The sequence below is a fragment of the Syzygium oleosum genome, unplaced genomic scaffold (genome assembly GCF_021117445.2).
Source record: "Syzygium oleosum isolate NSW1041296 unplaced genomic scaffold, Sole_v2.1 Sole_v2.10, whole genome shotgun sequence".
Lineage (NCBI taxonomy): Eukaryota > Viridiplantae > Streptophyta > Magnoliopsida > Myrtales > Myrtaceae > Syzygium > Syzygium oleosum.
This window is the reverse complement of record NW_026607494.1, coordinates 1,952,248-2,016,217: the sequence shown is the minus strand read 5'-3', so window position 1 is coordinate 2,016,217 and position 63,970 is coordinate 1,952,248. Positions and strand designations below refer to the sequence as shown.

The 63,970-nt window shown below is 38.8% G+C and overlaps 4 protein-coding genes and 1 long non-coding RNA gene across 11 annotated transcripts; 4 read left to right on the top strand and 1 right to left on the bottom strand.

The window, feature by feature from the left end:
• The first annotated feature begins 9,685 nt into the window (after positions 1–9,685).
• LOC115678605 (uncharacterized) lies at positions 9,686–10,308 on the top strand. Its single transcript, XM_030601984.2, has one exon. It carries the CDS (start codon positions 9,722–9,724, stop codon positions 10,241–10,243), a length of 522 nt encoding a protein of 173 aa, XP_030457844.1. The 5' UTR covers positions 9,686–9,721; the 3' UTR covers positions 10,244–10,308.
• Positions 10,309–33,411: 23,103 nt separating this feature from the next.
• On the top strand, positions 33,412–34,789 carry LOC115678613 (uncharacterized). Its single transcript, XM_030601995.2, has one exon. It carries the CDS (start codon positions 33,913–33,915, stop codon positions 34,453–34,455), a length of 543 nt encoding a protein of 180 aa, XP_030457855.1. The 5' UTR covers positions 33,412–33,912; the 3' UTR covers positions 34,456–34,789.
• A 703-nt stretch (positions 34,790–35,492) lies between these two features.
• Positions 35,493–36,051, top strand: LOC130139194 (uncharacterized). The gene is made up of 2 exons (XR_008817380.1): positions 35,493–35,675; positions 35,798–36,051. It is a non-coding gene; the product is annotated as an uncharacterized LOC130139194 (long non-coding RNA).
• Positions 36,052–48,813: 12,762 nt separating this feature from the next.
• On the top strand, positions 48,814–56,259 carry LOC115678614 (E3 ubiquitin-protein ligase RHF2A-like). 7 transcript variants are annotated; one of them, XM_030601997.2, is made up of 10 exons: positions 48,814–48,953; positions 49,073–49,140; positions 49,822–49,959; positions 50,304–50,350; positions 51,254–51,316; positions 51,403–51,508; positions 51,594–51,973; positions 52,087–52,194; positions 52,285–52,650; positions 56,010–56,259. In XM_030601997.2, exons 1-9 carry the CDS (start codon positions 48,845–48,847, stop codon positions 52,598–52,600), a joined length of 1,335 nt encoding a protein of 444 aa, XP_030457857.2. In that variant the 5' UTR covers positions 48,814–48,844; the 3' UTR covers positions 52,601–52,650; positions 56,010–56,259. The 7 variants fall into 7 exon arrangements, with proteins under 7 accessions (XP_030457857.2, XP_056171252.1, XP_056171256.1 ...); XM_056315277.1 differs by having other exon boundaries at positions 48,816–48,953; positions 52,285–52,654; positions 56,016–56,259; XM_056315281.1 differs by lacking the exon at positions 48,814–48,953 and having other exon boundaries at positions 48,985–49,140; positions 52,285–52,654; positions 56,016–56,259.
• Positions 56,260–57,970: 1,711 nt separating this feature from the next.
• LOC115678699 (fra a 1-associated protein) lies at positions 57,971–59,950 on the bottom strand. The gene is made up of 2 exons (XM_030602113.2): positions 59,640–59,950; positions 57,971–58,494 (listed from the first exon to the last, which is right to left on the bottom strand). The coding sequence occupies exons 1-2, from the start codon at positions 59,849–59,851 to the stop codon at positions 58,125–58,127; spliced, it is 582 nt and encodes a 193-aa protein (XP_030457973.1). The 5' UTR covers positions 59,852–59,950; the 3' UTR covers positions 57,971–58,124.
• Between the last annotated feature and the right edge of the window lie 4,020 nt (positions 59,951–63,970).

Genomic DNA, 63,970 nt, shown 5'->3' with positions numbered 1-63,970 from the left:
ATATTTTTTGTAATAGTGAAGATAATGTCAACTATTTGTGTCAATTGTCTATCCTCTTATTGAATAAGTGAAATAAACAATAACTGATTTGATTTAGATCCAGTTCTTCTTTCCAAAATTCCAAATTCAAAAACTAGGTGTTAATTCTTATATCATCTACTCTCCCAAACTTAGAACAACTAATAAGGCTGGAATCCTCTAGTAATCACTCAAACAAAGCAAGTGTTCCATCTGCCAAAGTTGATAGAACCCTTGATCAGTACACAAGCACTGCTTATACACTGTACACTTCTCAAATCACAATTACAATCAACAGGAACTTTCAGCATTTGTAGCTTTCTCGTTTTTCCGTGTGTCATTCATCTTGTATAAGTTTCTTATATAATCTAGGGATATATGCACTAGAAGTCCTAAAATTTATTATAAAAGTGCAATTGAGTCATAAAACTTGCAAAAAATGCAATCGAGTCCTAAAACTTATCAAATTAGTTCAATCGAGTCCTAAAGTTAACACCGTCTAATTTACTAGCGGAAAATGCTGACATATTTTATTAATTTTTTTGAAACACGTGGCGTCCAACAAGAGCCACGTCAAAAAAAGTTAAAAAATTTAAATTAAATTAGAAAAAACTAAAAGTAAAAAAAAAAAAAAACAGAGAGCCACACCCAGCGACTGTGGCAGTGGCCAAGCCCTCACCGGTGGCCGCCGCCACAGCCATCGAGAAGGGCCAGCGGAGGTCGCCTAGGCCTTCCTGAAGGCCGGCGACCCTCGCCGACCCCAGGCGAGGGCCTACAGCCCCCAACGAGGGTCGCCAGGCTTCGGGAAGGCCCAAGCGACCTCCGCCGGCCCTTCCCGACGGCTGTGGTGGCGGCCACCGGCGAGGGCTTGGCCACCGCCATAGCCACTCGTTATGGGTCCTTTTTTTTTTTTTTATATATAGCTTTTTATAATTTAATTTATATTTTTTCAACTTTTTCTGATGTGGCGCTTGTTGGATGCCACATCATTGCCACATGTCTCAAGAAAATTAATAAAATAAGATACGTTAGCGTCACGTCAGCATTTTCCGTTAGTAAATTAGACGGTGTTAACATTAGGACTCGATTAAATCAATTTGAAAAGTTTTAGGGTTCGATTGCACTTTCTGCAAATTTTAAGACTTCTGGTGCACATATCCCTATAATCTAATCTCCAAATTATCTATTGGATAATCTTAAAAAGCATTAATGAAGCTATTGGAATTAATAAACACAATCATCGGAATATCAGATCGCGTGTAGAATTGGATACTTTTGCTAATAGCGAGATTTCCAAGATAACGTCAACTATTTATGTCAATTGTCTGATCCTCTTATTGAGTGAGTGAAATACGTAATGACTGATTTGATTTAGGTCTAGAATCTGGGTATTAATTCTTTTGACCAACGAATCAAGTCAAAGGGAACTCTGGATCTTTTTATCCCCGGGCTACTTAGACATATATACGTGCACATTTAGTTTGAACAAAGGCCAAACCCCTTCAAGATTACAAAATAGTTGGAGACAGTTCGGGCTCCTCGATTTTGTTCTTGGAATTGCACGCACCACCGTCTTTCGCACCGCCCACTTCCTCCATTGTATCAATCTTCTCGCCACACACAGCCTTCAATGGATTCACCGAGCCACAAACTTTGTGGCATTGCTTGCACTTTCCCTCGTCGTCATCTTCTCCGCCTCTTCGGCCAGTGCAGAATCCAAACTGGTAAACGAGGTCTGCAGTAAAACCAACGATTACCCGACCTCCGTCTCCGCTCTGCAGCTTGACCCACGTGCTGCGGAAGCAACCACGCTTCGTTCTCTCGGCATAATCGCTTTGGAGATAGCGTCGAAGGACACTGCCCGGAGTCGAAAGGATGTGGACCAATTGCTCGCGGACCCAAAGACGAGTTCCTCATGGAAGCCGGTGCTCGAGTCTTGTAAGGCTAACATCGACACCGCGGCTTTGCAGTTCTCAGTAGCGAGTCGTGAACTTGCCCAAGACGCACTGTCTGCAAATTATGATGTTTTGTTGGCCTCGGACGCAATCGACGCCTGCTTGAAGTCCATGACAAGTAGCCAGCAGAACATTCCACCATTAGTCACCATTAGTCACCATATGCACTCGTGCCAAAACTTTCGTTTCCATCGGCCGTGTCATTACCGACTAGAAGTTTTAACGAGTGTGGATTGAATTTCTATAATAATGTGCAGCACACATGAGGAGCGTTAACGAGGTAGGATTATGTTTCTGTGATAATGATCTCCTTGGTGAATGCTTTCGCAGTATGTGCAATTGCTGCAAGCAATATTTCTATTCAGCAACATTGCTGTGGTGGTCCAACCAATTAGAAAATAGAGCAAAAGCAGCCATTTTTGCAGCTTCTCTCTAATTTGGAACAAAGAAACAGAGATTACTCTTTTACTGCAATGATTCTAACTCTTTTCCAAAGAGATCTAAAATCATAGTATGATCATATCTTTTATTTTATTTTTTTAATTTTTATAAAACAACGATTCGTTGCCTAAAGAATGACCCAATATAAATATTGTAATGCGCTTCTCCATTGGAAAAAATCATTTTGCCCCAACATTTTGCTTGATTTTGTCACAATATGTACCAATTTGGGATTTTTTGTAATCTAAAAACTAGATTTGGATAGACATGACGCGTGTTTACCAGTTTGAGATGTTCATTAATACGAAAATTAATTTGAGATAAAGATAGTACGAATGTATCATTGGATATTTCGATAGTTTTAAAATATCGAAAGCTATTAATTTTTCTAACGGTTATTGACCAATGGTTTATGTAATAGTGAGGTTTCTTATATAATCTTAAATCTCCGAATTATCTATTGGAGTATCTTCAAGAGCATTAAAGAAGCCATTGGAATTAATAAACACAATCACCAGAGATCGATTCTGCATAAATTAATATATTTTTTTTGTAATAGTGAGCTTTCCTAGATAATGTCAGCTATTTGTGTCAATTGTCCAGTCCTCTTATTGAGTGAGTGAAATAAATAATAACTGATTTGATTTGGATCCAGTTCTTCTTTTTAAGATTCTAGATTCAAAAACTAGGTGTTAATTCTTATATCAAGCTTACATCTACTCTCACAAACTAAGAGCAACCAATAAGGCTGGAATTCACTAGTAATCACTTGAGTAGTTATAACAAAGCAAGTGTTCGTTTTGCCTAAGTTGATAGATCCCACAATCTATACACAAGCACTACTTATACATACACTTGTACACTTCTCAAATCACAATTACAATAAACAAGAACTGTAAGCATCTGTAGCTATTTCGCCGGAAATGCTCCCGCGACGAAATATAATTCACCGAACGTAGTTCTTCGGTTCTTAATGAGAGGAGACCGGGTTCCGTGGCGACTCCGGAGAGAAATATCCAGGAAGACAAGGAAAAACTACGAACTTTTACTTCGAACTTCGAACCGGACTGTACGTACAAACCGTGCCGGAATTTAATCAATGACAAAGCTTGAAAATACAGCCACACACGTACACAAAGATGTAACGCCAGAATTTAATCGACGACGCAACACCCGGGATAGAAATAGACTTCGGAATTTAATCGACGATGCGAATCGAAAAACTATAGCTAAGGAAAGATAAAGTGCGGTACATGAAAATAAAAATAATTAAAAGATAACATGTTGTTTGATTTTGGTGGTGGGCTCTCCAGTAGATGGCCAATGATATTTATAATGATTGTGTAGTAACTGCTCTTTGGTGGTCTTCAACGGTTGTGCCCATGTTCTTCCATTCCGAAAATCTTGCCTTCATGTCCATATGATGCCATAATCCTGCTTTCAAGATAACTGTCCCACGTTCTTGTCTACAAGTGATAACTGCCTAATGATCATGCTTCCAAGTAACTGTTTCCTAAAAATATACATGTATGCTCCTTAGTGGTTTCCAATAGTTACGTTGAGTCGACTGCCTTGACAGTTTATTCGGCTCCACTACGTTGGCAGTTGCTTCGACCCATTATGTTGACGATTACTTCTTCGATAGTTGTATCCGAGGTTATCGACTCCACTTTTTGTTGATTCCTTCAAGTTGGCACTTCTTCACTGAAGTGTATTAATTTTCGCATTCTGACCAGTCATAATCATCAACTTCCTTTTAATTTCGACAGCTCTACAGTAATTTTCTGAGAAAATTCAAAACATAAAAGTTGTAGATCTAGGAGTCTTCGTTCTTTTGGCATTGGAATCAGGTCAATCCGATCTGTCTCGAAGAAGTTATGACCATTTTCTCAAACTAGTGCAGAACTGAAATTTCATCGACGCCCTTGACGAGACGAAGTCACGATCGTCGACTTCCTTTAATCTCGATAGCTTCTACAGTGATTTTATGAGAAAACTCAAAACATAAAAGTTGTAGATCCAGGAGTCTTCGTTCTTTTGACTTTGGAATCAGGTCAATCTGATCTGTCTCGAAGAAGTTATGACCATTTTCCCGAACTAGCGCAGAACTGAAATTTCATCGACGCCCTCTCGACGAGATGAAGTCACGACCGTCGACTTCCTTTAACCTCGATAGCTTATACAGTGATTTTATGAGAAAACTCAAAACATAAAAGTTGTAGATCCAGGAGTCTTCGTTCTTTTGGCATTGGAATCAGGTCAATCCGATCTGTCTCGAAGAAGTTATGACTATTTTCCCGAACTAGCGCAGAACTGAAATTTCATCGACGCCCTCGACGAGACGAAGTCACGACCGTCGATTTCCTTTAACCTCGATAGCTTCTACAGTGATTTTATGAGAAAACTCAAAACATAAAACTTATAGATCCAGGAGTCTTCATTCTTTTGGTTTTGAAATCAGGTCAATCCGATCTGTCTCGAAGAAGTTATGACCATTTTCCCGAGCTAGCGCAGAACTGAAATTTCTTTGATGAAGTCGTGACCAGTCTTGTCAATAATACCCAAAAATTGGTCATTTTTGGGTGTAAACATATACACATGACACATGTCAGAGACATGTGTCCTTTATGTTGGCAACTTGATGATATTTGCTTCCACGTTACCTCAAGTTTCCGCCATGTGTCCCTTGATGATCTTTGGCACAAATGAACCATGTCGACAAGTTGGTCATTTTTTGGTGTAAACATATGCCCCCTTTAAAAGAATGGAATGATTCATCAATCATTCAATTCTTTTAAATTAGGTGTAAGCAAGAGTTATCATATGCCCCCTTGTCATCGGCAAATATGAATTTTTTTTTTGCCAAATTTCATATTCTCATATGGCTCATATTTTTTTCTCGAAAGACACATTGTCAGTAAAGTCTTCATGTGGCCCTCTATCTCCGTCCTTAAGTAATTGCTCATATTTAGACACTCTCGTTGCCAATTGGAATAAATTGGCAAAATTTTGGCCTTCAAATTTTTCTCTAAAATTGAAGCTCAATCCATTGAAAGCCAAATTTGTAAATTCTTTCTCTAGGAGTGAAGTAAGACATCTATTTCTAGCTCTCTTGAATCTAGAAATGAAATGCTAGAATGATTCATAATTATACTGCTTAATATCAGCCAAATCAACAATAGACACATTGGGAACTAACCTGTAGAATTGGCTATGGAATTTTGTCTCCATTTGCTCTCATGAATGTATAGAATTAGCCGGTAAAAATGTATACCACGTGAAGGTTGTCTTAGATAATGACAAGGGAAATAGCCTTAACTTCCAACAATCAGCATGAGATGCATCACCGCATTGTGCATCGAACCGACTAACATGTTCCACTGTCGATTGATCATCTTCGCCAGAAAAAAGGTTGAAATCAGGAATTTCAAAACCTCTTGGATATGGTACCGCGTCCATCCACTCTGGATATGGTTTTCTGTATACGGCTCTCGTATTTACCGGATCATATTCCATGCATTGCATCGCTTGGTCTAGTATTACTTGGACATGTTGGGGATCTTGATCGGGGATCACTTGAGCAGGATTATCAGGACTCGCCTGCACTTGAATTGAACGACTTGATGTTCCAAGCTCGTGCATAAGCTCATGGAAGGTGTTGACAATTATGGGCTTGATCACGTCGATGACGCATTTCATCATGCGGTTAATCGTTTCGTTCTGGTGTTTGTCGAGAATCCTCCTCAAAGTAGTTAACATCACAGGATTTGGCTCTAATTGCATTCTCTGCTCATCAGTGAGTTGTCTCGAGATGTCGACATCTCCACATTGCTCTTGTTCTGCTGCCGGTTGTGTAGTCGATGACTCAGAACATCCCACTTTGTCATTTCCACGTTGCGGTGATGAGTTGTTACCTCCAACATTATCAGGATCAAGTTGTCTCCTTGTTCTTACCATCGTATCTCCTCAAATCAATCACAATGATCCCACCGAGCGTGCCAAAATTATGTTTCGCCAGAAATGCTCCCGTGACGAAATATAATTCACTGAACGTAGTTCTTCGGTTCTTAATGAGAGGAGACGGGTTTCGTGGCGACTCCGGAGAGGAAATATCCAGGAAGACAAGGAAAAACTATGAACTTTTACTTCAAACTTCGAGCTGGACTGTACTTACAAACCGTGCCGAAATTTAATCAATGATAAAGCTTGAAAATACAGCCACACACGTATACAAAGATGTAACGCCGGAATTTAATCGACGACGCGAATCGAAAAACTATAGCTAAGGAAAGATAAAGTGCGGTACATGAAAGTAAAAATAATTAAAAGATAACATATTGTTTGATTTTGGTGGTGGGCTCTCCAGTAGATGGCCAGTGATATTTATAATGATTATGTAGTAACTGCTCTTTAGTGGTTTTCGACGGTTGTGCCCATGTTCTTCCATTTCGAAAATCTTGCCTTCATGTCCATGTGATGCCATGATCCTGCTTTCAAGATAACTGTCCCACGTTCTTGTCTACAAGTGATAACTGCCTCATGATCATGCTTCCAAGTAACTGTTTCCTCAAAATATACATGTATGCTCCTTAGTGATTTCCAACGGTTACGTTGAGTCGACTACCTTGACGGTTTATTCGGCTCCACTACGTTGGCAGTTGCTTCGACCCACTATGTTGACGATTACTTCTTCGATAGTTGTATCCGAGGTTATCGACTACACTTTTTGTTGATTCCTTCAAGTTGGCACTTCTTCACTGAAGTGTATTAATTTTCGCATTCTGGCCAGTCACGACCGTCGACTTCCTTTAACCTCGATAGCTTATACAGTGATTTTATGAGAAAACTCAAAACATAAAAGTTGTAGATCCAGGAGTCTTCGTTCTTTTGGCATTGGAATCAGGTCAATCCGATCTGTCTCGAAGAAGTTATGACCATTTTCCCGAACTAGCGCAGAACTGAAATTTCATCGACGCCCCCGACGAGACGAAGTCACGACCGTCGACTTCCTTTAACCTCGATAGCTTCTACAGTGATTTTATGAGAAAACTCAAAACATAAAAGTTATAGATTCAGGAGTCTTCGTTCTTTTGGCTTTGAAATCAGGTCAATCCGATCTGTCTCGAAAAAGTTATGACCATTTTCCCGAGCTAGCGCAGAACTGAAATTTCTTTGATGAAGTCGTGACCAGTCTTGTCAATAATACCCAAAAATTGGTCATTTTTTGGTGTAAACATATACACATGAACCATGTGTGCTTATGTTGGCAGCTTAATGATATTTGCTTCCACGTTACCTCAAGTCTCCGCCCTGTGTGCCTTGATGATTTTTGGCACAAATGAACCATGTCGACAAGTTGGCCATTTTTTGGTGTAAACATATACACATGACACATGTCTCTGATAGAGACATGTGTCCCTTATGTTGGCAACTTGATGATATTTGCTTCCACGTTACCTCAAGTCTCCGCCATGTGTCCCTTGATGATCTTTGGCACAAATGAACCATGTCGACAAGTTGGCCATTTTTTGGTGTAAACATATACACATGACACATGTCTTTGACATGTGTCCCTTATGTTGGCAACTTGATGATATTTGCTTCCACATTACCTCAAGTCTCCGTCATGTGTCCCTTGATGATCTTTGGCACAAATGAACCATGTCGACAAGTTGATCATTTTTTGGTGTAAACATATACACATGACACATGTCTCTGACATATGTCCTTTATGTTGGCAACTTGATGATATTTGCTTCCACGTTACCTCAAGTCTCCGCCATGTGTCCCTTGATGATCTTTGACACAAATGAACCGTGTCGACAAGTTGGCACAAATGAACCATGTCGACAAGTTGGCCATTTTTTGGTGTAAACATATACACATGACACATGTCTCTGACATGTGTCCCTTATGTTGGCAACTTGATGATATTTGCTTCCATGTTACCTCAAGTCTTCGCCATGTGTCCCTTGATGATCTTTGGCACAAATGAACCATGTCGACAAGTTGGCCATTTTTTGGTGTAAACAGTAGCTTTCTCATTTTTCCATGTTTTTTTCAATTTGTATAAGTTTGTTATGTAATCTTGAATGTCCAAATTATCTCTTGGAGAATCTTCAAGAGCATTAAAGAAGCCATTAGAATTAATAAACACAATCAGCGGGAGATCTGATTGCCCATAAAATCAGATATTTTTTGTAATAATGAGGTTTCCCGATAATGTTAGCTACTTGGGTGAATTGTCTGATCCTCACTCAAAGTGAGTGAAATAGGTAATAACTGATTTGATTTAGATCCAGATCTTATTTCCAAATTTCCAAGTCTAGGTGTCAATTATTTTGACCAACGAATCAAGTCAAAGGAAAATCTGGATCTTCTTATCCCAGGACTACTTAGACATATATACGTGAACATTTAGTATGAATAAAGGTCAAACCCCTTCTAGATTACAAAATTGTTGGAGACGGTTCGGGCTCCCCGATTTTGTTCTTGGAATTTTGCACGTACCACCGTCTTTCACTCGCCCACTATCAATCTTTCAACCGCCATCAAACGAGCCTCTCTTCTTTGTCCACACGTACGTGTGCTGTTGGATGTAGATGAAGCAGAAGAAATTATGTATTTGGGGAAGAAGAATACGTAACACTATTAGTTTTAATCAGAAAAATAATAAATCCGAGAAAGCGATAACAAAATAAAAAGGAGATGAGATACGCTAACCGAATCTCCTTAAAGCGATTAGTCCCTGCTAACGGTGCTAAGCAGATTCACGAACTATGCCTCTAAATATACAACACCTCTAACCCGTTTAAATTAGTACTATGCAAACAAGACTCTGTCAAACACTTCTTGAAACCGGCATAAGAGGAGATGAAGGTGTTTTTTGGTAATTCTTGGAATGAAGAATTTCAGCTCTATTTATAGAGTTTTAGAATTCATGTACAAAAACAATACATGAACTAAAAATTAAATAGATACAAAAATCCAGAAGATACGTGAATTAAATAGAAACAAGAATCCAAAAAATACATGAACTCGAGATATACGTTAATTAAGTAGATACACGAATATATGAACTCGAGAGATACATGAATTCAGCAGATTCATGAATCCAAGATATATATGAATTAAAGATACGTGTCTCGTGTTTTTTTCCCACGTTTGTTGATCCATTAATGCACCATAAATACAATATGTGCTTCTCATTAGGGTTTCCTCCTATAAAACCAGTCCTTCCTTCACATAAACACACAAAATACACTGGAAAATCACCAACCAAGTCCTCTCGCCGCACACAGCCTTCAATGGATTCACCGAGCCAGAAACTTATGACATTGCTTACACTTGTCGTCATCTTCTCCGCCTCTTCGGCCAGTGCAGAATCCAAACTGGTACACAAGGTTTGCAGTAAAACTGACAATTACCCGCGCTGCATCGCTGCTCTGCATCTCGACCCACGAGCTGCAAAAGCAACTACGCTTCGTTCTCTCGGCATAATCGCTTTGCAAATAGCGTCAAAGAACACTGCCGGCAGTCGGAAGGCTGTGGACCGAATGCTAGCAGACCCGCAGACGAGTTCCTCATGGAAGCCGGTGCTCAAGACTTGTAAGGCTAACATCGACAATGCGGCCAGGCAGTTCTCAACAGCAAGTCGTGATCTCGTAGAAGACGCAATGTCTGCAAATTATGATGTTATGATGGCCTGGGACGAAATCGACGCCTGCTTGAAGTTCATGAGAAGTAGCAAGCAGAATATTCCACCATTAGTCACCATATGCACTCGTGCCAATTTTTTCGTTTCCATCGGCCTTGTCGTTACCGACTAAAAGCCTTAACGAGTGTGGATTGAATTTCTGTAATAATGTGCAGCACACATGAGGAGCGTTAACGAGGTAGGATTATATTTCTATAGTAATGATTTCCTTGTTGAATGCTTTTGCAGTATATGCAGTTGCTACAAGAAATGTTTCTATTCAGCAACATTACTGTCGCGGTCCAACCAATTAGAAAATAGAACAAAAGCAGCCATTTTTGCAGCTTCTCTCTAATTTGGCAAGGAAAGATTACTCGTTTGATGCAATGATTCTAACTCTTTTCCAAAGAAATCTAAAATCCCAGTATGATCATATCCTAGCAAAGAATAGTATCGATTGTGATTCTTTTATTTTTCTTATTTTTATAGAACAACGATTCATTGCCACTTCTCCTTTGGCAAAAATCATTTTGTTCCAAGTTTTTGCTAGATTTTGTCACGTTATGTACCAATTTGGGATTTTTTGTAATCTAAAAATTAGATTTTGGACGTGAGTGTATCAGTATGATCATATCCTAGCAAACAATAGTATCAATTACGATTCTTTTATTTTTTATATTTTTGTAAAACAACGATTCATTGCCTAAAGAATGACCGAAAATAGGTATTGCAGAGTGTTGGTTTTCTACGGAACATGCATAGTTAAAAAATATAAACGCGGCGGAAAGATATAACCACACATGTATCTCCAGAGGCGTTGTTCGTGCGTTTCAGTCAAAAATCGGAAAACCATAGGGGGTTAAACGGATTACCTTTCGTAGCGTGCTCGAAACGATTTCGGTTCGGATGTTCTTCAGTTCGAACCCCACAAGCGTCGGACCTCTAATTCAGACACACCACCAATTGCACGACGAACGGAAGGAAAAACTTGCAGGTAATCACCAATATAATTATGCTAGCAATCTTGTGGCGATAATTCTCCGCACTCTCAATATTTCAGTCACAGCGTCGGAAGAGAGAAAGCGTATTTTCTTAACTCTCACGAACACATGATAATTGCATACGCATTTTCTTCATCATCTTGCAACTGTTGCTGATCGCGCCTTAGGCGCAATCAGCAACAGTTGCTGATCGCATGTGTGCACGTTGCACGCGATCAGCAAGGGTTGCTGATCGCATGTGTGCACGTTGCACACGGTCAGCAACCGTTTGCTGACCGTGTGCCATGCACATTACACACGATCAACAACGGTTACTGATCGTGTGTGTCATGCACACGGTCAGCAACCGTTTGCTGACCGTGTGCCATGCACATGGTCAGCGCTTGCTGGCCACGTGCATGCGACAAAATTTTTTTTTATATATAAATAAATATAAACATGTATATACAATTATAGAAGTGCATGATCAGCATATGTGTATTTTGTGAGCATCATATGCACACACGCCCATGACAAAAATTGAATTAAATTAAATCCCATTTAATTTAATTTCAGTCCGACTCAATTCGATTGCAAACATATTTGCAATATCGTCTCTTCCGTACAACGACATCCAAAATTGGTTATGGTGTGTGACATCCCTAGATTTATCACTGAGCTGGTAGTAAGACTTGCACTAACACATTAGTACTTCCAAGAGAATTGATTGTCCCAATCAATCTCTAGGTCCTACAAGGCATGATTGACATCTAGCAATATGTTATAGCTACCCAGATAGTGTGAATGCTTTAAGAACATAATGAACCTGTCAGCTTTGACTACAGTGTAATTCAATCCCTCTGCCTTACTATGTCCCGATCGAACAAAGACCATGGAATATTTGTCATGCCACCAATTCGATCATATGCACAAACCTAATTGACATGCATTTTATATGAGACATGAACAGTTCATTTTCGATTACAACCCCGACCGAGGATTTTAATGCAGTGTCAAGATTAGATTGCATAGGTAATCATTATTGTACCTTGCGTATAACAAGGAGACAGATTTCATTTTGCGCACACGTACAACTTCGTATGTGAATGAACTATGGCCATCAAGTACAGAGACGGATCAACGAACCCGCAATATGTGCACCTGTGAACCATAGCCATCTAACACACAAGTCAACACTGTGCCTCGGGTCTAAGGATTATTTACACAAGACCAGAGCATGAACGATTAGGCATTGACCACGCTAAAAGCTTCCATGTTACTAATCGTTAAATGCGTGTCACGTTCAGTGAACTTGTCTAGTACAAACACCTGTGTTCTAACTTGGGCATCATAATACCCAATGACCCATGACTCGTCATTCCCTTAAATATCCAATACTTAACGATGAAGCTAAGAACACACTGATCTCAACAAGATTATTGATATCCATTCAATGATCCATCGACCGGGAACAATTTAAAGATTCAGTCTAACTGTGAACCTGTCACACATATTCTTAACATCTCAAGAATAAGTCCAGTCACAACTGATCTTCTGGAATTATTCATATATTTAAATAATTGGACAAATGAATGAATACGTCATTGCCATTAAATAAATAATGAAATTTAAATCCCTAACATGTAACTATTACATGATAACTTTAGGGCATACATCTAACACAGGCGCTGCTCCTTAGGCAAAAATCATTTTGCCCCAAGATTTTGGTAGATTTTGTCCCTTTACTAATTTGGGATTTTTTGTAACATAAAAATTATTTTTGGGTAAAAATGACATGGGGGTGTATCATATTGAGAATTTAATTGATACGAAAATTAATTTGGGATAAAGAAAGTACAGATGTATCGGTTTGGGATTTTTGCAGTATTAAGCGATAAAGCGGCATCACATGCAATTCGGGATGTGAAAATGGCTCACAAACTCAAATTTTGACCCAAATTTATTGAAGTTAAGGCCTGCTGAGATTTGTAATAAATATCAAAATGGGCTCCAAAATGAAAAGCCCTAAAATTGGGTTTCAATGGGCATGTTATGAACCCACTTAATCAAAATAGAAAAGTTAAGATAACTGTTCTCACTCCCTCTTCGAACTTCTCTACTCTCTTCTCTCTGCCCCTCTCTTTGATTCCACCGATGGTGACTAGCCAATCCCCGTCCTCGGTGAGCTTTCTCCCTTTCTCTTTGATCCCAACTGGTCGGCGTCGCCTCCGCCCCAACCGCCTATTTCCACCGTCGCTGCCAAGTATCTACAGTGGCCCTCTGAAGAGTCAAACTCATCTGTCGCCAACATCGCTGGCCATCCTGCTTTCTAGTAGATATGGCTTTATGCCCGTTTACGCTTTGCAGAGTCTTTAGATGGAGGCAATTGTGCATAGCTTGCAAAGCAAGAAGATATTGGTGATTTTCTTGTTGGCAGTGCTTGCTTGAAGGTACACTCTACTAAATCATTTCTCACAAAGCTTGAAAATCACATGTTTTTTATCAAAAAAGGAAAAAGCTTACGCTTGTCACAAGCCTGCTCATTTGTGTATGAGTTGACATGTGATGCGGGGTCCTGAGTTTGCTACAATTGTCAACTCTGTAACATCCCAAAAAATCGCTGCTTGATGAATATTAATGTAGTTTTCACAAGAAGAGTTAACAACGGGTGACCAGAATACATTCGTTACCGGATCGCAGTGAGTTAAAGTTATGAACTGGTTCCCCACAAGTTGATTTTTCTCAGTTGTCTAATATTCCCTTTGATGGGTCTTAAGAATCTACCATTTGTTGATTTTGCAATTGCCAAACTTCTATGAGTTTGATGAATAGAAGATGACATATCCCATAGTTCTCGTATATCAAGGAGGGAAAAAGTGTCAAAAAAGTCATAAACCTATTACATTGGTATTAATTTAGTCATAAACTTTTTTTGTGCCAATTCAGTCCTTCCAGATAATTTTAGCAGGATATTACTGTCGTGGACGCCGGGCGGCTTACGTGGTACTGTTGGCAATGATGTGGACAACTTTTAATTATATTTTAATATTTGTAGAATTTTTTTATTTTTTAAAAAATATATTTTCTTTTTTCTTTTTCTTCCCTTCTCTCTCTTCTTCCTCCAGCCGATCATCGGTCCAGCAATCGGCTGGACCTCGCCGCCTTTGGCGAGCCTTACTGGCCACTAGCAAGGGGTTGAACCTCGCCAGCAACTGGGTGAGGCATGACCTCGCCGGATCTAGCAACGCCGGGCCTCACTCATGGCCAGGGAGGCTCGATCCTCGACAGATTCAGCGAGGTCATGCCTCGTGGCCTCGCCAGCAGCTTGGCAAGGCTCGCCGTCGCTGGCGAGGGCGACCTTGCCAACCCTAGCCTCCAGCCAATTGCTAGTGGAGGAAGAAGAAAGGGAAGGAAAAAAAAAAGAACGCAAAGAAAAAAAAAGAAAAGAAATTTTTTTAAAAATAAATAAATAATTCGAAAAATATTAAAAATAAGCTACGTCTGTAGAGGCGATGCCACGTAAGCCAACTAATGTCCACGTCAGCAATATCCTACCAAAATTAGCCGGAGGACTGAATTGGTATAAAGACAAAAGCTTTAAGACTGAATTGGTACAAAAAAAAGGTTTAAGATTGAATTGGCACCATCACAATAGGTTTAAAACTTTTATGACAGTTTTTTCAAGAGAAAGACACTAAAAGTACCAAAAGTTGTGTATGGCACTCACTTTAGTGCCAAAAGTTTTTTTTTTAATCACTTAAGTGTCAACTTTTTTGAAAAACGATCATTTCAGTGCCAACTCCAATATGTTTGGCCGGAAATCTGACGTGGCCTTTTTTTATTAATATCTTAAGCTGACATCGCTTGCTGGAGGTCTGAATCAGCATAAAAAGCCCAAAACAACATCATTTAACCAGTTTCATCTACCGTATAACCTAAAACGACGTTCATCTCCTTCTCTCTCTCTCTCTCTCTTCCCCTCTCTCTCTCCTCCATTTCTTCATTTGAGCTTTGCAACATCACATGAAGGAGGAGAGGATTGGGCTTGGAGGCGGCATCGGAGGAGGATTGGCGGTGGGATTTGGCCTCGAGCTAGCGCTTCTCTTGCTCGCGAAGTTTCTGGATTTGCTTTTACTCGATCTAGGAGCGCTTGAAGGTGCGCCGGCCGTTGGTTTCTTCAGTGAGGGTTTGGCGCTTGTTGACTAGTTCTCGCTTCGAGATGTCCATTGTAGGGTTTTGTTTTGGCTTCGAGATTGATGGGAGGAGGAGACAAATCTGCATGAGTTCAGTTTATGCATTCCATCGAACTTGTGGCGAGCAATATCCTAATGGTGTTTACATTCAAAGAATGAGATAGATTCGTGACAAATGGAAATGATTTAAGACTCAACATACTATGTTTAGGCTAAGAAATACATTGAAATCAAGTCCAAAGCTTACGTTGTAAAACGCCTAGCACGTGTTCGATTATTTGCCTAAAACAGCTTATAAAGTTGTTTTCATGAAATCGATCTCCAGAGTTAGGATAGATTCACAATTTCTTCATTGATGGTAAAACTATGTTTGAATCTATGATTCCCTATCGTTTTATGGCATGTCCTTCGATTCCCGGCACCGACCGTGGATGACCACCCACGTCGGAGTCCCTACCTATTTTCCAGCTATACCCCCAGTTCAAGGTCGTTATTGTTAGATCCCTATTAGTCGTGATGTTTTGGTGGCGATTATCTGGTGATTGGCGGCAGCAAAGGTGAGTTAGTGAAGGTTGTCGACGTACGGGGTTGGTCGCGACAAGAAGAAAATGAAGAAACAACGAGCGCGCAGAAGGAGAAAAGAAAAGGAAACAAATAGAAAAAAGAAAAAATGGCGTGGAGGGAGAGGAGAAGAAATGTACAAATGGAAATGCCACGTGGGCCGGTTTTTTTAAAAAAATGCCAACTCATATTAAAATTTTAATTAAAAAGCCACGTATTAATTTTGGCTGGAATTTCTCGCCGTTGGCACTTAAGTGATTATTTTTTTCTCCGATTTGGTACTTACGTAATCCGACGAAAACTTCTTACACTAAAATGAGCGTCGTACACAACTTTTCACACTTCTAGAGCGCGAATGAAAATATTTCTCTTCCCCAGCCCTATTTTTGGCTAGAAATAGAAAAATCTATCTCTCTTTTCCGAACAAGTTTAAGAGCAAAAAGTATCGTTTAATAACAAGATAAAATTTCTGTTCCCGGAATAGAAATTCGTTTTGATAACGACACAAAATCTCTGTTCCCACCGGCCGGCAAACAACGGTAGCGGGTGGACGGTCGGAGAGTGGCAACAGGGGGCGGCCAGTGAGCGGCGGTGGCAGCGGCAAATGGCCGGCGGGCGGCGGTGGGGGGCGACGGTGGCGAGCGGCGATGGGCAGCAAGGGCGAGCAATAAAAGAGAGTTATTATTTCTATTTCTGTTTCAGAAATAGAAAAGTACAAAATTTTAACTTCTTATTTCTGTTACAAATCTATTTTTGGGCCAAAATTTGTCCCAGAAATAAAAAAAAATGAAATTATTTTAGCAAACGGATTTATGTTCCAAACCTGTTCCAGAAAAAAAATAAAAAAAAAAAAAATAAAATAGTTATCTTTTGCGCCCCTAATATCCTTCTCCCTAATTTTTTCTATCAAGAAAAGTTAGTGTCCCCGAAACTTGGAACTTGTTGAGCAGTCTTGTTTTCCTTGTTATTGAGTCTGTTGTATTGAATAGGACAATGAATGTGATGTGATGATGGGTCATGATTTTTTTGCTCCAACATGTATCATCCTCAAATTTTACAAAAAGATTTCATATGAGATGAATTACGAATCTCATAACCTACCCATATGCGGTGGACGGATGATGCGAGTGTCAAAATCATTCCCGGTTTCTTCATATTTATATCCATATGAACATCTTCTTGAATAATTATCGATGTCTCACATTAATCAACATTGAGCTCTATTCGATCATTGCATTCATGGTTTTAGGGAGGACATTACTCGTCACCTAGGTAAAATCCACCACCCTTCGCCTCTTCTCCAATTTCATGCCCCTGCCCATAACCTGACCCTGAGCTCCCTCACTAACTCGGCGAGCCAATCCATGGAGTTGCCCATTCTTCAAAAGTAAGAGTTTAAGGAGAAAAATTACTAACAATGGAGCCCGGGTTTGGTTGGGTATGGATTGCTAAAATTGTATTGGATAAAAATGGTCAATATGAGGTTAAATGGATCAATTTTGATTGTACTATTTTTGTCCCAAGGCACATGTTTGATAGGCCTACATGCAATGCAAGTGCGTTTTAACCGGCTTGAAGATATAATTGCCGCAATTATGTTGACAAGGTGTGTGTGAGTTTTAATGTAGGCTGATTAACACGAGTTCCTGAACTCTTCCCGACTAGATTAAATGGTTAATACCACGAAAAACTCCAAACTAATTTTTTTACAACAAAAAACTCCAAATTTGTATATATGTGACAAATTTACTCTCTGTTAGTTTCCGTTAAATTTTATAGTCAAATTGCTTAGTTAAATGATACATGACAGCTGATGAATGTACCGGTTTTGGGATTTTATCCTCCCCTTGTCCAAAGTATACTAGTTTGTGATTTTTTTTGTATTAATTCAATTTAATAGAAGGTAAATTTGTCACAAATGTACTAATTTTGAGTTTTTTATGGTCAAAAAATTAGTTTTTGATAAGTTTATCGTAGATATATCAGTTTGAAATTTTTTATGATTAAAAAATTAATTTAAAATAAATTTATTATAAATATATTAATTTAAGATTTTTCGTGATATCAACTTTAAATGAAACTTGAGACGTGGGCTCCTCCAATCGCCTAGCCACTTAGGCAAAAGCACGAAAATTGTCACACCAATAACAGGAGGTCTTGAGTCTTGATTCGCCAAATATGTGATGTGATGTGAGGGTCTCGGATGTGCAAATCTTGTCAGATCTCAAATCTTGTACCGTCAAGCGAAAGTAGTTCTTTCTTTCTTTTACTTTTTTCCAAAAGACGAATCAAGCAGTACTTGCTTGGAAATTTCTAAAATTAACTCCTTTCATCGTCCAACTTTGGTTTAATTATCCTTTCACACTTGATTACAATAACACGTTGTAAATAATATAAAAATTTATTACGAAATTTTTGTAGTAAGTCACAACGGTGCATCATAATGTTGTGCGGTACGAAATTTGTACCAAGAAAGTGTTCGTGCTTGCTTTTTAATTGTTTTTTGTGATATTTGTATAAAAACGAGCGGTCAAGCACAATAATAAACAAAACAAAGAAATCAATCGGACACTAGATATATGTAATTAGGTCACTAACTCCACGAGAAGAGCAGCACAATGTATTGTTATAGATCAAGCAATATAACAGAGATTACAATCATACTCGAATTATTTATACGATCCTAACGTTTTCCAGCAACCAATTATACTAAATAACTAACTCATAGTGTTATTTCTTTTGTTGGTTACAAATGAAGTTCTCACTCATTACAATTAAGTTTGAGGATACATAGTTGCAATTTCGGGCAAATAAGAGCCCAAAGTGCTTGAGGAGAATATAAAGTCCAACTTGGAGAAAGGATTTTCTTTCGTTGGGCTTTGGCAACTCAGCCATCTACCTTATTTGCTTCTCAATTGCAATAGACCACTTTAAAGTTCGAATAGTGCTTCAGTTGTGCCTAGGATTCCTTGATAAGTAAACTTTCCTCCCATGATGGTTGATTGGCTATTGAAGCAACTAATCAAATCGAACTGATTTGAGTTTAGTTCAAAGGAGGAGTACGACCAAGATCTAAAATATCTTAGGGTTGCCATTAGTGCTAGAGCTTCAGCTTGAGCTGCAGAAGACGCTACAATGTTCGTGCGAAGCGATCCATGAGAAGACCAGAGCTGTCACGACGCACACTCATAATGGCTCCTTCAATTGTCCCATCCCTGTAAGTTCCATCAACATTTAGCTTCAAAAATCCCCCTTTTTTGGCGGTCTCCAAGCTCGGTCTGATTTTGATTAGAGGTCTGTTCTCTTTTCGGATCTTGCTGTCTAGCGAACAATGCTTTCATCCCCGGTTGAGGCTGATTCCAGTAGCTTTCCAAGGTCTGGGGTTTGCGCTCGACTGCAAAATTATTCCGTTCCTTCCAAATATGCCAGAGAACAACAGAGAGAAATTCAAAGGACATCGAGGTATGTTGAAAATTAACTAGCCATTCCTCAATCCTTGACATACACATTCTTTTCCTTAACCACATAACAACATGATAGATTCCTCTCACTCAAAACCTTTAGGCTTTTCACGCCAATGTTCCCCAATGCATATGTCACAATCCATCTCTCGAACAGATGAATTCAACGTTCCCACAGCAAAATCTGTCACTGCCTCCCCTTAGAGCTCATTTAGGCCTCCGTGCATTATTCCTTTTATTATTACTAGGGCACCTTGAGCAACCTTCAAAACTCTCTATTCTAAAGTATTATGACAACACAAATGAATCTAGGGCACCCAAGACAATCAAGTTCTTCTTTTAACTCTGGAACATGCCTCACACCAATCAACTTCCGCACGACGCCATCATGCATCTTGATTATAAAGTCGCTGACACCCACAGTATCGCACTTGACTTTGCTCCGTATTGAACTTTATCACTATCTAAGCATTGATAAGTAGTAAATCAATAAACATTCATCCACGGACACATCCTTAGTGACAAACAAATCATTTACTATCAACTATTGAAGCAATTTCATAAGTAAACTCAACTTTATCCTTACCCTTCTCATTTCTCAATTTTAAGCAATCCATTATATAATGCTTCCTCTTGCCATAGTTCCAATAGACAGCACTATCAGTTCTAAATTGACTATTTCTATTCAAGTTTATACTAATCCTGGTAACATGGTAACTAGTTCCTCCTCTACATTCACGTACTAAACTAGCAGATGATGGGTGTCCTCACTTTGAATCAAATCACGAACATCATAAAAAAAATTCAATCTTCTTGACCCTGAAGAACTATAAAAAGCAGTAACAATAGAACTACAACGATTAGGCAATAAAGATAATAAAATCAAAGCATATACCCCATGGAAAAATTAATCTCAACCAATCCAATTAACTGATGATCACATTAAATGCGTTGTTGATTAACACACCTTCACCCATCTTTAAATGAAATAGACAACGCACATCGAATAGACATTGTTGATTGCAAAAGGTTTTTCGTACATGTTCGATAGGACATTTATCAATCTGGCAGTGATCTTCTCTTTAAAGATCTTAAATGCAACATTATGAACTAACATTAGCCGAATAACATCAAATGATTGTCTATCTAGCATATCCCAATCAATTTACTTCATCGACTTTGGCTTCTCTCAAGATAGGGGTAAGTGTAGATTCCCTGATCCAAATAATATTAAATCTACCTTTTTTAGAAATCCAAATTTTTCTCATCAGATATGTCAATTTTCACTTTTCCATCTTCTGTTACCCTCGATTCATTTCACCTCAACCTAGCATGGCTCCAATATTAAATGCAACGAAGACCAGCAACCAAGCACATTAATGGACAGAATAAGGAAATAAATTAGACATCGATTTTGTTTAGTTCAAGCAATGCGACCTACTAGACGGGAAGAGTACCATAAGATTTTACTATAAATTAAGCGATACAACGAAATTACAATCACGTTCGAGTTACTCAAAAACTGTTAGTGTTTCCCAATCTCAACCACAGTTGATAACTAGCAGTATTTAATCTCACACAATTTCTCGTAAAACAATCATTCAATCTCATAGATATATTCACATATTTTACCACTAGATTGTAACTATGAGCGAGCCCACCTTTGATTTACGCCTAGCCGGGCACACCCACGGCTGCACTTACAGTGCCTTCAAAGCACTCACATGGGCACTCACTTGTATGGCAAAATAGGAAACCAATTTGCCCGACCATTACCAATAGGTCGCAGGAGTACTCCTTATGCAAGATCACATCAGTCGACTCTCGTACTGAAGCTGTCTCGAGGCAATTCTCAGCATGTTATTGGCCCCCACCCGCCCAAATAATGGTCGACATACTATTTCTTTGATTGATATGATAGACATCCCATTTTGACACATCAAGCTTTCACTTTTGCCCTTGCACTTGATGCAGGAGGCATCCAATGCTGGCACATGGAAAACGAACCAATTTAGACCGGCTCGTGCTAAGTATCAAGTGTATATCCCAAGCTAGAATCGATCTACTTTGAATTATCCTGAACCCATCTTAAATCGGAGTCAAATTTCAAAATGAGAATCTCGAATCAACTCGATTAAATATGTAAAATCCCAAATGCGCTGAACATGGATGCCAGGTTATTTTCTTTTCTCCTATTAAATAAGTAGAGACCAGTTTTAATTTGACAAACGTCCATAGATCTAAATTATTCTACCTCTCAAAACTTGTTTATCTATTGTTGAAGAAGTCATCAGAGGGAGAGTATGCAGATGGGAAAGAGGGGGAAATGTGGGTGAAATGAGGATGTGTGTTCCAGATTTTCCGAAAGAAACTTACCTAATAACATGGAATTTTTTACAATTAAATCAGGTTAATTTTGATAGTATGTGGTTAGTCTTAGTTGGGCCACTGAACAATAATCTAATCCCTCCTATTGATTATGACCTATTGATTGCGCTTAAATTTTACACTAGCAGGAAATTGCTAGGCATTTCAATCATCGCTAATTGGCTCAGACAAATTGAGACTTAGTTACAATCGTGTATCTTGTGCGAAACAGATGATTGGATAATCGAGTTTACGGAGAAAAGAACAATAACTTGATCTATTAGGTCTTGAAATTTAGATCTAGAACAATCTGAACACTCGGGTTTTTAAAATCAACCACAGAAGATTTCAAATAGGAAAGGGCAAGAATTAACCATTGTCTAAGGGGACACTGGTTTTTTTTTTTTTGTCAAAGAAATATTTTATTCATTTCCACGGATATACAATAGAGATATACAGTCCAACTACAAACCAAAATAACAAAACAAGTTCCAGATAAGAAGATGAATTATTAAAATAAGGTTATGGGTCATATGCTCAAAGAGCAGATATGAGATTTTTTCAAATCAAAATCGGCAGCCGATCACCGAACTCGTCTTCAATAACGAAAACACACCGAAATCTCCATCTGTTGCTACGGTTTTGTCTTTTAGCGGTACGCGCCTAGGTTTAGTGTCACCAACATCACCGCCGTGCCAATTAACAAGGTTAAACGAGCACAGATCTGACACCCAAGAAAGCAAAATCTTCACGAAACTCCTCTGATCTCCTTCGAAACTGAACTTGTATACAAACAAAGCCTAAGAAAGCAAAACCACAAAATCGTATGCGCAAAAACACCCTAAATCTAGACTAGATCGGGATAGAAACATCTCCAAAATGGGAGGGAGAAACTTTTAGATCTAGAGTAGATCAGAAGAAAGCTCCTCAAAACGGAAGGAAAGCAAAAAACAGACAACAGAGAACCAAATCAGTCAAAGAAAAATAAAAAAGGGAGAGGAGAGAGAGATCTAACTCAAACCCTCCCCTCCATGGAGGTTGAAGAAGAAAGTTGTGCGAAAATAGGAGGGAGAAAGGAGAGGGAAAAATTAGGTGACGCTAGTTTATTGGTGGCTTAATTATACTTTTGTGCACTTCATCATACTGTGTAACTTTGCACCTGATCTTCACTGTTTCTTGGCCTGAGTAGCAGGGCAGATATAAACCTCCAGTCGTGTCGACCCTCTTAGTTTTCTTTATCGCACCCCCATGGCCAATAGCCAATTATTTAGATTCATCGCACCTTGGATGCGTTGCCAAACGCCAGTTATAATAATTGCTATCCTATCCGGGTCGCCTCTTACCCGGGCACTGAACGTGGGCTTGAACCGAATCGAATGCGATCCCATGTGATTGATAGCAAATCATGATTTTTCACGAAGATGTTGCGTGGACTTTGTAAATGGTCCGACCATCTTTAGTCACCGGACCCATACATGAGGGCAAGTTGGGTGGATTGCACAAATTAAACCTAATTAGTAAAAACTTGACATCTGATTGATAACGACATCGATTGAGTTGGATCCAACTTCTAATTTTCAATTCTCCTGATTTATGATTTACAAGAAAATCTAGAAAATTCGGTCTGTGTTGACGGTTTTAGCCAGCTGTTTTTGCTTGCTAATCGCCTTTTGTTACGAATCAACAACAAAGTAAATGAATTTGGTGATGATCGCATTTTCGAAGTGTCAATTCAGTGGAGTTTCATCATGTAATAATTATTACAATTTAATGTAGGGTTAATACTGTAAAAAAACTCTAAACTGGTACATAAGTGATAAATTTACCCGAAACTAATTTTTTTTATCACGAAAAACCCCAAACTGATACACCTGTGACAATTTTACCCCGAACTAATTTTTTGACCATAAAAAATCCCAAACTGGCACACCTGTGATAATTTTACCCTGAACTAATTTTTTGACCACCAAAAATGTCAAACTGGTACACATGTGATAAATTTACCCTCTGTTAATTTTTGTTAAATTTTACTGTCAAATTACTGAGTTTGATTACACGTGGTAGTTGATGGGTTAACCAGTTTGGGGTTTTAGCCCTCTGTTTGTCACAAGTTTACAAATTTGTGATTTTTCGTGATATTAATCCAATTGAACATAGGGTAAATTTGTCACAAATGTACCAATTTGGGGTTTTTGATGATTAAAAAATTAGTTTGTGGTAAAATTGTCACAGATGTACCAGTTTAGGGTTTTTCGTGGTCAAAAAATTAGTTCGGTGTAAAATTATCACGGGTGTACCAGTTTAGGGTTTTTGGTGATCAAAAAATTAGTTCGAAGTAAAATTATTATGGGTATACAAATTTGTGATTTTTTATAGTAAAAAAATTAGTTTATTTTACAAGTGTATCAGTTTAGGGTTGTTTTGTGGTATTAACCATTTAATGTATGATGCAGACAAATACATTTTGTATATCTGAAGCTGTGGTCCCTAAAAGCAAGGATATTTCTTCTTTTTTCTTTAATTTTAAAATGGACAATTTTATCCCTCTAACATCTCAGAAATAAGGGTTATTACCATGTTTTTCGTGATATTAACCCCAGAAATAAAATATTCAATAACAAAAGGTATTTATGGTATGTTAAAGAAAGAAACCACTCCCATTTCTTTTCTGCTCTGTGTTTATTCGCTCAATTAATAAAATTTCACATGGGACATTGTTTTTGTATATTTTATTTTCTTGCCCAGTCAACAAAATGCTTTATGTTTGGCAAATTTAATGCAAAATGCTTTATGCAATTCAAGTTGAGATAGAACTGATTGGAGAAATCAATTGAACATGCAAACAATTACAAAGACGGTCTATCATAAACAAATTCACATTATGAAGTGTCGAAAAGCATGTAGCGGAGGAATATAAATGAAAAAAGGAGGACAAGGACAAAAGATTTAGTTCGATTGGAAGCCATAAAATGATCTTCAGAATTCGTTTGCTCCGTCAAAAAGCAATGATTTGAAAAATACTTTTTTGAAAAATGATTATATTTATCGCTTAGAAAATGAATGGAAAATATTTCATTGTCAATAATAATCTATGCTCGAATATTTTCGCTGACATTAAAAATGTTTTTCGTTTGTTCAATTTTGTAAATGATCCGAATAATCACTTTTCAAAAAATACTTCCCTAATCGTTGAATTACATCTCCATAGAGAGAGTGCTCTCTGTAATGAAGCTACATTAGCATTAACAATATGAGCTGCAATAGGAAATGAGACAAAGGCTAGCAGTGGGAAGTGACAAAGGTGGTAAGTAGTATTCCCAACATTATCGTAGCCTACTAATTTGTCCGAATATTCCTAACTCATGAACTAGAGATCACATATTCAAATCCGATAAATTACGTGCAAACTGTTCTAGGTCAAGGCTTCTTAAAAAAGATAAAAGACTAGACTTAAACAATTTACGAGGCTTGTAGAGTGTTTCATGGGCCTCTAAGCAACCAAGTATCAATGCTCGTACCCCTAGATTATAGTAAAAAGATGGGAAGCACAACGGTTAGGGCAAGGTCTTGGACGAATTTTCTCTTTTCTCATTTTTTACTCAAAATATCTTTAATTTTGCCTGACTAGCACAAAGTGTCATAAAAGACATAGATAATAGAAAAGCGAAACATATAAAAAATTATCACGTCGGATTTTTTTCAACTAAAACAAATTGAACCAAGAGTTATTCAATTGCATAATGTTAACATATTTTACGATTCAATCGTGCAATCTAAAACATTTTAGAATTCGATGGTAGTTTGAATATAAGTCATAGAACTTCTTATGTACTTAGCCCTTATCAGGACAATGGTATCCGACGGATCACAAATGGTTGAAGCATTGAAAACGTACTTACATATTACCTTGATCATCTGTATCTGTCTATGTATTTAGTCACAATAGAAGTTTGTCTCGCTTTTCAATTTTCCTTGAATTACCCCTTCATCTCCGAAGGCAAGCCCTTTCATCTCCCAAAAACTCTTTCCGCTTTTGAAACTCTCATGTAGGCTCTCAACTTCAATTTCTAAAGATGAGAGCCTACTTCACCTTTGATTTTCATTTTCTTTGTTTTGACCACCTTTTTTTTTTTCTCTCCCGATCTATTTTGGAAAATTGTGTGTGTGAATAAATTTTTGTAATTAATCTTGGGTGAACGTCGAATCCAGTTCTAGCCATCGAAGAAGATGTTCGTGACGTGGCTCCACAACCTCTCCGAGATTAGGTCGCTCTTCTCTCCCGATTTAGAATTAGGTCTAGATATGGTGGTTTTACTCTCCCGATTTAGATTTAGGTTTAGATCTGGGAGTTCCTTATAGGTATTTATTAATGTTGGTGTTTCTACAAGGCGATGGTGATGAGGACGTTGAACCTAGACGTGCACCGCAAGCCGTTCATCACTGGATTTGGTAGTCGGCCACCGAACGTTTATGGTGGCAAATTTGTTCTTAAGGGATGAGAGTTTACTTTTAGCTACAGACTGTGTTTTGTACTTTGTGCTTTGTTATTTGCGTTTTAGTATTTGCTTTGTTCCACAGTTGTTTGGGATTTGCTAGGCTTGTATACCTTCTATGTACCTTTCGGATATTATTATGATGAACGGAATCTTTCTTTCGACCAAGAAACAAATGTCCATGAATTAACAATGTAAGTGTGGTAAGACAAAACCATCATCAGTCATTCAACCGCTTATGAAGGGTTGAACAATTCTACCATTGCTAAAATCACAACGCTGTAAAAAGGCGCTTAGGCCTTACTTAACAAATGAATTTTGCTTTTGGGTCAATCAATATCGATTTAAAATTTCTTATATTAGAAATGGTTAATACCACGAAAAACTCTAAATTGATATATATGTGACAATTTTATCCCGGACTAATTTTTTTACTACCAAAATCTCCAAATTGGTATACCTATGACAAATTTACTCCAAAATATTTTTTTGACCACCAAAAACCCCACACTGGTACACTTGTGATAATTTTACCTCAAACTAATCTTTTGACCACTAAAAACCCCAAACTGGTACACTTATGACAATTTTACTCCAAACTAATCTTTTGACCATCAAAAACCTCAAACTGGTATACTTGTAACAATTTTACCCCGAACTAATTTCTTGACCACTAAAAACCCCAAACTGGTGCATTTGTGACAAATTTACTCTCCGTTAGTGTCCGTTAAATTGGATTAATATAATGAAAAACCACAAATTGATAAACTTGTGACAAACAGAGGGGTAGAACCTTAAACTGGTACAACCGTCAACTATCACGTGTCATCAAACTTAACAATTTGACAGCAAAATCTAATGGAAACTAATGAAGGGTAAATTTATTACAGGTGTACCAGTTTGGGGTAAAATTGTCACAAGTGTACTAGTTTGGGATTTTTGCTGGTCAAAAAATTAGTTCGGGGTAAAATTGTCACAGATGTACCAGTTTGGGGTTTTTTGTGATCAAAAAAATAGTTTTGGGTAAAATTATCACATGTGTACTAGTTTGAGATTTTTTGTGGTATTAACCCTATTAGAAAACACTTAACTATGTTTCAAAAGCACACTCCCTCCACTACGTTAGTATAATTATCAAATAAACTAGGGATAATTACAGGAAGAATCCTAAAAAGTGTCACGATAATTCACTTGTGTCCTAAAACTTTCATCTTGTATTTTGAAGCCCTAAAAACTCATCACAATCTTCCATTTTAGGCTTAGTTTTTTTTTTTTTGTCATCATACTTTAACTCTCAACTTACTCTTAGACTTGTGCCCTGCCTCTTGTAGGGCATGAGAGTTGAAACTCACATCTGAAACTACACATCCCCACCCCTAGTCCCCCTGAGAAAGTGGGGATTCAAACTCCCTACCTCCCCATTCCCAAGTAGGAAGAGTAGCCACTAGAGCAAACCCCAGTGGATATTTTAAGCTTAGTTTGTTTCACGAAAAATGAATGATTTGGAAAATATTTTCTTATAATTGATCGCTTGTATCACTTGAAATAATTAGTTAATAGAAAATGTTTTTGTTATCAACAACAATATATGTCTAAACATTTTTTCGTGGATGATGAAAACATTTTTTTTGTTCATTCATTTTTGTAAGCGAAACAAGTGATTGTTTTTAGGAAAGTATTTTTCGAATCATCCATTCTCCGCGAAAACAAATGGAGCCATCCTTTTGTTAGCTCCGTGAGTTTTTAATGGACGGAAAATCTACGTGGCACTTTTTACAAACGGCCAAGTAGTAAATAGTATTAACAAAAATGCCACATGTCATTTTAGTCCCAAATCGACGGAATGGTGCATCGAATTTGCTAGTTTTAAGAGTTAAATGCACGAAAACTTGACAACTCAAATGTATTGTCAAGAAGAGTTTCAGGACTTGCCCTGTAATTGTTCCTATGAATTAGGCGTGCATACGAAAGAACAATCGATTTACTCTCGAAGGGCCTAATTTTTTTTCGATTTCAGATACTTTTTTATTGGGATAATGACTCAAACAATTCCTAAACTTTGGCCCAATATGCAATATGGTCACTAACTTTTTAATTTGTTCAATATGGTCTTTAAACTTTAATCCAATGTGCAATGTGGTCCCTGAACTTTTAATTTATAACTTCTAGTACATGTTCAGTTTAATCCCTGAACTAAATGAAAATGTTCAATGTAGTCATTCCATTAATTCAAGTTCAGGATTTACGTTGAATATTTTCATATACTTCAGGGATTGTATTGAACAAGTACCAAAAATCCAAGGACTACATTCAAGAAATCAAAAGTTTAAGAATCATATTGAACATTAAGCTAAAGTTTAGGGACTACATTGAACAATAGGTTAAAGTTTAGAGATTACATTAAATAAATTAAAAATTCAGAAACCACATTACACATTGAGCCAAAGTTCAAGAATTGTTGGTGTCATTATCCTCTTTTCTATTTATCAAGTTCCTCTTTTGGTATCCGAAGTCAATTTGCAATCATAATTACAGGACAAACCAGGTCTTTGCTCCTAAAGATTAGTCCAAATATATATATAAGCCCAATCATTCAAATCTAGATCGTGAACGAAAAGAAAAGATAAGTCTCCTATGTAGGATCGATTATATCCCTTTCCCATATTTCGATATCAGCAAAAAGGGAAAAAAAACGATTAAATTCGCTGAGATGAATGCTAAAATGAGGAGAATTATATCATAGTTGAGCTACGCAGGGCGGGGGTGTTCGGAGATTCCGCCCTACCTCGGGAGTTTTATCCCGATTCCCGGCCCGTGCCCCCCGTCGAGGGAGGCGGATTTGATCGGACCGTGAGGACGAGTTCTTTTCTTCTTCTTTTTCCTCTTCTTGCTTTATTTTTGTTTTGGCAATTCATGTTGGCGGCTTTTCAAGAGATAGGCCTCAACTTTTGCGGAATTTCATTCTTTTTTTTCCCCTCATTATTGTCGATGTTTGATGGTCTCCAATCAAGCACATTGCAACTCCTGATGTTGATCCCTTTTAAATTCATTGTGAGATGAATCATCCTCCTTGCGTGCTAGCAAACTCTAGCTTGAGTACTTAAACCACCTTTTGCTTTGTCCTCCCGGCAGGCAATCGACTCGACTTGTGACACAAATGATTTTTTGAACTGTGGCTCAACGTGCAATATCATCAATTAACTTTTAATTTGCTCAATTTGATCACTGAACTTTAATTAATATGTAATGTCGTTCCTAAACTTTTAATTTGTTACTTTTGACACATGTTCAATATAATTAGATTTAGTCCTTGGATTATTTAGTGTATGGACTAATTGAGCATGGACTTTTAAGTACATGTTCATCTATTCAATTAGTCACCGGATTAAAATTTCGAAGACTACGTTACAAATCAGACAAAAGTTCAGAGATCATTTCGTATCATCTTCCACGAAAAAGTACATTACTCAAATGCGAAAGCACCAAATTGAGTCGATCAACACGCCAATCGCGTGAATCTCACGAGAGCCTCGCGTACCAAAGGCTTTCATGATCAACGGCTCCGATGGATCCGGCTCGGGAACACGAGAAATTGCATTTTCTCGATTTCGTGTGGACAATTGAATTCGGGGTTGTGCTTGCGTGGGGGGATTTGTCTGGACACGAAGACACCCCAGTTTGTCGAGTCAAGGAACTGAGAAAGGGAGAAGGACAAAACATACGACCAATGACACGTGGCGGAAGGCTTCGGCAGTTCACGGGGGCCAGCGCACGTCGCATCGGTCAGTGGGGCCCCCGCACGTGCTCCTTTGCCCCAGCTCGCGTGGTGACGTGTCTGCTTTCTGGTTTTCTTCCCGGTCTACGCGCAAGATCGGGACCGCGGAGTTGGAGCCGCCCCGTCGCGAGCCGTCCAGATTGACACGTCGGATCGGCCCCCACCTCCCCCCACCTGCCAAAAACATGCCTATCCCTCCTCGCTTGTCGAAGAGAGTATGTCTGTTTTGTCCCGTAGAAGTATATGCCAATTCATCATTACATTCGTCTCAAAATTAAATTAATACACTTATGATAAATTTATTTAAAATTAATTTTTAATCACAAAAATCTCAAATCAGTATATGTATAAAAAATTTACCATCTATTAAATTAGATTAATATCACGAAAAACCGACAACTATCACGTATTATCCAACTCGGTAATTTAACTGTAAAATTTCAATAGAAACAAACAGATGGTAAATTTATCAAGGTTGTATCAGTTTGGGGTTTTTAGCGGTCAAAAAGTTAATTTTGGATTAATCTGTCACATGTGTATCAGTTTAGGATTTTTCGTGATATTACTCATTCTCGTTATTTCGATTTTAGTAGGGAGGATGCGGTCCATCATCAATGCAATAGATTTGCGAAGTTGTACGAGCGATTATTTTCATTAAAAGATGTGAATATTTAATAAATTAGTGGCGTGCATTCCCCATAAAATAGGTAGATATATAGATGAATACACGGACATTTACATTGTTGGTAAAATTAGTCGGTCGTGTCAATCAGAGCATTTCAAAAGGGGATGGATTTTAGATGATGACACATTTATTTTTGCTCTCTACATATTAAAATTAGTCGATCGTGTCAATCAGAGCATTTCAAAAGCGGATGGCTTTTAAATGATGACACATTTATTTTTGCTCTCTACATATTTTTCACTAGCAAGCTTTTTATTATTTATTTATTTATTTAGTAATACAGCCTTCAGAGAGAAGACGGCCTATATCTTGTGTTATAACCAAATTCCATCCAAAAACTTAGCCGACTTTCTTTCCATTTTTAAAAAGGAATTTTCGTGTTCCTTTGACCTGTCGCGTGACATCTCTCGATTGGACAAAGTCTAATCAAACTAAATGTAGCTAAAATTATGACATTAAACAATAATTCTAGCTAAGCTTGTTGGCATCTCCAAACTTTCATTTTCTAATATCAAGATGTGGTGATGACAAAGCAGTTCATAATATTAAACGGCCCTACGATTCCGTTGCTGGCACGCCAAAAAAAAAGGGCAAAAATTTTCAATTAGGCCCATTTATAGAGCCTACTTCCTCAAAATGCCCCCATGTAATTGATTTTCTCTCAATAAAGTCTCTCCGGTTGACAAATGTGAATCAATTAGCCACGTCAGTGAGAAAAGTGGCCAGCTCACATAGGGTGATGTTTGGTTCTTCTCGGCACTGTAATAGTTTGTGCTTAGGTGTGGAATAGTGAGATTTATTAACTTGGTATAAGCATCACCAGTTTTGAGAAGAAGTGCTTGAGTATAAGCAGCACGCTCTACTGTATATTCTAAGAGATTACTAGTGAAATTTAGCCAGTAAATTGTTAGTTTAGGAGAGTGAGCATAAGTTGCAAATCATTATAAAGATCTGAGTGCATCGTTTTCTATCTCTCTACTTATTTTCATTAATTGCTTGATAGAAGCGCATTGCACTGCTTGAACTAGTTTTTGCTTACATCAACACACTATTTTACTCAGTCACGCTTATATCAAACTTGATGCTTTTAATTTCGCATTTTTTGGTCAAATTTCTCAAAATCACCTATTCGCCTCATCTAGCTAATACTGTTAGCCAACATCAGCATCTTTAGGTTTTCAGACTTTGTCGTTGATATATAGTTTATGCACGTTTGGTTCCATAGAAGTGACTAAGTCCGCAGGCTTTGTCGTCGATTAAATTCCAGCACAATTTCTTTACATTTAGTTCCGTTTGGAGCGAAGCTATGGATTTTCTTCTTTAATGGTGATATTCTCTGCTCGGAATCACCACAAAATCTGTCTCCTCTAATAAAATCGAAGAACGACTTTCGATGGAAAGATATTTTGTCGCGAAGTCGAGTTTCGGTCAGACCCTCATGGTTCCTAGTTGACGACGATGTCCTCGTGCAATCACGTTCTCTCCATGTTTAGGGTTTTCCGATTTTAAATTCTCTATGCAATCTTATTTTGGTTTGAACAAAAACGCCCCTACCTACCCGGACCATCCACCACGCGAGCTGCGCATGCATCTCGGCTAGCCACTTTTTCTCACCGGCACTTCGCCGACGGGGCCAATCGATTCTCGTTTGTCGAGCGCACGGGGGTTCTTTCGAGACAAAACAAAGTATAAGGGGGGGTATCTAACGAAATTGGGTCGAATTCAATGGGGTCGAATTCAAAGTTTCCCCCACCAAAATGATAGCAAAAGACCCAAAAACAAGAAGAAAATTTTGGTTTCACACAAAAGACACGAGCTATCCAAGTAGGCTCCTACCAAGTCCTTACAGATCAAAACGGGAGCGCCCATGTTGGACTCCCTTCAACCCCATTTGCGGAAAGCAAAAAGCTCATATGACTCCCATCCAAATTTTATAATCAACTTCCCTTAGAGAGGTCACTTGGATTTTATCTATTCGCCGGAGGGAATAAGGCCGTCCTTGTGATGATGACCCCAAACCGACTCACCTCATCTGCCCTTCTTGTCCTGCCCTTGGAATATCATATTTGGGTACACGAAAGACACGGTTGGACTTCGCCTCCAAAACCTCATTCGATAATAAAATAGTTGCCCCTTTGGCTCATTGTTTTCTCTTTGGTGTTGAAGAGTGCCCCCGTGAGACGGAAAGCAAAACTTGTTTTCGCAAAGCTTGAGATCACTTTCTTTAGTCCCTTTGTATTCCCAAACGGACAAAGGGCTCGGACGAATAATAAGCATCTCACTAGGGGATCCGACTGTTTATTTTAATCTCCTCGTCAGGGTCGGATCTACGCAGCCATGTGATTTGGACGTGGGGTGTTTGATCACGTGACTCGATGGATTTGAAACAAAAACGCCGTCATTTCAAATCCCGATCTGAAGTGTTCCGGAGAAAAAATTTAAATTTTTTTGATCGAGTGGTTAAGCGCTTAATTTGAACACGGGTACGCTCCGCGTTTCAATGCTCGGGAGACGTTTGGACGGGGTGGAAATCCGCGTATGTCGGCTTTAGATTGATCTGGTTAAAAAGTTTCGGGCATGCGTATTTGTAAGGGGTAATTGTGGGAAAAGTTTAGATGACAAAGAAATAAATGCCAAAGAGAAAAAAGAAAAGGATTGAATAAATGCCAAAAGCAACCCCATTTGAGCAGCCCATATGCAATGTGGATATCCCCACTAAAACGAACGTTCCCCATCTTCTCCCTCACCTATCTTCCCAAATTCCGAACCGATTCAGAGCCTCATTTCACTCCAACGCACCCCTCTCTCTCTCTCTCTCTCTCTGTATCTCTGTGTCTCTCTTTCTCTTCTGTGATTCTTCGTTGGCTTCCTAATAAAAATCTGCCGAGCCCTGCGCAGTCGGGCCAGCGTGGTAACGCCTGGTATCATCACCATCCTCTTCAGCTCCTCCCCTCTCTCTCTCTGCCTCTGCCTCTGTTTCTGCCTCTGTTTCTGCCTTTCTCTCTCTCTCTGTTCCCACCACCATCCCTCAAAACCTCTCCGACGGCGGCCGCCGCCGCCGCCATGAACCTCCTCCTCTCCCCCTGAAGCCTGCCTGGTAGCAGGGGGATCCCCGGGGGAGCCGAAGAGGGAACGGAAGCTCCTATATTTTCGCTCTTTCAAGGTTGCGTTGATTTCATGCCGGATTTGTAACGGCCGATCGGTTTTCTTGCGAAATCTCGATCACCCACATCGTGATTTCTCCTGGGGGGGAGGACGGGCCCCGCGGAAGGCCGATCGCCCGCGACATGACTCGCCAGATCGTGCTGCGGCCGCCGTCGGTGAGCCGCCGGGAGCCGCTGCTGAGGGCGAGCAAGTCGACCTCCTCGTCCGCCTCCTCCTCCTCCTCCTCCCGCGGCGGCGGCGTCGGCGGCGGGGGGAGCGGCGTCCGGTTCGCGGAGGTGGCGGGGGGGACGGCGGCGGAGTGCGCGGTGGTGTGCTGCTGCTGCCCCTGCGGGATCGTGAACCTGATACTGCTGGCGGTGTACAAGGTGCCGGCCGGGCTGTGCCGCCGCGCGTGGAGGAGGACGCGGCGGAAGAGGCTGATCAAGAAGGGGCTGCTGTCGCCCAAGGGGCGGAGGCTGACGTGCGGGTGCGAGGAGAAGGAGCTCCAGATCCACCCGTTCGCGGTGAACGAGGCGATGGCGGAGATGAAGAGGCCCGCCGCCGAGGACGAGGAGGTGGACAAGCAGGTGGCCAAGCTCGAGAAGGAGATGTGGGAGAGGTTCTACGGCACCGGCTTCTGGAGGAGCCCTTCTCAGCGCGAGCCCCAGTCGGCTCAGTGCTATTGAATTCGACCCCGTTACATGAAGGGCGAATTTCGAAACAATTCCAAGAAAAAGACCACCACACAAACAAGAAAATGTTTCGAGCTTGGCATTGGCGATGGGGACGGCAATGGCAGAGCGATGCTCGCTCAAGTCGGAGTTCGAAAGGACGCGAGAGGCAACGGACCTCCGGGACCGGACGGCGGTTGGGTCGATTAGGAACAGAGGATTTATCGTGTGTACATGATAATTTGAATGATCAGGAATTGGCCCTGTTCTTCTTCTGAATCTCTCAACTCCCACCATTATTATGCGATTTGGTTCTTTGGTGTGAACAAAGGTGCATTTCGTTCTGGTCTTTGGTTTTGACTTTTCGCATTTATCGAGATCGAAACGGCCAATGAATGTGTGTATATATTATAAGCATTGCATATCTATGTATGAGATAAATATGATATGGTAAATAACATGTGCGGTTATATAGTACTTAACGTTCTAGGGGTTTTGACCGCTTCTGTCTACCGGAGTTGAATTTGTTCTACACGGATGTGATGCTGCGGTGATCTTTGATCCACGATCAGTAGTACAGCTAAGGAGGAAAGAAAGTGAGTAAGAAGTCAGAGATTTCTAGAGAAATAGGTCCATAGGAGGCGGCCGTCGGCCTCCTGAGTCTCGTGAAAACAACGTTTGAGCGAGGTGTTTTGGCAGTGAATTGCTCAGATGGTTCGGGACTCTTCGGATGATAAAGTCAACAAATGTTTGATTATGTTTGAACCAATCTTTTTGATTCGATGGTGTTGTTTTCGCTGGCCAAGTGCTTGAACTTGTGCCCTCTTTTCGTCTGTGTGAACCCGTCTCGCGTCGGCGATTGGGTCTGTAGTCTTAATCTCGCGGAGTTACGCATTAAAGTTCGCTTCTGCATCTTCAAATCAATTATGGAGGGAGACTGCGGCGACCCTGGAGTTCTTCATGGGGGCTAACTAGAATCTCGTGGCCTATGTTGTTCCGACTTTCCCTTTCTTAAGATGCATGGAGCGAACCGAGCGTCGCCGAAACTCGGCAGCCTTTTCACACATTAGGAGCTTTCGATCAGGGCTCCTCGGGAATCCAATTCAAGTGTTTGATGATGCCTGTGTAAATGAGATGAGAAGAAGCTCCAGGGGAGTCAATCAACCCACTGTGGACGTGTGGAGTACAAAATGAGATGTTTTGCTGGGAAAGGCCCGCTCTGTTTCCTTTGAAATGTATGTTGATGTTGATATCTCACAAACCAGTGGCCCCAGCTTCAATTTTTTGCCTTCTTTGTATCTTTCTCTTCCTTTGTTTTAGTTTTTAATTCTAATAGATTTTGTGATATTAACTCCAGGTACTTCAGATCTGCAGAGCAACAGGGCGTGTAAGCTGTCAATTTCACTCAATGAACATAGGGGGTCCCCTGTTCAGACATGTCCTTAGACACGTGTGGGGAAATCCTTTTTGGCCTGTGACTTTCAGTGGAGTGAATGATGCAACTTGCTCTCCCCTGCCTCATTTTGTTTTTCCAGTTACACGAGCCAGACTTCAGCTCATGTTTTAGTGATAATAGCAAAAATGATCCTTGAATTTAAGTCTAATGTGCAATATCGTTCCTAAATTTTTTATTTGATAAGTGATTCTTGAAGTTTGGTTCAATGTATAATATTATCCGTAAATTTTCACATTGAACCGAGTTCATGGATCATTTGTATAATTTTTCCTATGTTCTAATGCACATTCCAGTTTGATGGACATGTATGAAAACAATACTGTTCTCCCCGGTTAAGTTCTTTGAAGACGGGACTGACCACTATACATAAAGCATATTGCTTGGAACACTTCCTCTCATTATAAGTGGAGCTCTACACATGAGACATGACCACATCAGAGAGGAGGATAGGATAACAAGCAAGATAACGAGAGTATACAACTGCATAAAACAGCATGAACCATGCTCCTATACCGCTTTAAATTGAAGGAAAAAGCCATAAAAAACTCCTAACTTATGCCTATTGTTACACATTTACCATGAGCTTTTTCCCATGACATAAAAAATCCTAAACTTCTACCTATGCGATATATTTACCCTCCATCAATGTTTCATTATATGATTTTTCAGCCAAAATAACATTATTTTTATTTCATTTAAGCCACGTGAGCGCCATGTCAATACTATTTGCTTTCTGACATCCATATAGGTAGATTTTTAAAGGTTCATATTGACAGAACTTTGACAGAGGGTAGATGTGTCACATATGTACAAGTTTAGGATTTTTGGTGTCACGGAAAAAAAAGTGTAGGGTAAATGTGCCACAGTGAGCATAATTTAGAATTTCTGGTGGCTTTTGCCCTTAACTAAATCATCTTCTACCAAAAACTTAAACTGTCACAAACGTACCAAACGCGTGCGCGAGCGCTTTGGCCACTTCTAATTTGATTCTTGTTTGCCAATAATGTATTCAATGATCACTGTACAAATGCCTATATTCTTAACCATTTACGTAAATTGAGCTCAAACAAGATTTCAGAGAGATCTAATCTTTTGACGGGTATTATCTAACTTTGAAATTTAAAGTGTTGTGTCATTTCATGAAAGGAATAAGGATGCCACGCACATAAAGTAACATTAGCAATTTCGTACGATTATCGTCCGTGGTCAACGAATCAAAGAAGAACCAAATCCTCTTCATACTTCTATTGCCAAGAAAGTAGTTCAAAAACCCACAGTAAAAGTGTCGAACCGAAAGATTTGGAGCAAATCTCATCCGATGAAAAAATCCAAAGTGCAGATGGGAATACATTCCCCCACCAAGTGGACTCCATGTCACATTAACAAAAGTAAGTCCCATCATTAGTCAACAAAGGGATAAGGCCACTATCTACTTTCCAAAGCAAATTTGATTTCCTTTTGATTTAACAGGCCACCTCCATTGAAAAATATTCGAACGAGATCTCGTTCACTATTCGCGATTCGCGTTCACGGGTGATAATTAGGTTTCTTAGTCATGTCGAGCTGTATAATCGAGCTGCCTTATCTTTCTGCTGATTATGCTACAGGACTTGCGCATGTTGAACTAATATCAACATGTATCGCCATCAGACTTGATAGATAATCGAGTTAAAACGTGTCAATTCATGTCAAAAATCGTTAAGACCATAAAACGACATCAACTTTAATCTCTTTGAACATTCATTTTCTCTAGCCAAAAGTGCAAAAGAAAATTACTTTACTTTTGCAAACTCTTCTTTTTTGAGCAAAAAGAAAGAAACTTTCCTGCATGGCCATGAAGAAAATAAGAAAGACTTTTACCTGTTCTATCTCAACACCAACACCTCGTTCTAACTCTGTCCATGTTGTGTACTATGTTAGTGTCTTGTCCCTTCCAGAAATGTTGTTCACACCAGGTGGGCTCGGCCTAATTTGTGATTGCATTACTTTTCCCTCGTAGCTAGATTTAAGAAGTGCTCCACATCTACTTTCATATCTTTTGGACTAATGGGCCTGACAAACCCACGTTGTTCACTGTTGATCATTTCACCTTGAATTTCTTTTCTTCTCTTTTCTTTCTCTCCCTCTTTTGTACCGAAGCTGCCGGATATATTGGGGACCTTACCAACATCAGTGGAATATCCCAAAAAGAGTTCTCTCGTGCCTGTCTTGCCAAATGTTGTTGGGGATTCATGATGAAACATTTTAAGCTAAAACCGAAGCATCCTTTCGCTTTCCAATAGTATTAGGAATGACCAGTAGAAGGCAAGATCCTCTCGGCTGGGCACTCCCTTGGTCTGTGTCTCCAGGCACCACCGGTCGCTAACTTGCTCGACGAAGCATTGTCGGTTTCTAATAGCTAGTTGTCTGCAGACTTTAAATAAATAAAAAAATTCAGGTGGAAGCATGAAGAAAAAATAGACTGTTTATAAAATAGAGAGCTACAAAGATAGGCGTGTAAATTTGTGGAGCATGAGTAAGGCATGGATGAAGAGAAAGCCTATCAGACACCAGCTGCACAGAAACCTGTGTTGAGATTAGAGGTGTCAAAATGGGTCTTAAACCCATATATGACCCATTTAAAAATAAATGGGTCATATATGGGTCACTTTAATTTTAAAGAGTCAACCTTAAATGGGTTTTAAATTTTAAAGCTTAAAGATAAATGGGTCTAAATGGGTTGAGTTTGGAACCCATGTCCAACCCATTTACTAGACCCATCCACACTCTCTCTCTCTTTACAAAAATATTTTTAAAAAATCGAAATTTAATTATTTTTAATTTTTCTCTTTTTCTTTTCTTTTTTCTTTTCTCTTCTTTCTTTTTCTTTTTTTTTTATTTCGGCCGGTGGTCGGCCACAGCCACCGGCCACCGGGGCGGGACAACCTCGCCGGAGGGGGGCGAGGCTCGAGCCTCGCCGATCTAGCGAGACTCAAGCTCGCCGGCCTCGGGCGAGCTCGAGTCTCGCTAGATCGGCGAGGCTGGAGCCTCGCCAGATCGGCGAGAACGAGCTTCGCCGGCCTCCGGCGAGCTCGTTCTCGCCTGGCCGGCAACCGGCGATCGGCCAAAAATAAAGGAAAAAGAAAAAAATAAAAATAAAAATAAAAAATAATTAAAAATTCAATTTAAAAAATTAAAAAAATATTAATTTTTTATTTTCTTAGATAATGACTTTATGGAAAATATTCTCTAGAAATGTCGCATTTTTCGTAAAACAAACAGAACCTCAATTTTAAAAAAAATTATAAAATTTTTTCACTAGCTTTGTATTGCATAAAATGTTTTAGCAGTATAATTTAAAAAAAATCATAAGAAACAAGTATTCCTAGATTAGGTTAAATATAAAAGTGTTTTAGCAATATGGGTCGGGTCGGGTATGGGTCGAGATATTTACACTATGAATAAATGGGTCATAAACGGGTTAATGGGTCAATTTGGGTCGGACCATTTATGACCCGATCCAAACCCAACCCGACCCACCCGTTTAACAGGTCTAGTTGAGATTAAACTTCTATCATTTGCTTACTTTTTCATGATTTTCTCCAGAGGCAAAACCATTACAAGTATAGAGCAGACAGCCACATTATCTTCATGCTCTCTCTTTGACAGTGGAAATGAAAGCACAAGTCACTTCCTAGATTACAAAAAAGAGCCCTCGAATTACTAGTAAGCAAGATAGAATTAAATTGGTTTTTCTTTTCACAACCAAGAGTAGAAGATTCTGAAAACTTTTCATGCGAGGATAGCAATATATCCAATCAATGCAATCTCAATTCACTTGTGATTTCGTGAGATTTTATCAAGACAACGGATAATTCGGATTCAGCATGCAAATTCAAGACTACTTATGATTTCACAGCAATATGTAATCCCAAGGCAGCGTGTGATATCAAAACGGCATATATTCTAAATAGCAGTATGCGATACAAATCAATGTGCAATGTCAGAAGTTCAATCCACATTATTCAAGAGTTACGATCGATGTTAGGGAAACCTTGGTGCTGCATGAAAACCATTCTGGTTCTGTCCAGAACTGGTTTTTTGTTCCCAGAATCAGTTTTGGACCAGAAACCCGTTTGGTAACGCAATTTCATTTTTCTATTTCCGGGACAAGTTTGCTTCCAAAACTGATTCTGAAACCAGAAATGAGAACCAAAAAAAAGTTGGTTTTTCATTTCTGGAACAAAAGTGAGAACCATTTCTGAGGAATTCATTTTCTTCAACACACATATTCATATGGAAGTCACGATCTTTGAGATGAGAAAAAAAAGCAAAAAATAAAAAATTTCAAAACTTAACAGAATGGTTTAGAATGCGTACCCACTTTCGGTGAAATTTTAATTTTTTAGGTACCGAAAAAAATAAATAAAAATAAAAAATTTCAAAATTTCACAAAATGGCTTAGAAAACCTATGGCCACCCACTTTGAGCAAAATTTAATTTTTTTAGTTGCAAAAAAAAAATAAAAAATTCTAAAATTTAAAAACTTCACAGAATATCTTAGAATACCTGTGGCCACCAAATTTGAGCGAAATTTTATTTTTTTAGGTGCCGAAAAAAATAAAAAAAAAAGCAAAAAAATCAAAAATTTCAAAACTTGACAGAATGGCTTAGAATACTTGTGGCCATCCACTTTGAGTGAAATTTAAATTTTTTTAGGTGCTTAAAAAAATAAAAAAAAATAAAAAATTTCAAAACTTCACAGAATAGCTTAAAATACCTGTGGCCACCCACTTTGAGTGAAATTTAAATTTTTTTATATGCCAAAAAAAATAAAAATAAGCAAAAAAGTAAAAATTTCAAAACTTTACATAATGACTTAAAATACCTGTGGCCACCCACTTTGAGCGAAATTTTATTTTTTTAGGTGCCGAAAAAAAGAAAAAAATTTAAAACTTCACAAAATGGCTTAGAATACCTGTGGCCATCAACTTTAAGCGAAATTTTAATTTTTTTAGGTGCGGAAAAAAATAAAAAAATAAAAAATAAAAAAATTCACATAATTGCTTAGAATACCTGTGGCCACCCACTTTGAGTGAAATTTAATTTTTTTTAGGTGTCGAAAAAAAAATAAAAATAAGCAAAAAAGAAAAATTTTCAAAACTTCACAGAGTGGCTTAGAATACATGTGGCCATTAACTTTGAGTGAAATTTAATTTTCTTTAAGAACCAAAAAAAATAAAAAAAATAAAAAATACCATTTGGGAATCTAAAAAAAATTAAATTTTACTCAAAGTGGGTGGCTAGAGGTATTGTAAGTCATTCTGTGAAGTTTTGAAATTTTTGATTTTTTATGTTTTTTTCACCTAAAAAAATTTAAATTTCACTCAAAGTGGATGGCCACATGTATTCTAAGTCATTCTGTGAAGTTTTGAAATTTTTGATTTTTTTCTTTTTTTTTTCACCTCCAAAAATTAAAATTTCACTCAAAGTGGGTGGCCACAGGTATTCTAAGCCATTCTGTAAAGTTTTGAAATTTTTGAATTTTTTTGGGTACCTTAAAAAATTTAAATTTCACTCAAAGTGGGTGGCCACATGTATTCTAAACTATTCTGTGAAGTTTTGAAATTTTTGATTTTTTTTGGGCACCTAAAAAGATTTAAATTTCACTAAAAGTGGGTGGCCATAGGTATTCTAAGCAATTCTGTGAAGTTTTGAAATTTTTGATTTCTTTATTTTTTTGAAAAAATTCAACAAATTTCCTATTTTCCCGAAATCTAAATTTTTTTTATTTTCTCGACATTTTGATGATTTTTTCTGGAATTTTTCAATTTTTTGGGATTTTCTGAATTTTTTAAAGATTTTTATGAATTTTTCAGATTTTTTATTATTTTTATTCCATTTCTAAAAAAATGGATTTTTGTTCCTGGAAATAGAATTTTCTGTTGTTTATCAAACGGGTTTTTATTTCAGGAAATAGAAATTTTGTGCTGTTATCAAACGGGTTTCTGTTCTAGAAATAGAAATTTTTTGTCATTATCAAACGGGTTTTTTTCTCAGAAACTCATCCAGGAACCAGAAATAGAAAAATCTATTTCTGGTTCAGGAACTCATTCCGGAACAGAATGGTTATCATTCGCTACTCTTGCGGCCTGGCACGGCGCAGCACTAGGCCATCCCTACAGCTGCCACGTGGTAATTAGGGGTTGGGCTTGAAAGCCACCTTTTCCTTTTCTTGTTTTGTATTTCTTTTAGGGGAAAATGACACAAACAGTCCTTGAACTTTGGCCCAATGTGCAATTTGATCCCTGAACTTTTAATTTGTTCAATGTAGTCTCAGAACTTTAACCCAATGTGCAATGTGGTCCCTAAACTTTCAATTTGTTTAATGTTTTCATTGAGCTTTTGATATATGTTCAATATAGTCCTTCCATTAATTCAAGTTCAGGGACTACATTGAACATTTTTATATAGCTCAGGGACTAAATTGAATATTTACCAAAAGTTCAGAGACCGCATTGAATAAATTAAAAGTTCAGGGATCAAATTGCATATTAAGCCAAAGTTCAGGAAATATTTGTATCATGATCCCTTCTTTTTACCCAATTTTTTATCATCAGTTTTTAGCTAATCCAACGTCCGTTTGACTTGATCTTGTGCCTATCGGAAGGTTGTATGCTAAAAATTTTTAGAAATGTGCAGTTTGCTTTTTAAGGAAGTCTCAGGATTGTGTAATAATTGGGTCAAACGGATGGGAAGTCACAATCTCTCCCTTGAAAAAAACTCCGATCAAAGTTATTCTGGAGGCGTTGTAAAGCTCACGATTAGATTTACGTAATCTCATCACCCACTATGCAAAAATCGTGATTTTCCCAACCCTATTGAGATTAGACTGCTATGGTTTAAAATTGCAATATCAATGATCTAGCTATTTGATTTGGTCAAATTGGGTGTCATTAGATAATTCTTGCATAGCACAATCTAATTGTACCGTTTGATAGAAAGTTTGACGAGGTTGACTTCCGGTAAAAGTTTGGTCAAATTTCCTGTAAAAAATTAGGTATCTACAGTATCCAACAACTCTCTTTCTCTTCACACACAATTTATCGATATTACCATAATGATTTGATAACAAAAAAAGCAAGTCTAGAAGTGACATTGCACGATTGATGAAAGTTAGAGGATCGAAAATCGGCTTAATCCAAATAATTTTGACGAACAAAAACTCATCTCCTAAGTGATAATGATATTGGCCAGAGTCAATGTAAAGACAATTTATGACGTTCGGTGTGGCTCTCATTATGTGAACCAGAAAGTGTGCGCGTGCATAGTTGTGTCTGACCAAATCAATCCTCATATACCTATGCTTCAATAAATCTGGTTAAGGATATTTAGGGGAGACAAAAGGGAAAATAGTCCTAAAAGATATTTGACATATTACCATTGTAAGATAGATTCATACAAATAACTACTGTAATAATTTTCTCACATTAGTTGTCGGCCTCATTCGATTTGTCTTCGCTTGCCCCTGGGTACCACAACTTGGATCACCCGTTTGATTTTTATCCTAATAAAGTCAGAGAGGAGTCAGAACTGATGGCAAATGTCAAGGACTTGACTCGCGAATGAGGCCACGATGTAGAATGATTGACCCAGAAAAATGGGGAAGCTGGAGTTGTCGCTGTTGAACAACCTACCATTGGGATTGTCATCATGATTTTGATTGAATATATGAGCAGGCAAGTGGTTGATCGTCCACCATCTGTCCACCAGACCAATTGATAAATAACCCTTCAAAGGGGACAGATGAGTTTCCACTTTGACAATTCGTCGGGATTAGCTAGGTTATCGAATTCATGAAATACTTTGCTAATCTCATTGCATAAATGAAATATGAGTAAATATCTAGATTGATGACTCAAATATAAGATTATTTCTATTTCAGAAGGGATAAATTGGAGATTTTATCATTTATGCATAACCACACACACGAGTATCCTTTCTTTAGCCGCTGAATTAAACTTCTATGACAATCTCATGATATGTTCCCCTTCTCACTAGTTTGAGCTATAGCGTGAATGAACTCTAATCAGTTTAATCCTTAAGCATTTGTTCGTTGTGTGGAGAGAATTCCCAACCATTAACATGTCGCTAGTACTGCGATGACGAGTTTGTCAACCTTGGATTCTCATGTTCCGACTGGAATTAGTACCTACAACTTAAATTTAAACCGCCGTAATGGATGTAAAATCTGGGGATAACGTCTAAAAGTGGTAGTTGCTCTGATTACCTATCCCAACCCTTTTGCCATGTAAACAAAAAGTTGTGACTATGACCACCCACATCTACTATCAAGACGTGAGAAATTTTGTCAAATTTGCACTATAAGAATGTGATTTTTCCGTCTATGGGGGAACCTGACGCAGATAATTTGATACATTACTAAAATTAAATGAGGTAGGTGAATTTAGTTGGGCTTGTAATTTACCCAATTATTTTTCTATTTCAAGATTTCTTTTCTCTTAATCCGTTTGGCCTATATCAAGTTGGGCGTTCTCTCCAGATTGTGAATGCATCATTTCGACTTGGGGAAAAGTATCAAAAAAGTCATAAACCAATTGCATTAGTACCAATTCAGTCATAAACCTTTTAATTGGACCAATTTAGTCATAAGCATTTTCGCATGGGTACCAATTTAGTCCATCTGGCCAATTTAGGCCAGAAATCGCTGACGTGGATGCCGGTGGTCCTACGTGGCACGCTGATGCTGACGTGAACAAAATTTATAATTCTTTTAATAATTTTTTCAGATTTTTTAAATATTTTTTTTCTTTTTTTGTACACTATTGGCCGGCGAGGTCGCTAGTCAACCATCACCGGCCACATGCTGGTCTAGGCAAGGGCCCCCGTGCCCTTGCCGGCCACGGACGAGGGAAAAAAGAAAAAGAAATATAAAAAAATATCTGAAAAAATTATTTAAAAATTACAAATTTTGTCCATGTTAGCGTCGGCGTGCCACGTAGGACCGTCGGCGTCCACTTCAATGATTTTCGGCCTAAATTGGCAGGATTGACTGAATTGGTACCAATACGAAAAGGTTTAGGACTAAATTGATCTAATTAAAATGTTTAAAATTGAATTGGTATCAATGTAATTGGTTTTTTGGTACTTTTTTCTTTCGACTATGACCGAGCATATATGCACGAAAAGATTCATTATCTCCTATTCACTTGTGATCAGCTCGCCATTCATTTTTAGCTCTAATTTAGACGTACTTATATATTAATCTCATCCACTACAAGAAATTCGCAACGAAAACATTTGGACATACTTGGTGAGAACAATACATTTGGCTCCTATTCCCCGCAGGACAAACTTCGATTGCTCCATCATGAAACCCTAATCTACAAAGTACGAACTTCAGTTGCGGCTCGCTACTTGGAGCGTAAGATTCAAGTGGGTTCTATCCGGACACAAGCCGAATATTATCACTTCATAGGTCACTGTTGAGCTCCAAATGATCTACTCTAATCATGAATGTCCCCTTTTTGTGCCACAATCATGAATATTCCATTGAATCACTCAAATATGCAGTAAACCCTAATTCACCTTTCTCATGATGGGCCAAAGATGAGCAGCTTCTAGACCAGTCTTCATTAGTGGCCGGTGGCTTTTGCCTTTATACTTAGGTGGTGAACCTCCATATCCGTCAACATTTACACTACATTATTTTGTCCATCTCAATATACCTTTCATACACACAACCCATAAACCCTGAATCACTCGTCCACGAATGCATCAAGTCCTAAATCTTTGCACAAAATTCCAATGTAGTCCAATTGCTGCCGGCAATTGCTGGCATGGCGTCCAGTCATCGTCGACATCCTATGTAGCACGCTAAAATAGACAACTTGTGGATCGCACGTCATCGATTTCCGGCAATAATAAGTTGAAGAACTGTATTGGAATTTCACACAAATATTTAGAACCACATTAGCTAAATTGGAAAGTTTTAAGACTGAATTGGTATCGTAAAATAGATTTAGGACGGTAATTTTATCCCACCCAAAAAAAGACAGTAAATTCATTGCTTAATTTCAATATTACGACCTCTAGCCTAATAAAGGGCTTAGGCTTAGGTCAAATAATAGAATTCCATGAATTTGCAAAAAAATCCTGAAATCATGTATAAGCTATACATAATATGGCAAGTCCATAAACAATTTTTGGGCTATATGATGTATAGGTATTGCTTTAAGGGTGTGTTTGTTTGAATGAAAGAATTTTTCGCGAATTAGTGTTTTCGATTTTCACACATTTGGTTTACTGAAAATGATCTATCAACGGAAAATCATTTGTGGTCAAAGAAAATATGCATACCTAAAGTTAGGAAATTTTTTTCCCTCTTTTTCTTGAAAAATATTTTCCTTTATCATGAAGTTTTCCCCGAAATACTAAGTTTCAATGACATGTTTGTCATTAACAGGCAAACATTGTAAGTAATTGCCAATTACATATAATTTTTTTTTGTTAAAAGTAAATATTTCATTCATATCTCAATATCTCAAGATGATACACGAGAGGTTCAAAACAAATCAAATTCCAAACAGCAAAGTAGAATAATAAATCACAAACTGTTTTAATAAGCACACTCTTATCCCATAAGAATTGATTTGTTTCAGCATCAAAGCAGAACGAACGGCGGCCAATCACCGAATCTTACATCATTATAAGTGACGAACACGCATCGTAATCTCCTCTCCTATAACTACAGCTTGTCCAGTGGGCAGTGCACTCTTAGTTTCAGCGTTCTCAACACCATCACCATACAAAGACACCAAAAATACTCCCAAATCTAGATTTAGATATGGAGAGATTAAACGAGCATATAAAAGTGCAGTATGAAGTCAGTGTATTCCTCATCGATCTTGTCAGACTTCTTGGTTTGGAGAATCTAAAGCAGCAGGTTATCCCTAACGATGGAAGCGAGAGATATACCCAATGAGCAGAGAAGAGCATCAATTACGAGTAAAGAAAAAAATTAGATAATAAAATAAAATACTCCTAGATTAGATCAAGAGAGAAAATTTCAATTCAAATTGAGAAGATGGAGCCTCTCTCGACCGAGAGTGATTTCTCCGTCGAGGGAGCTTTGAATATGGAAGGGAACTGTCTTAGTAGTAGAGGAGCCGGAAAAGAGAGAGAGAGGGAGCATTCAAGAAATATGTGTTGCTACCATCTGTCTTTGGTGTTCTAAACTGGTAACATGTATTGACTACATGGCATAAATTATAAATTGATATTTATTGATTATATTTAGCTAATTAATTTAATTTAATGAGGATCTAATTTATTAAAAACAGTACAATGTCCAAGGCGTGATAGTTGGAAGGTCATCACTACAAAGTTTATTACATAAATTTAGTTGTCAAAGATTGTATATTTTCTGGATTAATTCCCAAAAAAAGCACTAACTTTACTTTGACTGACGATTTTGGCCCAAACTTTTTTTGTCTGACTAAAAAGCACAAATTTTTACTCTAGTCTCAAATCTGACCTCCGTGATATGAAATTTTCAATTTGTTCAAGTCAAATTTGGAATTTAAGTAAAACTTGGTGATTTTTTATGAAACAAAAAAAATTCGGATCAGAATTATCACTCAAGGAAAAGTTAGTGCTTTCTTTTAGAATTAGGCCTATATTTTCTCTATAAGTGATAAATTAGGAACAAGTCCTAAATATCAATGAAATTGACTCTGACATGAAGGACAAAAGTATGGTGAATATAGAAGCCCAAGACACGCCAAACTAGGGGGTAAAAAAATATGGATAATTACTTAAGTTTCTATCGAAACAATATATGTGAAAAATTTATGCATCGCATGGGCACGATACTAATTTAGTCATAACATTTTCGATTTTCCTTCAGTTGATTGGGGAATCATTTTAGAATTTTTTAAGGTGGACACCAAAATTTAAGAGAAATAGACGAAATTGAAATCGTGCTGTAAATTAGTTTGCTTCATTTTAATTTTACTCATTCTAGCATCTTAAATGTCCATGCCGACGAGGATTTATGTATTAACGAAAATAAATTACCCTCATCAACTTCTATTGGAAAAACAAAAATGTGGGCGAGGGTAAAGCATGATATATTTCCTCTAAATTCTATGTTTGTAGTTTCTTTTTTCAGTCAAAATGTCTTAAAATCGAATTTCAATGCGGTTGAGAAATCCGCCCTTAAATTAGGAAGTGGTCTAGTGGATACAAGTAAGATGATATTTTTCTTCCACGGCAAATACTCTCTCGATCAATTTGAACATTCACCACAGGGTAGATCGCGGAATGTGATATGAAAACAGAGTTATTTCTAGTCATTTGAACGATGGATACCGAATTCGAAAGTTGACTTTGTATGTATTTGCATAGAGAGACGGATGGAAACATAGGTATAAATATACAGACAATTCCTACTAGGGTTGACGGATGAATGAGTGGCTTACATTTGAGATAACACCCATGAATGAATGTGCAAACTACAAAGGTTGGACCTTGTCTATGTAAAGCTGGTGGGACGGAGCTGTCCGGCATTGACCCGCTCTCTGTCTGAGTGCGAAGAAATCCTGCTCCAAACCCATCAGATAGATGTCTCAGTCAAGATGACAACTATTCCACAGCATAATTATTGTGGTTGCAAAGTAAAATACATGGAATACTTGATAAACTAAGCTTCTGATTTCGTCACAGGACGCCACGAGGAAGGAATTGGCATTATTGAAAGCTATCCCGGAAATAGATATGATGAACTGCGAATCCTCGTCAGTGAAGAAATAATATCTTGGGGTCATGTCAAGAATGAGATTTATGCGGGTAGAAGAAAGACCATTGGAGGCTACCCAATGTGATAAGATGCCCAATTATTTAAAGCTGCGTGGAAAAAGATGGAGCTTTCGAGGTCCCATTTTTCTGATGCTCTGGTTGTGGAGAGAGAGAGAGAGAGACAGGGTCTGTTGTGTTTTCCAACACACAAAAAACATAGAAAAGCAGACGATAAGAACCAACCAACCCATTATTAAAGGTAAATAATAAAAGCTTACATGTCTTCTCCTTCCTTTTTTTGTCCGCTCTCTCTTTTTCCTCTGTTTGATTAGATGGTCTGAAATTCTGGGGTTTCATTTTCTTGTCATGGATCTCTAGCATTCTCTAGGTTCGAGGAATCGATCTCTCTTGCCCATCTTCCCGAGCATTCATCTTTCTGGATGGAGGTATGTGGATTTATTCATTTCAATTACCGAACCATCGAGTTTTTCTTGATTTTCTTTCGTTTTTTTTCTTTGGCTGTGCTCTTGATTGACAATCTTCGCGTATTGTTTTCATCTACCTGTGGCCATTTCACATCTGGGTTTTCTGTCTCTCATTTGCCCTTCTTGTATTTTGGCTGAATTCTGATATTTTTATTTGTGGAGTTTCAGTCCAAAGGGTATTAGGGTATTAGGGTTCACGTTTGGGAGGAAAAAAAGAAACAATGATGATATATTGTTGCTTTGGTGAAATTGAAATGAGCTATATTTCTGAAATGTTGTCGAGCATTTATTAAGTGTGATAAGCTGGAATCGCACTGTATGTTGTGATAACATCTGGGAGGGATTTGCTGATAACTAGCTGGAAACTGTGAAGGGAGAGGGAGATCATTCATCAGGAAAACTCGTAGTTCGAAGAATATCGCAAGAAGAAAATACAGTACTTATATTGTATAGAGAGTCTAGGCAAGTGTCTTGGACTAGTGAATGGAGGAAGAAGACTTGTAACTTTGAATTTTGTTAAAAGGTAGCTATGGTTTTTATGAAAAGAAGTTATATGGGATACAGAAGATCCAAGATCATCCGCCACCGAAGGAATTGCATATGAATTCTTAATTTTTAGTCTGACATATGAGATGTGCACAGGTTCTGGACGAGGAGGCCAAGAGAGCTGGAGATCATATGACATCAGCAGCAGCTTTTGTGGAAGGAGGAATACAAGAGGCTAATGATGATGCTTGCAGCATATGCCTGGAGGAGTTCTGCGACAGCGATCCTTCAACGGTAATACACACACACACAAATTATTCTATCTCCTAATGATGATGTTGTTGCATTAGGCATAATCAGCCTGAAGATAATAATGAATATGTTTTTCGCTACTTGTGGTGCTTCTTGTTATGCCGAGGATAAATCTCTTTCTTCTTTGATTTTGAGCTTTATCGCATATTAATAATGAAAAGGCAAATGTGCAACATGTGCAGCATTGTAAGCATAAGTAAGGTTTGAGCTTGATGTATTTCCCACCTAATATTTTGCTTGTTAAGTTGGATATGTGGTGCCTTCTGTTGAATTACTCTGGTTATATCTCATTATAATATGTTCTCTATGTTTTCCCCTATCCTCAGGTCACTTGTTGCAAGCATGAATTTCACCTTCAGTGCATTCTTGAATGGTATGCTTGTCTTTTGTTAGTTTCTTTAAAACCCCTTGCCACCACACCTCCCTCCCCCCTCCCTCCCTCCCTCCCCCACACCCTCTCTCTCTCTCTCTCTCTCTCTCTCTCTCTCTCTCTCAGACAAGCGTGCATATGCATACAAGCATATAGATTCATATTCCCAATAGCATTTGATATGCCTGTTTCCATCGATATATCTTCACTTTGTTCCGTTTGCTTCTAATCCATGAATCATGTTAATGAATGGTGGGGCTGAGCTTGATGTAATGGTGAGGGAGTCACAAGGTGAAACCATAGTGGCTGGCCCCAAAAGTTAAGTTAACCACTGAAAGAAGAAATTGAAAGAGGATTTTGAAGGAGGTTTAAGAAATGGGAAACTAAGTCCTAACTAAGTCTATGCACTGAAAGAGTAAGGCTACATAGATATGACGGTACCTAAATATACAATAAGGAAATTGTTTTTGCAGTTGCCCTTTTCCCTAATGAATGATATGGTTTTATGGGATGGATTTCTTGGGGACAAAGCTATCCAATGAACAATAACATTGACGTTTTTCAGTGGGTCTCCACACCTCAGCTTGCCTGACCAACAATAACATAGATGTTATTCAGTATAGTTTCGCATGCTTGACATCTTAAGGATACTGACCTTATTGTAGCATATCGTCTTCATTTGTCAAAGTCATGAATGGAATCTTGTTTCGCATTGGTTTGCAAGCCACGCCTTCAGAAGTTTGGGAAAAACTTCATCACCTCACTTTTTATCTAGCACTCATTTTTGTCCCTCTGGTTTAGCTTTCTATTGTACATTATGTTCACTTTAAACACGGGTAATAAGAATCTGTTTGAGATCATTGTTAGAAATGAAAGCATTTATTGACTCTTAATCTTCGCCTTTAGGTGTCAGAGAAGCTCTCAGTGTCCCATGTGCTGGCAGCCAATCAGCCTGAAGGATCCTTCCAGGTTTCTACCTCTGGTTTGTTCTAATACGTGTTCCTGACATTCTTATTAGTGGATCTCTGAGTAACTTGAGGTGCATGTGTCGGCAGTCAGGAGCTGCTGGAGGCAGTGGAGCGAGAGAGGAACATTAGGCTCGCTCCACGAAATCCAACAATATTTCATCATCCAGCCCTTGGTGATTTTGAGCTGCAGCATGTCCGTTGTTCTCCCTCCAATAACTTTTCCCATATTTCTGTTGATAAGATGGAACTTGTGTAATCTTTTTCAAATTCTAATGCAGTTACCTGTTGGTGCAAATGATGCTGAACTTGAAGAGCGCATAATCCAACACTTGGCAGCTGCTGCTGCAATGGGAAGGGCCCACCACCTCAGCAGACGGGAAGGCCATAGGGGACGACCATCTGGTCACGGTCGTCCTCATTTCTTGGTCTTCTCAACTCATCCTAATGGTGCTCATTCTGGTCCTGTCTCTAGTTCATTGGTACAGGTAGAAGGGGAAAGTCAACCAGCGGCAGTAGCTGCTGCTCGTCCATCAGTACCCATCGAATCCACTGGTAATGATTCACCTCGGCAGATTTTGATTCAAACCAATCAAGTTTCTTCTTCTGCCTCCGGGTCTCCTGTTACTCCCACAAACGGACCAGGGATATCCCTTTACAGGTCGGTGTAAATTATTAATCGACCTTATCTTTCACTGCAATTAAGCCATTGAAGACAATCAAACCATGATTATGATCAATACATCATCATTAGACTGGATGATTTGTTTGCAGGAGCTCTGCTGGTCACCCTTCTTCTCCAACTCAAGATAGGGCAGGCACATCAGAATTTCAAACTCTTTCAGAATCTCTAAAATCTAAATGGAATGCAGTCTCAATGAGGTACCTTATTAAATATCTCGTAAGGGAAAAAAGATGACCTTGTTTTGTAACAATTTGATGTAATTTATTTTCAATGTTGTTATATGCCAGGTATAAAGAGTCCCTTTCAAAAAGCACCAAGGGTTGGAGGGAGCGGTTTTTTCCCCGTCACACTTCTATGGCTGATCATAACACTGAAGTTAGAAGGGAAGTGATTGCAGGAATGAACAATGTGCCTCACATGATGGGAAACCTTGAAATTAGGGACAATAGTGTTGGTAATATCGCTACTGAATCATCAAATCAGTCTGCTAATTATTCAGCTGATGAGGCTGCCAACCAGAGCAGTGCCGAGAACCAAGAAGAAACTCCATCAAATGAAGTCAATTCATCTGCTGCCGGTACTGCTGGTTCTGTGTCCATCTAGTTTGTCAATCCATCAGGAGTTGCATCATCCTCGGCATGTCATATTTGTAGGTGAGTCTTTATCTTGAAGCAAAAATCTTTAAGACCTGTTATGCTACTGAGATGTCATGAAGCATTTTTTCCATTACAGTTGTTAGCCAGTTAGTAGTCCTCAATTGTCTCAGTCACTTGCAAATCTCACCTATATATGCGGATATTCGTTGTGATAACCTTCTCTCAAGGGATGTATTCTTGACAAAATGGCCCAGAATTTTTTCTTTATAGCCATTAAAAGTTTAGCCGAGTAGGTTTTATCCCTCAAAATTATGTGACATGGCGCTTCACTACAAATTGGTCAAGATAGGCAGAGAAGTGGGTACTTTTATTTTTTGGAGGGTATTGTGATCAATAATGGATGGAAGATGCTCTAAGTGTCCTCCTGGTTGAAGTATCAGTGACTGAACCGATGTTTTCACTGTCTGGTTAACATGGCAATATGAGCTTTTGCCTGATGGTTGCTCTGCTATCTGGAACTTATCAAACTACTGATATTAACGGTGATTACACCTTTCTAGTCAAAGCGGTCATAGCTGTGTAATGAGGACTTGGATGGTAACCGTTTCAGGTCAGGTTGTAAGGCTTGTATATATTGTCCAGGCCATGACTCATGGTTGTTTTTAGCTATGATAATGGTAAGCTATGGTGACAATGAGAGTGGGATGTTGTTGGCATCTAGTTCAGTAGTATTGTGTTGTTTCACAATGGCTTAGATCCTCTTGATATCTTCTCAAATAGAATACTTCTTACACTTTGCTTAAGCTTGTCCAACTTAATTAAAAGCAATTTAATGATTTCATTAGTAAGAACGTCAACTCAACCTAACAGTCCTAATAATCAGATAAAAGGTGCAACTTGTCCATGTCAACATATTCCCCTAATAATTTGTAATGAAGCGGTCCTTTAAATGACCCAAATAGTCAGACTCACTTTTAACAGTTGCAGAACTGGTTGGTCTAGAGAATTTCCATATTGTAAGATTATTTAGACCGTTCATGTTACTGCTGTCAAATTTAGCTTTTCTTTTGTTAGGAAAATAGTATTAAAATCAGAAAAAAAAAAAAGGAGCTTTCTTCTCAGATGACCACTAATTTAAAAATGTGTAGAAGTAACTGCTACATAGAGAAGACTGAGGGCCCGTTTGGTTCGGCTTTGGGGGAATGCATTTGGGGGAATGCAAATACCTTTGGGCTAAAGGGGTTTTCCGAAATGCAAATAGCGTTTGGTAAGTGTTTTATAAAATCAACTTGGGCTAAAGGACTTTTGCTATTTTTTTTTTTTTTTTAAAAAAACTCCGGTGGAGCTACACGGCCGGCCACCGCCTCCGGCCAGATGCCTGGGGGTCGCGCGACCCCGGCGACCACCGCCTGGGGTCGCCGGACCTCGGGCGTCGCCTGGGTCGCGACCCCCGGGCGGTGGTCGCCGGAGTCGGGCTAGCCCTCAGGCGGCGGCCGCCGGCCGCCGGACGTCGGTTTGGGGAAGATGAACAGTGTTGATGAATAGTGCAAGTTGCATTCCGAAAATGCAACTTCCCAAAGCACCTTCAGAGGTGCATTGGCCAAAGGTCCCTTGGCCAGCATTCCAAATGCAATTGCATTTCCCCAAAGTGAGTAAAAAAAATTGCCAAACGCCATTTGCATTTGGCTAAGGGACTTTAGAGGCCAAATGAGCATTGGGAATGCTGAACCAAACGGGGCCTGAGTTAGGCTTATCATCTCAGCCATCAGTTTATGTTAATTTTTTTGGAATGCACTTGGTCCATCAATTATGTCAAAATACCCGACTAATGATACTACCACTACTAAAGAACTTGTCTAGAGAACATGTGGACTTTATTATTGCTCGAATAATAGATTAAGTAAAAGACGTTACTTATCAAAATTATAATTTACAAAAGAGCAAAATGATAGGAATCGTAGAATATAGAAAAGGAAACATAATTGATATTTAAATAGACATTGCTTAAAGTTGGAGCAGGGTTGATCGATAAAAAAGTGATAGGTAATGCAATAGATGAAGATGGAAACCCTATAGTGTAGTTGGAAGAATAAATGAGACAGGGATGCCATCGCTGAATGAAGAGTTGTGCAGTGATGATGTAAAGGGAATTATTAAGTCAAATCATAGAAAACTACATTGTTGAGGCAAAAATTGTTAGAGGAAAGTGGTTAAATGGCAGTACAGATTTGTTAGTTGGACTGATTAGTTCCATATTGGTATTTTGCCGCGTATATAATAAAAATGGTTGTTCGACACGGTATTAGAGCTTCGAATCAGCCTCTCGACACTCCCTGTCATTTTTCTCTGGTACTCCTCTCTGTCCTCCCATTGTTGTTTGATGTGGTCATATGTTTTCTCATGTAAGATTTGACTAACGCGTGAGGCAGGTAGTATTCATATAAATGCTTTATATACATGGAGATACATATTTGATAGTTTGAGCTTTTTTAAAAAAAAACTGTAATACAACTATGCTATATGAATAGTGTATCCTAATTGGACATAAAAAAGATTGATCCCACACCCACACCGTGCAGAAACATTATAATAGATTGATCTATTGAAGATTTTTATTGCTAATCGCATGACCTTCTAATCTTGGCAAGTCCTTGGAATTGCTTAATATTGTCCTGTGTACTGCTTCGTCTTGCAAAGAAAAGTGAGGTGCTATACACATGCAGCATCTAAAGAGACAGATTATAGAATTAGGAGAAGCGTGTCATTTCTCACGAACTTTTGCTCTTAACCAATTTGCACTAGTAAATAGCAAATACTTTCTGATATTAATGATGATTAATCAAAACTCTCATTCGCCTCAACCCAAATCCCCTTTTGCACCAATATAGAGGATTAAATCTTCATCTAGTTGATATAGGTATGCTCAAATGGCAAAGGAAAGGCATACCCAATGATTGGAATGGAAGTCATCCTTCCTCTGGAATTCAATTTCTCAATCTGATTTGAAGATATTCTAAGGGAATAAGTACGTAGTTTGAGGAGTCGATCTGGTTAAAAGGTTTCTTGCCATTACTACGTTTTATTGCTTACTAAACTACTGTCCAGCAGTTCAAAAAGCTGACCAGGATGCTGGCCACCAATACGACAACACAAAGGAGCAGATTTTTTCTCTCCATAATTTTTGTTGGCTGTATGAGCATCTAAAACCTCTATGATGGTTGCCTTTGGATTGATTTTGATTAGTTAACATTAGCTTCTTGGTCATATTGTACTGTTGTAGCATGGCTTTTGAAGTCTACCAAAGTCTCAAACAAACTGCTGTTATTTTGTTATATAGAATTGGACTGAATCGATTTATCGATTTGCATAACCTTCTTCAAAAAAATAGTTCCAACCGAATTGCTTTCAAATTTCAGGATGAGTATATACTCCCAGATATGACATGCCGAGGACCAGATGCTTTGGGTAAGAAGTTGCACGAGGTCCTTGCCATCTTTAAGGGATAAGAGAGAGAAAGAGTATAATGTGGACTGGCACTCATAATGGGTACATCTTGTAAATCTTGTTTATGTGCATGAGACTCAGAAGATTATATGCCTATTATGCCGCCATTTTGGAGGGTAATCTCACATTTATATATGGAATACACAAATAGTTGAATATGCATATCTATCTCCCCTGTTCCGGATTTGTTCTTAATCTTTCAATCAGGATCTAGCAAATCCTGGCTTCTCTTTCCAGCCCCTCCTTAGATTACCTTTCTCCAGTTCAGCATGTTTTGTGAAGGGTTTTGGTTGAAAATTTTTTGGGTGCTGGGGTCGTGAAGAGGTGATTTATGGTGATGGGTGGACGGGGTTTTTTTGTCAGACCTGGTCTAGGCATCTGGCAGGTCAGATTCACATACTTTAGATTCACTCGTGGATAGTATTTCTGTTGTGTCACTGTCACCGTGACCTGATTGCTCTAAATATGCGCCTCTAGTGACGAGGTGATTTACAACGATTACTAGTCCGTCCTTGAAGCGCCTCTTTGCCGCATGCAAACACCTTTGCTTATCGTGCTGCTGCATCTTTCATGTTGCAAATGCACGCGTGCTGATCACAAATAGTAACACAACTCTATTAGAACCATCACCAAGAATGAAAAAGAAGGTGATCAGTGAGGCGAAACTAATCTAGTTATGTAAGGCATTTGCTAAACCGAACTTGAAACAGTGGCAAGATGTTCCCTTATTTTAGAATCTGGAAATACACTTTTGGATAGACCGTTGAGCGGATTTGCCGACATTCTTGCATTAATGGACCAACTCTTGTGTGCACTGTAGATACGAGAACATTCAGACATTCCCCGTCGACACCGTTGAGAAGACCAACGAGAAATTATTGCACACAAACTTTCAGGATAAAGGCACGTCATGGCCGAGGGTCGCTTGATGGACTGAATATCCAAGCCAAGCTGGGCGTGGTACGATCCGATACGAGTATTTGATTCGCCGAACTGTACTTAGGAACAACTACAGAAAGAAGGCTGGCAAAGTTCTCTACTCACAAAGTGCCGCACAGACTATTCCGCGTCTAAGAATCTATCGGACATATAGGATATGCTAGTGTTCTAGGATCGACATAGGATGTAACGAGATTCGATACATCTGAATCTCAACAAGGAAAAAATTCCGAACATTGAGTAATAGCTGAACGTGATAACAAAAGTGTCGAGTCTGATCGGCATATCTAGAAAAAAAGGTCTCTTCAAAGCACCGGCATTGAATAACCCGAAGAAAACTTTCATACTCAAGATCACTACTTAAAGAGACGAAGGACCCTCTCAAGGCCTTTGCGCTGAATAACGCCATTGACGGACGGATTCAGAGAATTTAGGAGAAAGGTAACACAGCAGTGTCAACCAGTTTAAGGCATTGCTCAGTTTGCCAGTAAGTAAAGAGACTCGATAGAAAACCCCAACTGACCGAGTTGACAGCCCAGGTAATTTCAGCCTTTATAACAACACCCTGTTGAAACGGTACTAGTTGCACATTGTCACGAATTCAGTAATTCTTATTTCCTTGCAAGAATGAAATCTGATTCATACAGACAAAATCAGGGGAAGAACTCTTCAACCTGAGTGCCAAAATCCTGGAGATAGATGTATACATTATGTTATAGATTTCTCACATTATAACGGTGAACCATCAGAATCACAAGGAGAAAAAGAGCCTTTCCTGCATCAGACTCTTTCACAATCTCAGGAGCAAGAAACTACCTTTTCTGCTTCTGTTTCCTACTTTGATCTCACAACGTTCTTTTCCTTTTATCTTTTTATCTACCGCTAGATGATATATCGCTCACTGTAGAATTGAACGAAACTTCATCCTTGATCATTCCCCAAGGAATTATACAACTTTATTGGCCCAAAATGTCCACGCAACATCAGATGTATTTCGAGATGCTATAATCATTCTTGCCTACTCAAAAGTAAAAGGGAAAAATCTTGCAAAAACGCAATATAGCATCTCAATGACTAACAGGCTTGATCTAAACGTCCTTAGCTATTCCAGAAAGGTCAAGTCCAGAGTCTGGCTCATTTGCTCCAGGCGACTTTCCTCTGGGAGAAGGCTCTTCAATCGGTACCCCTCGCCTCATAGACGACCAAGATGAATCTCCATCGTACGAGGAAGGGCTGTCAAACATCCCAAAAAACCCTTTCTTCATCTCCTCAGCTGCCTCGAAGAAACGGTCTAAGTTACCAAAAACACTCCGACCGATTGCATCGATGTCGCTCTGCAGTCCTGGAAAGTCGAACACTCCATGGTCTGGAGATCCGGCGGAGAAAGACCCTCTAAGGACCTGTTCGGTCACATCATCTTCTGTATACTCTTTGTTAGATTGCACCACTTCAACAGGCCTGACAAACAGAAAGGATCCATACCCAGATCTTAGATTCCGAACAAAGCGTAACATAGCGCATTGCTGGGTAACATAAAGCTGCTCAAACAAGGAAAATGCCTCACTGTCCAGAAGATATCCTAACCAACACCAAATGCTTACTGTTGAACATCATAATGCATCTGGGAATCCTAACTCACAACCCATCAACATATGAGAAAGATACTAAGAGTCGATATTCCACAAGCCACTTAAAGCTTTCCTAGTAACTTTGCTGCAATTAATAAATAAAGCAACCGATATGGGAAGAATTATTAGGTGCTCCAAAAATATACTCCATCCCTCTCAAACTTTATGTAACTCGTACCTTTACATGACGTTCACCAATAAATGTAGAGTACAAGAACAGAGAGAATACTCCCCTCCAACACCTACTGATTTCTCAGCTAAGACGTCAGGTCGCACAACATATCTGAGACAGAACCAAGAACATTTTCTCGACAAGATACCGAGATAACCAAAGACGAAAGAAAAATTTAGACTAGGCTTTGCTTAAACTTTTAGCTAAATAGAATACAGACCCATCATTTTCTCGATTTGTCTTTCTTTTTTATTTCTTCTTTTCGGTCCATTAAAATGTATATAGGATATCTGGCAACCTAGCAAAGAAACCATAAATCCCTAGGATGGTATCTCCCAGACAACAACATGATCAGTAGACAAACACGAGATGAACCACTCAGCAGAAATATAAGCCCCTCACAACCCAAATTCAGAACAAAACAAAAGAACAACAATTTCATCACAATGGTTTCAATACAAGCCGTTCGGCAAATAGCGGGATTTATCCTGACCTTTTCAACGCCGTAAGCAAGCACGTTCGTTTGCCTTCACGAAGGCTAACAAACCCTTCCAGACATACGAAGGCTAATGCCGCGATTCATTCAGCGCTCAGGAATAAGAAAGCAAACAGACCGAAAAAGGCATCGAACGTACCGCCGATGAACTCAACCAAAACCAACAGAGCATCCGACCCCGATCAAACCCCAGGACAACAAACAACATCCCTTCCGAACCCATAAAGCCAAAACACCAAGAAGCGACAACAACATGCCGAAAACCGCAGCCGCGCGTACAGAGGAAAAGGGAAGACAAAAGGGTAACCTTCCGACGCAATCGCGGAGGATCTCCTCGGTCCGCTCGCACTTGCGGATGAATTTGCCGGGCTCGACCTCCTCCGTCCGGCAGCGAGACTTCACCACCTTCCGGGTCGAGCACCGGTCGCCCGGCCCCGGGCTTCCGCCGGAGCCGCCGTACTTGGCGATCTCGCCGGAGCTTGGCGGATCGCCGTCGTCGTCCCTCCAAACCCAACCCATGCTTCCACCTCTCTCTCTCTCTGAATGCTTCTGGCGCAATCCAGAACTTCTACAGAAGCAAGAATTCTGGCCCGACGGAGGGGGAAGGGACGGCCCAAATCAGCACCGCCTACGGAAACTCTCGACCCACCGTTCTCGTAATTTCTTGCGGACACGTCCTAAACGGTCCCTGAACTTTGACCCAATATTAAATATGGCCCATAAATTTTTAATTTATTCAATATAATCCTTGAACTTTAATCCAATATACAATGCGATCCCTGAATTTTTGAATTGTTCAATATCTCCCTGAATTTTTAGAATATATTGAACATTTTCATATAATTCGGAGACTAAATTTAATATGTACCAAAAGTTCAGAGACGATATTGAACAAATTATAAGTTCATGAATTATATTATACATTAGGCCAAAGTTAATGAACTGCTATTTGTGTCATTATCCCTAATTTCTTTTGAGCGACCTATTTATTATTTCCACTCCCAATATGGCTATAAAAATACAATCTTTTTATTAATTGAAAGGTCTAAAATGACTTCAATTAAAATTGGCAACTATGTTGGCGAGAAATGGCAAGTAATTTGGGATCTAAACACCATCTTTCTTTGAAGCCAAAAAAAAAAAATACAAAAATCAAGAAATACAAACACAACCCAACAAAAAAATCCCATGAAGATAAAATCATATTAGCAATGCACTTTGAAACCACGGTAATTTTAGGATCGCACTATTTTCACCTCTTATATGGTCTCATACACAGATCGAGTTGGCACATAAACTAAATTACGCTTAAAATGATAGATCCAAACACCCCCCCTCTCTCTCAAACCCATCTGAGTGGGGTAACACGACTTGCGAATTGTCGGTCGGTCGGTAAGCCGGTGGCCATGCGCGAACTCTTTCGACGGCGCTTGGGTATGTTATAGAAAGCGAAGGCAGAGGTGGCGGCAGTTTGAAAGGCGAAGAGAGGCGGCGGCTTCAGAGGGAAGGAATGGGAAATCGTCAAGGTTGACTTCTTTGTTGGTGAAACGGAGGTTGCCCTAGCGCTGGTGATTCTCTAAGTAGGTTTGGATTTCCAACATCTCGGGATACCGGTCGAGATAGATGACAACAGCATCTCCTCGATCGAAAGGGTACTTAAGAAGTTTTTTTTCCTTTTTTTTTTTTGTCTTAACTTAGCACGAAAAGAGTATAGGTATTCCTCTATCCTTCTTCCGAGGATTCATTGAAGGACCTGTATTTATTCCTCGTGGGGCATTGATACATCAGACAATCGCCTCTTTTTTGTCAAGATTATCTTACACAGCAAACTCGTTTAGGCTTTTTTTTAGAGTCTAGAATTGGTCCTCTGCACCCGTGACTCAAATAGATTAGCAGACTGGATTGTAAAGGCGTTAAGGTGTAAGGCCCTCCCTCGAAAATGGGTTTGTAACCCCCCCTTCCCCTCTTTGGGAAATCCTGTGTTTTGATGCCCCTTACTTCTGTAGGTGAGCCCGGGTTTAATGAAATGACATCTCTATTTCGACCCAAAAAAAAAAAAACTCGTTTAGGTCAAAGGTGAGAGAGGCTAGGAATCAGGAATCTTCCCTTCGAATTTCTATTTTGGTCAAGTAGAAATTAAAGTTTTAAAAAAAGTCCCAATCAAATCCAGACTCACCCCGACCGTAGAACTCGGGCCAAGAAACCCGACGTGGCTTCCACTTGAAATATTTGATCATTTTTCATGTGTCATTATCCGATGTTCTAAATATCTCGGAAAATTCGATCCCGGCCATCCGTTATATAAGCAACATTTAGAATAGTAGTAGAAAGAAAAACTAAAGGCGAGGCTCCGAATGCACGTGTAGTCGATATATACATTAACCAAAGCCAACAATCTACGTCAAGGCCAACAAATCAATGGAATTTAGAAATAGGATTTAGCTATTTTATAGCTAAAAAATATTGCAGAAAGTTTGCAAGAACCCTTCAAACTATAGTATCATTAGCAACTCCACGTCATATTGATTGTAAAGCCTTGCATACGATGGCATTTATCTTAATAAGACTTTCGATCAGGTTGAGTAAACTTGTAAATATAGGTACTACCTATTAATGGTTGGTTTTAATTTGACTTTCCCATAAGATTTTGGGTCAAGATTTGACGAAAGAAATTAAGCTTTCGCTAAAAACTGACATGAGAAGTGATTTTGTAACTAAATACAAGGAACAAAATTGAATATTTCTAAAAGCACGTGAACCAAAAGTGTAACTTTTTTAGAGACTTGTACACGTAGGTTCCACATGTCGATTTGCTAGTGTTGATTCGGTATATTCCATCTAAACTTTGATCAAAAATTGAATTTTGTCGCCAGATCTGGGCGAGGCCGAGCCTCGCCGTCTCTGGGCGAGGCCGACCTCGCCGTCGCGACCGACTGCGAGGCTCAGCCTCGCCCAGGCGGCGAGGGTCCAGCCCTCACCCTGGGTAGAAAGAAAAAAAATTAAACAATTCAAAATATTATTAAAATATTATTTGGGAACAGAAATTTTGTGTAGTTACCAAATGCATTTCTGTTCTTTTCTACTCTAGGAATAGAAATTTTGGACAGTTTATCAAACGCCTTCAAATACTCAGAAATTGTTTCCGGGCACAGAATAAAAAAAAAATCATTTCTGTTCAGAATTAATTCCCGGGTACAGAATGGTATTCATGCGCACCCTAAATCATAGCAAGATATAGTATAGGGACCAAAATTGAATTCGGCTCATAGTACAGGGACTATTGCTATAATTTTTCCAAATTTTTGTTCTTAAGAGGGAGCAAACTGATATAAAGAACTTAGATTCGCAAAAATTGGAAATTCAAAGAGAATTTTACAGAATATTATGCATTTATGTTGTTAGAAGGATATTCTCCACGAATTACCAAAAGTTAAAAGTTCGTTCTTTTTCTCGGTCTATTGAAAAGTTGGGCTAATTCCAAAAAAAAGCACCAACTTTACCTTAAGTGACAATTCTGGCCCAAATTTTTTTTGTCTCAATAAAAAGCACAAGCTTTTACTCTAGTCCCAAATCTGGCTCCCGTAATATGAAATTTTCAAATTGTTCGAGCTAGATTAGGGATTTAAGTGAAAGTTTGCGATTTTTTATGAGACAAAAAAAAGTTTGGGCCATAATTATCGCTCCAAGTGAAGTTAGTTAGTTTTTTTAAATTAGGCCTCGAAAAGTTGGGCTAGTTTTTGTTCTAGACAGTAAAATTTAGGCCTTTACATGAAACGAGCCCTCTTAATTTCTGATCAAGGATCTGAACGAAATTTTCAAATTTTCATCAAACCTTCAAAAAAGAAATATTTCTTCAAGTTCCCATATCTTGATTTGTTTTATTGAACTTATAACAAGTTATAGAAGTTGGTGAATGGGCTAAATTTAATGCAAACGTTCTTGCAGAAGGCAAGTTGAAGTCATGCCATATTAAAAAAGGAACATGTTATCACTTGCATTAGATTACGCCTCGTCATCTATCATCAGTCGATCACATGGTACGAGGCAATCGAGCAATGCTTTTCCCAAATTCCCATCAAACGAATGCTTACGGTTCGCATGATTGTTAACATTCCGTGACCGATTTCATACGCGTTTCGTCAATTCCTTCTTCTTTTTTCCTTATATTGACGTCCGTATCTATCTCAATTTCGTCAATCCAACGATTCCCTTAATTACATCGACCGATTCGAGTCCCCGTCCGATCCCCCACACGTCCCTGTCGCGAGGCACCGAACAATTGCTAGCATAATAAATGTGACTATGATCTTCCACAATTTTAAAACCAATCTGCCTCGATTCCTTAAGGCATGTGGGGTCATGAAGTAGGGCCCTTGGCTTGTCATTTTGTTGGAAGCTTTCAATTGCATAAGAACATCGAAGGTGCTAACCTCAGACCAGTTTCGATAAGTGCGGACACCTAACTATTATTTTAATTTATAGTACAAGTCCTTTGATGACCCGTTCAACAGTGACATCTCCTTTTCGGAAAATTAAAAAGGGGAGAGAGAAATATATAAGTACGTGAACTTGCTTCACATTGATATGTCCAAAACCAAAAAATGCACATTCCAATTAAAGGGTTAGGGCAATTTTTAC

Bases quoted from the DNA above. Each gene is read 5' to 3' on its own strand.
- LOC115678613 (XM_030601995.2), top strand. From the start codon at position 33,913: ATGACTCGCCAGATCGTGCTGCGGCCGCCGTCGGTGAGCCGCCGGGAG.
- LOC115678699 (XM_030602113.2), bottom strand. From the start codon at position 59,851: ATGGGTTGGGTTTGGAGGGACGACGACGGCGATCCGCCAAGCTCCGGC. The intron at 58,495-59,639 runs GTTACCCTTTTG...TCTGTTTGTCAG, and splicing joins CTCCGCGATTGCGTCGGAAG to GCCTGTTGAAGTGGTGCAAT.
- LOC115678605 (XM_030601984.2), top strand. From the start codon at position 9,722: ATGGATTCACCGAGCCAGAAACTTATGACATTGCTTACACTTGTCGTC.
- LOC115678614 (XM_030601997.2), top strand. From the start codon at position 48,845: ATGCTCTGGTTGTGGAGAGAGAGAGAGAGAGACAGGGTCTGTTGTGTT. The intron at 48,954-49,072 runs GTAAATAATAAA...ATGGATCTCTAG, and splicing joins CAACCAACCCATTATTAAAG to CATTCTCTAGGTTCGAGGAA. The intron at 51,509-51,593 runs GTCCGTTGTTCT...ATTCTAATGCAG, and splicing joins GTGATTTTGAGCTGCAGCAT to TTACCTGTTGGTGCAAATGA.